Below are 72,089 nucleotides of genomic sequence, written 5' to 3'. Positions count from 1 at the left end.
ACCTGTAAGAGGAATGGATAAACAGAGATGCTGATTAGAGTGCGGTGGTGGCAGGTAAGGTACAGTCTGCATGCATCATATTATTCCGAATTAATTCATATTTCTCACACTTAAGCAATGGACACTTAAGGTGATGGACACAGGCTAAAGTCTGACACAGACTCCTGGCTCACAATATATTTGTAACAGAATGCATTCAGCTGTGAACCAGATGGGAGTGGTCTGTGCTCATCTTGATCAGCTGATTAAGGCTGAACCAGATGCTGGATACTCAAAGGTTGAGTAAACAAGGTCATAAATGAAAGTGGGGGGTGGCTGGTGTAACTTGGGTCACGTACCATTAGTATATAGGAGCAGAGAGGTATAGAGAAGGCTGCATGGAAATCATGATGGCAAAGTTGGGTCACGTACCATTAGTATATAGTAGGAGAAGAGAGATATAGGGAAGGATGCATGGAAATCAGGATGGCAAAGTTGGGTCACGTACTTGTAAGAGGAATGGATAAACAGAGATGCTGATTACAGTGAGGTGGTGGCAGGTAAGGTACAGTCTGCATGCATCATATTATTCAGAATTAATTCATATTTCTCACACTTAAGCAATGGACACTTAAGGTGATGGACACAGACTAAAGTCTGACACAGACTCCTGGCTCACAATATATTTGTAACAGAATGCATTCAGCTGTGAACCAGATGGGAGTGGTCTGTGCTCATCTTGATCAGCTGATTAAGGCTGAACCAGATGCTGGATACTCAAAGGTTGAGTAAACAAGGTCATAAATGAAAGTGGGGGGTGGCTGGTGTAACTTGGGCCACGTACCATTAGTATATAGGAGCAGAGAGGTATAGAGAAGGCTGCATGGAAATCAGGATGGCAAAGTTGGGTCACGTACCATTAGTATATAGTAGGAGAAGAGAGATATAGGGAAGGATGCATGGAAATCAGGATGGCAAAGTTGGGTCACGTACCTGTAAGAGGAATGGATAAACAGAGATGCTGATTAGAGTGCGGTGGTGGCAGGTAAGGTACAGTCTGCATGCATCATATTATTCAGAATTAATTCATATTTCTCACACTTAAGCAATGGACACTTAAGATGATGGACACAGACTAAAGTCTGACACAGACTCCTGGCTCACAATATATTTGTAACAGAATGCATTCAGCTGTGAACCAGATGGGAGTGGTCTGTGCTCATCTTGATCAGCTGATTAAGGCTGAACCAGATGCTGGATACTCAAAGGTTGAGTAAACAAGGTCATAAATGAAAGTGGGGGGTGGCTGGTGTAACTTGGGTCACGTACCATTAGTATATAGGAGCAGAGAGGTATAGAGAAGGCTGCATGGAAATCAGGATGGCAAAGTTGGGTCACGTACCATTAGTATATAGTAGGAGAAGAGAGATATAGGGAAGGATGCATGTAAATCAGGATGGCAAAGTTGGGTCACGTACCTGTAAGAGGAATGGATAAACAGAGATGCTGATTAGAGTGCGGTGGTGGCAGGTAAGGTACAGTCTGCATGCATCATATTATTCAGAATTAATTCATATTTCACACACTTAAGCAATGGACACTTAAGGTGATGGACACAGACTAAAGTCTGACACAGACTCCTGGCTCACAATATATTTGTAACAGAATGCATTCAGCTGTGAACCAGATGGGAGTGGTCTGTGCTCATCTTGATCAGCTGATTAAGGCTGAACCAGATGCTGGATACTCAAAGGTTGAGTAAACAAGGTCATAAATGAAAGTGGGGAGTGGCTGGTGTAACTTGGGTCACGTACCATTAGTATATAGGAGCAGAGAGGTATAGAGAAGGCTGCATGGAAATCAGGATGGCAAAGTTGGGTCACGTACCATTAGTATATAGTAGGAGAAGAGAGATATAGGGAAGGATGCATGGAAATCAGGATGGCAAAGTTGGGTCACGTACCTGTAAGAGGAATGGATAAACAGAGATGCTGATTAGAGTGCGGTGGTGGCAGGTAAGGTACAGTCTGCATGCATCATATTATTCAGAATTAATTCATATTTCTCACACTTAAGCAATGGACACTTAAGGTGATGGACACAGACTAAAGTCTGACACAGACTCCTGGCTCACAATATATTTGTAACAGAATGCATTCAGCTGTGAACCAGATGGGAGTGGTCTGTGCTCATCTTGATCAGCTGATTAAGGCTGAACCAGATGCTGGATACTCAAAGGTTGAGTAAACAAGGTCATAAATGAAAGTGGGGGGTGGCTGGTGTAACTTGGGTCACGTACCATTAGTATATAGGAGCAGAGAGGTATAGAGAAGGCTGCATGGAAATCAGGATGGCAAAGTTGGGTCACGTACCATTAGTATATAGTAGGAGAAGAGATATAGGGAAGGATGCATGGAAATCAGGATGGCAAAGTTGGGTCACGTACTTGTAAGAGGAATGGATAAACAGAGATGCTGATTAGAGTGCGGTGGTGGCAGGTAAGGTACAGTCTGCATGCATCATATTATTCAGAATTAATTCATATTTCACACACTTAAGCAATGGACACTTAAGGTGATGGACACAGACTAAAGTCTGACACAGACTCCTGGCTCACAATATATTTGTAACAGAATGCATTCAGCTGTGAACCAGATGGGAGTGGTCTGTGCTCATCTTGATCAGCTGATTAAGGCTGAACCAGATGCTGGATACTCAAAGGTTGAGTAAACAAGGTCATAAATGAAAGTGGGGGGTGGCTGGTGTAACTTGGGTCACGTACCATTAGTATATAGGAGCAGAGAGGTATAGAGAAGGCTGCATGGCAATCAGGATGGCAAAGTTGGGTCACGTACCATTAGTATATAGTAGGAGAAGAGAGATATAGGGAAGGATACATGGAAATCAGGATGGCAAAGTTGGGTCACGTACCTGTAAGAGGAATGGATAAACAGAGATGCTGATTAGAGTGCGGTGGTGGCAGGTAAGGTACAGTCTGCATGCATCATATTATTCCGAATTAATTCATATTTCTCACACTTAAGCAATGGACACTTAAGGTGATGGACACAGACTAAAGTCTGACACAGACTCCTGGCTCACAATATATTTGTAACAGAATGCATTCAGCTGTGAACCAGATGGGAGTGGTCTGTGCTCATCTCGATCAGCTGATTAAGGCTGAACCAGATGCTGGATACTCAAAGGTTGAGTAAAGAAGGTCATAAATGAAATTGGGGGGTGGCTGGTGTAACTTGGGTCACGTACCATTAGTATATAGGAGCAGAGAGGTATAGAGAAGGCTGCATGGAAATCAGGATGGCAAAGTTGGGTCACGTACCATTAGTATATAGTAGGAGAAGAGAGATATAGGGAAGGATGCATGGAAATCAGGATGGCAAAGTTGGGTCACGTACTTGTAAGAGGAATGGATAAACAGAGATGCTGATTACAGTGCGGTGGTGGCAGGTAAGGTACAGTCTGCATGCATCATATTATTCAGAATTAATTCATATTTCTCACACTTAAGCAATGGACACTTAAGGTGATGGACACAGACTAAAGTCTGACACAGACTCCTGGCTCACAATATATTTGTAACAGAATGCATTCAGCTGTGAACCAGATGGGAGTGGTCTGTGCTCATCTTGATCAGCTGATTAAGGCTGAACCAGATGCTGGATACTCAAAGGTTGAGTAAACAAGGTCATAAATGAAAGTGGGGGGTGGCTGGTGTAACTTGGGTCACGTACCATTAGTATATAGGAGCAGAGAGGTATAGAGAAGGCTGCATGGAAATCAGGATGGCAAAGTTGGGTCACGTACCATTAGTATATAGTAGGAGAAGAGATATAGGGAAGGATGCATGGAAATCAGGATGGCAAAGTTGGGTCACGTACTTGTAAGAGGAATGGATAAACAGAGATGCTGATTAGAGTGCGGTGGTGGCAGGTAAGGTACAGTCTGCATGCATCATATTATTCAGAATTAATTCATATTTCACACACTTAAGCAATGGACACTTAAGGTGATGGACACAGACTAAAGTCTGACACAGACTCCTGGCTCACAATATATTTGTAACAGAATGCATTCAGCTGTGAACCAGATGGGAGTGGTCTGTGCTCATCTTGATCAGCTGATTAAGGCTGAACCAGATGCTGGATACTCAAAGGTTGAGTAAACAAGGTCATAAATGAAAGTGGGGAGTGGCTGGTGTAACTTGGGTCACGTACCATTAGTATATAGGAGCAGAGAGGTATAGAGAAGGCTGCATGGAAATCAGGATGGCAAAGTTGGGTCACGTACCATTAGTATATAGTAGGAGAAGAGAGATATAGGGAAGGATACATGGAAATCAGGATGGCAAAGTTGGGTCACGTACCTGTAAGAGGAATGGATAAACAGAGATGCTGATTAGAGTGCGGTGGTGGCAGGTAAGGTACAGTCTGCATGCATCATATTATTCAGAATTAATTCATATTTCTCACACTTAAGCAATGGACACTTAAGGTGATGAACAGACTAAAGTCTGACACAGACTCCTGGCTCACAATATATTTGTAACAGAATGCATTCAGCTGTGAACCAGATGGGAGTGGTCTGTGCTCATCTCGATCAGCTGATTAAGGCTGAACCAGATGCTGGATACTCAAAGGTTGAGTAAAGAAGGTCATAAATGAAATTGGGGGGTGGCTGGTGTAACTTGGGTCACGTACCATTAGTATATAGGAGCAGAGAGGTATAGAGAAGGCTGCATGGAAATCAGGATGGCAAAGTTGGGTCACGTACCATTAGTATATAGTAGGAGAAGAGAGATATAGGGAAGGATGCATGGAAATCAGGATGGCAAAGTTGGGTCACGTACCTGTAAGAGGAATGGATAAACAGAGATGCTGATTAGAGTGCGGTGGTGGCAGGTAAGGTACAGTCTGCATGCATCATATTATTCAGAATTAATTCATATTTCTCACACTTAAGCAATGGACACTTAAGGTGATGGACACAGACTAAAGTCTGACACAGACTCCTGGCTCACAATATATTTGTAACAGAATGCATTCAGCTGTGAACCAGATGGGAGTGGTCTGTGCTCATCTTGATCAGCTGATTAAGGCTGAACCAGATGCTGGATACTCAAAGGTTGAGTAAACAAGGTCATAAATGAAAGTGGGGGGTGGCTGGTGTAACTTGGGTCACGTACCATTAGTATATAGGAGCAGAGAGGTATAGAGAAGGCTGCATGGAAATCAGGATGGCAAAGTTGGGTCACGTACCATGAGTATATAGTAGGAGAAGAGAGATATAGGGAAGGATGCATGGAAATCAGGATGGCAAAGTTGGGTCACGTACTTGTAAGAGGAATGGATAAACAGAGATGCTGATTAGAGTGCGGTGGTGGCAGGTAAGGTACAGTCTGCATGCATCATATTATTCAGAATTAATTCATATTTCTCACACTTAAGCAATGGACACTTAAGGTGATGGACAGACTAAAGTCTGACACAGACTCCTGGCTCACAATATATTTGTAACAGAATGCATTCAGCTGTGAACCAGATGGGAGTGGTCTGTGCTCATCTCGATCAGCTGATTAAGGCTGAACCAGATGCTGGATACTCAAAGGTTGAGTAAACAAGGTCATAAATGAAAGTGGGGGGTGGCTGGTGTAACTTGGGTCACGTACCATTAGTATATAGGAGCAGAGAGGTATAGAGAAGGCTGCATGGAAATCAGGATGGCAAAGTTGGGTCACGTACCATTAGTATATAGTAGGAGAAGAGAGATATAGGGAAGGATGCATGGAAATCAGGATGGCAAAGTTGGGTCACGTACCTGTAAGAGGAATGGATAAACAGAGATGCTGATTAGAGTGCGGTGGTGGCAGGTAAGGTACACTCTGCATGCATCATATTATTCAGAATTAATTCATATTTCTCACACTCAAGCAATGGACACTTAAGGTGATGGACACAGACTAAAGTCTGACACAGACTCCTGGCTCACAATATATTTGTAACAGAATGCATTCAGCTGTGAACCAGATGGGAGTGGTCTGTGCTCATCTTGATCAGCTGATTAAGGCTGAACCAGATGCTGGATACTCAAAGGTTGAGTAAACAAGGTCATAGATGAAAGTGGGGGGGTGGCTAGTGTAACTAGGGTCACGTACCATTAGTATATAGGAGCAGAGAGGTATAGAGAAGGCTGCATGGAAATCAGGATGGCAAAGTTGGGTCACGTACCATTAGTATATAGGAGCAGAGAGGTATAGAGAAGGCTGCATAGAAATCAGGATGGCAAAGTTGGGTCACGTACCTGTAAGAGGAATGGATAAACAGAGATGCTGATTAGAGTGCGGTGGTGGCAGGTAAGGTACAGTCTGCATGCATCATATTATTCAGAATTAATTCATATTTCTCACACTTAAGCAATGGACACTTAAGGTGATGGACAAAGATAAGGTCTTACTGTCCCTATAACCTCCCCGTTTAACACCCCCATATAACTATCAAACACTGTAATGTTCTAAATCCAGCTACACTATTATCAGTGTATTTAGAAAAGGAAGGGACCGTGCGCCAAGACTGGACCCTGTTTTCCAAACTAGCAGAAGAGGAAGCTCAGTTTAATGAAGAAAAAGAATAAATAAAAAGAATGAACATAACTTATAAGTCCAGAAATATGGAGATGTATTATACATTTCTTGTGCATCTTGGACATGCAATGAACATGAAATATCTAATATATATAATCGTCTTATCCCGTCTGTCTGTCTGTCCAGGAAATCCTGCGTTGCTGATTGGTCCGGTCGCGGCCAATCAGCGACGTGGGATTTCAGAAAAAGATGGTAGCCGTTAGCGGCTCATCTGCCGCACGGAGGTCAGCGGCGATGCCGCCGGGAGATGACCGGCGCTAGCTCGCAGCAGAAGAACCCCGAGCGGCGGCGCCGCTGACCTCCATGCGGCTACCGTTGGGAGATCAGCGGCTAGGGCCGCTGATCTCCCGACAGCAAGTGTGAAGGGAGGACCGGGGAGCGGCGCCGCCGGTCGGGATACTTCTGCTGCGATCAGCCGGTCATCTCCCGGCTGCTCACAGCAGAAGTACCCGCACAGGCAGCGCCGCTCCCCGGTCCTCACTAATACGATTCGCTGATTGGTCGCGGCTGCGACCAATCAGCAATTTTGGCGCCAAATTTAAACACGCTCTCCGGTCCTCACTAACACGGTTCAGCGATATTGGCGCCAAATTTAAACACCGCTCTGCTGATTGGCCGTGGCCGCCGGCCGCGACCAATCAGCGATATTGGCGCCAAATTTAAACACCGCTCTGCACAGAGGTCAGCGGCGATGCAGCCGGGAGATGACCGGCGACAGCCGGTCATCTCCCAGCTGCTCGCAGCAGAAGTACCCCAACCGGCTGCGCCGCTGACCTCCATGCGGCTACCGTCGGGAGATCAGCGACTAGGGCCGCTGATGTCCCGACGGCAAGTGTGAAGGGAGGACCAGGGAGCGGCGCCGCCGGTCGGGATACTTCTGCTGCGAGCAACCGGTCATCTCCCGGCTGCTCACAGCGGAAGTACCAGCACAGGCAGCGCCGCTCCCCGGTCCTCACTAATACGATTCGCTGATTGGTCGCAGCCGATATTGGCACCAAATTTAAACACCGCTCTGCTGATTGGTCGTGACCGCCGTCCGTGACCAATCAGCGATTTTGGCGCCAAATTTAAACACCGCTCTGCTGATTGCGCCCGGTCGGCCGCATACATATTTTAGAATACCCGATGCGTTAGAATCGGGCCACCATCTAGTATGTAGATAATAGGGGAATTAGCACATATCCCATATAAACAGGTGTATATTATATTCCCTGTGTTTGATAGGTGGTGAATGAACATGGAATATATGTAGATAATAGGGGAATGAACACATCCCATATAAACAGGTGTATATTATATTCCCTGTGCTTGATAGGTGGTGAATGAACATGAAATATATGTGGATAATAGGGGAATGAACACATATCCCATATAAACAGGTGTATATTATATTCCCTGTGCGTGACAGGTGGTTAATGAACATGAAATATATGTGGATAATAGGGGAATGAACACATATCCCATATAAACAGGTGTATATTATATTCCCTGTGCTTGATAGGTGGGGAATGAACATGAAATATATGTGGATAATAGGGGAATGAACACATATCCTATATAAACAGGTGTATATTATATTCCTAGTGCTTGTTAGGTGGGGAATGAACATGAAACATATGTAGATAATAGGGGAATGAACACTTATTCCATTTAAACAGGTATATATTATATTCCTAGTGCTTGATAGGTGGGGAATGAACATGAAATATATGTGGATAATAGGGGAATGAACACATATCCCATATAAACAGGTGTATATTATATTCCTAGTGCTTGTTAGGTGGGGAATGAACATGAAACATATGTAGATAATAGGGGAATGAACACTTATTCCATTTAAACAGGTATATATTATATTCCTAGTGCTTGTTAGGTGGAGAATGAGCATGAAATATGGGCAAAGTGTTTTACATTTTTACATTACATTGTGTATTTACTGATCTCTCTTTGTGAAATTCTGTCGGGAGTTGGAGACGGCAAAAACGAATGACTAGTTTATTTACTAACAAACTTTTTGACAGAGTAGGCAGGGACGGCACACCGGTGTGTTACACATGCAGGTGGCACACATGGCTCATGGACCCACTGTGACACAGAGCCGGGCTTACCTAGGAAGGGCGTAGTTAAGCGGCTACCAGGTGTTCACTGGAGCTCCTAATGGTGGAGTCAGGCTTGTTGCAGGCAGCCACCAGGTACCACTCCTTGGCAGTCCCCAGTACTGCAGCTGCTGACCACAGAGGTCAGGTACGCAGACACGGATATGGACTCGGGCTCTGTTCAGACTACTAAGTTTTGGATCCCCTAGCAGAACGGTTATATTTTGGGGAAAAATGATTTTTTTTATTTTTACGGCTCCACGTTATGAACTTCTGTGAAGCACATGAGGGTTCAAGGTGCTCATCACACATCTAGATACATTCTTTGAGGGGTCTAGTTTCCAAAACGGTGTCACTATTTGGGGGATTCCACTGTTAAGGCACATCAGCGGCCCTCCAAACGCGACATGGCATCCCCTAATTATTCCAGCAAATTTTGCATTCAAAAAGTCAAGTGGCGCTCCTTCCCTTCTGAGCCCTGCCGTGCGCCTAAACAGTGGTTTTCCCCCACATATGGGTTATCAGCATGCTCAGGAGAAATTGCAGAACAAATTTTGGAGTCCATTTTTTTCCTGTTACTCTAGTGAAAATAATAAAAAAATTGGGTCTAAAGTAACATTTTTTGGGAAAATTTTTTTTAAATTTTCATTTTTTCCTTCCACATTCCAAAAATTCCTGTGAGGAACGTGAAGGGTTAATAAACTTCTTGAATGTGGTCTTGAGCACGTGGAGGGGTGCAGTGTTTATAATGGTGTATTTTCTACCACAGAGGCCCCTTAAAGTCACTTCAAATTTGATGTGGTCCCCAAAAAGAATGGTTTTGTAAATTTTGTTGAAATGAGAAATCTCTGGTCAACTTTTAACCCTTATAACTTCCTAACAATAAAAAATTATTTAAAAATTGTGCTGATGTAAAGTAGACATGTGGGAAATGTTATTTATTACCTATTTTGTTTGACATATCTCTTTGATTTAAGGGCATAAAAAATATAATTTTTAAAATTGCAACATTTTTTAAATTTTCGCCAAATTTCCGTTTTTTTAACAAATAAACGCAAATCATATTGAACACATATTGAAGACATTTTACCACTGTCATAAAGTACAATATGTCATGTCAGAATCAGTGGGATCCATTGAAGAGTTCCAGAGTTATTACCTCATAACGTGGTCAGAATTGTAAAATTTGGCTTGGTCATGAAGATGAAAACAGGCTTCAGGGTGAAGGGCTAAAGACATTTGGAGATCCACATTCTACAAAAGGCAGCTTCTAGACTCGCTAACCAAGGAACTAGACATTGCGAAATCTTTGGGTAGGTTTGCCTTGCAGCCAATGTTAGTCTTTATAGCCATGTACAATATTCTGGCTTTTGCTAGTTTCATTGGCTTAGAGGTCGTAATATCGTCCATGTATCTAAGCATTTAGAGATAAAGAGTCAGATCAATTGGAATCTCATATATGGAGCTTGTGATATCTATTGCCCCACTCCAGAATCTGGATAATCTGGAACGTGACCACATGAAATCAGCAGCGTGTGTTTTACGCCTATTATACAAATGTGTATCCCTTAGTCCAGAGTTTCCGAACGTCCAGTCCTCACTCCCCAACTCATCACGTTTCCAGGATTTGCTTAGTATTGCACAAGTAATGGAATTATTATTAAAGCAGCAGAAATTGCCACAGGTTTCTCTCACCTGTGCAATACTAAGGAAATCATGAAAATAAAATCTGCTGAAAATCGTTTTGGAAACATCACCGTAATGTAATAAACCATAGAGAAATCGGTGGCTGTACACACTATGCAGCAAGCACAGCTGTGATAGTCTGTGACGCCTCAATGACAGGTCTGGAGTCTTACATTCCCCCATCAAACACAGGGGATATAATATTCACCTGTCTATAGGGGATATGTGTTCATTCCCCTATTATATACACTGCTCAAAAAAATAAAGGGAACACTTAAACAACAGAATATAACTCCAAGTAAACCAAACTTCTGTGAAATCAAACTGTCCACTTAGGAAGCAACACTGATTGACAATTTCACATGCTGTTGTGCAAATGGAATAGACAATAGATGGAAATTATTGGCAATTATCAAGACACCCTCAATAAAGGAGTGGTTCTGCAGGTGGGGACCACAGACCACATCTCAGTACCAATGCTTTCTGGCTGATGTATTGGTCACTTTTGAATGTTGGATGTGCTTTCACACTCGTGGTAGCATGAGATGGACTCTAAAACCCACAGAAGTTGCTCAGGTAGCGCAGTTCATCCAGGATGGCACATCAATGCGAGCTGTGGCAAGAAGGTTTGCTGTGTCTGTCTGCGTAGTGTCCAGAGGCTGGAGGCGCTACCAGGAGACAGGCCAGTACACTAGGAGACGTGGAGGGGTCCGTAGGAAGGCAACAATCCAGCAGCAGGACCGCTACCTCCGCCTTTGTGCAAGGAGGAACAGGAGAACTGCCAGAGCCCTGCAAAATGACCTCCAGCAGGCCACAAATGTGAATGTGTCTGCACAAACGGTTAGAAACGGACTCCATGAGGATGGTATGAGGGCCCGACGTCCACAGAAGGGGGTTGTGCTCACAGCCCAACACCGTGCAGGACGCTTGGCATTTGCCACAGAACACCAGGATTGGCAAAGTCGCCACTGGCGCCCTGTGCTCTTCACAGATGAAAGCAGGTTCACACTGAGCACATGTGACAGACGTGACAGAGTCTGGAGACGCCGTGGAGAGCGATCTGCTGTCTGCATCATTCTTCAGCATGACCGGTTTGGCAGTGGGTCAGTAATGGTGTGGAGTGGCACACCATTACCGAAATGAGATCATTTCTCGCTCTGTCCACCAACGTCACGTTGCACCACAGACTGTCCAGGACTTGGCGGATGCTTTAGTCCAGGTATGGGAGGAGATCCCACAGGAGACCATCTGCAACCTCATCAGGATAATGCCCATGTTTAAATTTGGCGCCTATATCTCTGATTGGTCATGGCCGTCAGCTGCGACCAATCAGCGAAACATTTTAGTGAGGGACGGAGAGCCTGTTTATATTTGGCACCAATATCGCTGATTGGTCATTTGCTGTCGGCCGCGACCAATCAGCGAACCGTGTTAGTGAGGGACGGAAAGCATGTTTAAATTTGGAGCCAATATCGCTAATTGGTCGTGGCCGGTGGCCGCGACCAATCAGCACAGCGGTTTTTACATTTGGCGCCTATATCGCTGATTGGTCGCGGCCGGCGGTCGCGAGCAATCAGCACAGCAGTTTTTAAATTTGGTGCCAATATCGCTGATTGGTCGCGGCCACCGGCCGCGATCAATCAGCGAACCGTGTTAGTGAGGGACGGAGAGCCTGTTTAAATTTGGCGCCAATATCCCTGATTGGTCGTGTCCGGCGGCCACAACCAATCAGCACAGCGGTTTTTACATTTAGCGCCAATATCGCTGATTGGTCATGGCCGTCGCCCGCGACCAATCAGCGAACCGTGTTAGTGAGGGACGCAGAGCCTGTTTAAATTTGGCGCCAATATCCCTGATTGGTCGTGTCCGGCGGCCACAACCAATCAGCACAGCGGTTTTTACATTTAGCGCCAATATCGCTGATTGGTCATGGCCGTCGCCCGCGACCAATCAGCGAACCGTGTTAGTGAGGGACGCAGAGCCTGTTTAAATTTGGCGCCAATATCGCTGATTGGTCGTGGCCGACAGCCATGACCAATCAGCACAGCGGTTTTTAAATTTGGCGCCAATATTGCAGATTGGACGCGGCTGGCGGCCGATCAGCGAACAGTGTTAGTGAGGGACGGAGAGCGTATTTAAATTTGGCGCCAATATCGCTGATTGGTCATGGCTGTCGGCCACGACCAATCAGCGAACCATGTTAGTGAGGGACGGAGAGCCTGTTTAAATTTGGCGCCAATATCGCTCATTGGTCGTGGTCGGCGGCCGCGACCAATCAGCACAGCGTTTTTTACATTTGGCGCCAATATCGTTGATTGGTCGCGGCCGGCGGTCGCGAGCAATCAGCACAGCGGTTTTTAAATTTGGCGCCAATATTGCTTATTGGTCGCGGCCGATCAGCGAACCGTGTTAGTGAGGGACGGAGAGCCTGTTTAAATTTGGCGCCAATATCGCTGATTGGTCATGGCTATCGGCCGCGACCAATCAGCGAACCGTGTTAGTGAGGGACGGAGTGCCTGTTTAAGTTTGGCGCCAATATCGCTGATTGATTATTAGAGCGATCTGCTGCCTGCATCATCCTTCAGCATGACCGGTTTGGCAGTGGGACAGTAATGGTGTGGAGTGGCACACCATTACCGAAATGAGATCATGTCTCGCTCTGTCCACCAACGTCACGTTGCACCACAGACTGTCCAGGACTTGGCGGATGCTTTAGTCCAGGTCTGGGAGGAGATCCCACAGGAGACCATCTGCAACCTCATCAGGATAATGCCCATGCGTTGTAGGGAGGTCATACAGGCACGTGGAGGCCACACACAATACTGAGCCTCATTTTGACTTGTTTTAAGGACATTACATCAAAGTTGGATCAGCTTGTAGTGTCTTTTTCCACTTTAATTTTGGGGGTGACTCCAAATCCAGGCCTCCATTGGTTAATAAATTTGATTTCCATTGATGATTTTTGTGTGATTTTGTTGTCAGTACATTCAACTTTGTACAGAACAAAGTATTCAATGAGAATATTTAATTCACTCAGATCTAGGATGTGTTATTTGAGTGTTCCCTTTATTTTTTGGAGCAGTGTATATACTAGCTATTGAGCCCGCATGCGCAGTCTATAGAGGCTTCAGACAGAGGGACGCTTGGCCGGTTATATTATAGACTAGCTACTGAGCCTGTTCTACGCCCGGGTGGCGAGCCTTTTTATTGGTATATGGTCTCCCATACTGGTATTTGGGCTGCCCCCATCCTGGTGTTTGTGCTCGCCAATCCTATTCTCCCATCCTGTTATGTGCTGCCCTCATCCCTATCCTGCTGTGCATGGCACTTCTCACCCCCAATCCTGGTAAGCATGGCACCCCTCACCCTCAATCCTGGTATTTGTGGCCCCTCACATCCCAATCCTGTTATGCATGGTATCCCTGATCCCTCAATCCTGGTACGCATGGCACCAATCATGACGCCAATATCGCTGATTGGTTGTGGCCGGCGGCCGCGACCAGTCAGCGAACCGTGTTAGTGAGGGACGGAGAGCCTGTTTAAATTTGGCGCCAATATCGCTGATTGGTCATGGCCGTCGGCCGCGACCAATCAGCGAACCGTGTTAGTGAGGGACGGAGAGCCTGTTTAAATTTGGCGCCAATATCGCTGATTGGTCTTGGCCGGAGGCCGCGACCAATCAGCACAGCGGTTTTTAAATTTGGCGCCAATATCGCTGATTGGTCATGGCCGTCGGCCGCGACCAATCAGCGAACCGTGTTAGTGAGGGACGGAGAGCCTGTTTAAATTTGGCGCCAATATCGCTGATTGGTTGTGGCCAGCGGCCGCGACAAATCAGCACAGCGGTTTTTAAATTTGGCGCCAATACTGCTGATTGGTCGCGGCCGGCTGCCGATCAGCGAACCGTGTTAGTTAGGGACGGAGAGCCTGTTTAAATTTGGCGCCAATATCGCTGATTGGTCGTGGCCAGCGGCCGCGACAAATCAGCACAGCGGTTTTAAATTTGGCGCCAATATTGCTGATTGGTCGCGGCCGCCGGCCGCGATCGATCAGCGGACCGTATTAGTGAGGGACGGAGAGCATGTTTAAATTTGGCACCAATATCGCTGATTGGTCGTGGCCGGCGGCTGCGACCAATCAGCACAGCGGTTTTTAAATTTGGCGCCAATATTGCTGATTGGTCGCAGCCGGCAGCCGATCAGCGAACCGTGTTAGTGAGGGACGGAGAGCCTGTTTAAATTTGGCGCCAATATCGCTGATTGGTCATGGCTGTCGGCCGCGACCAATCAGCGAACCGTGTTAGTGAGGGACGGAGTGTTATGATCTGCTACAGGGACTAAGGAAAGACAGGAGAACTGTCCCTACAATAGAACTAAACTAGATCCCTACGATGTAACGGGGAACCTGATCCTGCGATCAGACCCACTAAAGTCCTCGGCTAGTCTGAACGAAGACCTATAGATGTGAGGGAGGGATCCCTACAAGAACTAGGGACTGGGATAAGTTGGACACCTCCTAGCAGAAATAGTAGCAGTCAAAGACAAACACACAACAAAAAGCATAGAGGTCAGAAGACCTAGCAAAACTAACAGAGAACAGCAACAGAGCACCAAGCTAGCTCAAGAGTAGTAAATACAATGAAGTCCAGCAAGACCAGGAGGGGTGAGCCGGATTAAATAGGCAAAAATGGTCATGTGACCAGCAAACTAAAAAAAACCTAACAGGAGAGTTCTAACAGTACCCCCTCTTCTAAGAGGATCCTCCGGATCCCCTAGGCCCAGGCTTACCAGGAAACCTCCTGTGAAACGCTCTGACAAGTCTGGAAGCAGAAACATCATCCGCCCTCACCCATGAGTTATCCTCAGGTCCGAAACCCTTCCAAGCGACGAGATACTGCAAACTCCCTCTATACCGTCTAGAATTTTGGATGCGGGAAATTTCATATTCCCCGTCCTCCACCACCGGAGGAACAGTGGCAGAGGCGTCACCATCAGACACATCAGCTTTTTTCAACAGAGAAACATGAAACACCGGGTTAATCTTCCAGGACGTAGGAACCTCCAACCTAACAGCAGATTGGTTAACTATCTGAAGCACCTTAAAGGGCCCTACGAACTTGGGACCCAATTTTTTAGAAGGAATCCTCAATCGCAGATTCTTAGAGGACAACCAAACCATGTCACCAACAGCAAACAAAACCTCTTGCCGTTTCCTATCAAAGTACCTCTTAGATTTTTTGTTAGCCTCCTGAAGATTACCACGCACATCCGTCCAAACTCTCTCCAAATCACCGGAAAAACTCTCCTCCTCAGGCACAGCCGAAACCAATTTGGAGAATGACCCAAAAGACGGATGTCTCCCAGAACAACAAAAAAAAGGCGAACACCCAGCAGAAGAGGATGTATGGTTGTTAAGAGCAAATTCAGCAAGTGGCAGAAACTCAAACCACCCCTCTTGATTGTCTGCCACAAAACAACGCAAGAACTGCTCAACATCCTGGTTCTTCCTTTCTGTCTGGCCATTAGACTCAGGATGATATCCAGATGAAAACGACAAATGAACTCCCAACCTGTCACAAAAGGCACGCCAAAAACGAGCCACGAACTGAGGTCCCCTATCAGAAACAATGTCAGTAGGAACACCATGTAGTCTGACAATTTCCTTGACAAAGGCCTTAGCGAGTGTCTTAGCGCAAGGCAGTTTGATGAAGGGAACCAAGTGACACATCTTGCTAAAACGGTCCACGACCACCCAGATGACCGTGAAACCTTCAGAGGGGGGAAGGTCAGTAATAAAGTCCATAGCCAGATGTGTCCAAGGTGCACTAGGAACCTCCAGAGGGCAAAGCAACCCCGCAGCAGGAGCATACGAAGACTTGGATCTAGCACACACAGTACATTGGCACACCCACTTAATGACTTCCTTCTGCCATCCAGGCCACCAAAAACTGCGACCCACAAGTCTCTTGGTCTCAGAAATTCCTGGATGACCTGCCAACCGAGACTCATGACACTCAACACACAAATCTCTCCTAAAGGTCCTAGGCACAAACAACCTCCCATGGGGAGTGTTAGATGGGGCATTCTCCTGAGCTTTAAGAATCTCATCCTCCAAAACGGAGTCCAAAGCAGCAATCACAACACCTTCTTGTAAAATGCTCTCCTCTTCCTCCTCCACACCGACCATGGGAGAAAAGCTGCGAGACAAAGCATCCGCTTTAACATTCTTGGTACCCGGGATGTAAGTAACGGAAAAATTAAACCGCGAGAAAAAAAAGTGCCCACCTAGCCTGACGGGCATTCAAGCGCTTGGCAGCATCAAGATAGATCAGATTTTTATGATCAGTGAAAACCTGAATGGGAAATTCAGCACCTTCCAAGAGGTGACGCCAGTGTTCAAATGCGAGTTTAATCGCCAGCAATTCCCGATTACCAATATCGTAATTAAGTTCAGTCTCAGAAAAATTTTTTGAAAAAAAAGGCACAGGGATGTACTCCATCCTTGTTTTCCTGAGACAACACCGCACCGACCCCCACCGAAGAAGCATCAACCTCAACCAAAAATGGCTTAGTCACATCAGGCTGCATAAGGATGGGAGCAGAGGTGAACCTCTCCTTTAGAAACACAAAAGCTTCAATGGCCTCAGAAGTCCACTGAACCGCATTAGCACCTTTCCTGGTGAGATCGGTCAGCGGTTTGACAATAATAGAACATTTTTTTATGAATTTTCTGTAATAATTGGCGAAACCCAAAAACCTCGGTATCGATTTCAAACCAATAGGCCTAGGCCATTCCTGCACAGCTTGAACTTTAACCGGGTCCATCTCAAATCCTTCACTGGAGATAATGTAGCCCAAAAAACTAATTCTCTGTACAGCGAACTCACATTTCTCCAGCTTAGCAAAAAGCGAATTGTCCATTAATAACTGTAATACCTCACGTACGCTCCGCCAATGAGACTCCAGATCAGGCGAATAAATCAAAATGTCATCCAAATACACAACCACATTTTTGCCGATCAAAGGTCTAAGGATGTCATTAATAAGATTCTGAAAAAATGCTGGAGCATTGGTAAGACCAAAAGGCATAACCAGATTCTCAAAATGACCCACAGGAGTGTTAAAAGCAGTCTTCCATTCATCACCCTCCTTCATGCGCAACAAATTGTATGCACCCCGGAGATCAATTTTAGAGAACCACTTGGCCCCCACTAACTGGTTAAATAAATTAGGAATCAATGGCAGTGGGTAAGGATTGCGTACAGTAATTTTATTAATCTCACGAAAGTCCAGACAAGGACGTAAACCGCCATCTTTTTTTTTTACAAAAAAAAATCCAACAGCCACAGGAGACTTGGAAGGCCTAATGTGACCGGCGGCCAAGCTTGTCTGTATGTATTCCTCCAAAGCCTTTCTCTCAGGAATAGTAAGATTAAATAAACGACTTTTAGGAAGAGTCGCTCCAGGGACAAATTCAATGGTACAATCATAGTCTCTATGGGGAGGCAAAATTTGTGACTCCTCCTCAGAAAAAAAACTCTCCAAAAATCCTGAATAGGTACAGGTAATTCCCCTTTTTCCACCGCAGCAATACGTCCGTTACAACACTCGTCATAACACTTAGGGCTCCAGAACTTAATTTCATTGGTAGACCAATCCAGTACAGGATTGTGCAATTTTAACCAGGGTAACCCCAATTTTACTGGAGAAGGCAAATTATCCAATACCACCAAATCCAAATTTTCTTGGTGAATACCATTAATAGTGAGGGGAAATTCACAGACCTTGTAACACTCTTCAAGGGGGAGCCATCGACAGAAACCACAGCAATAGGGGATGACAAAGTTTTAGGTTCTAATCTAAGTTTTTCCAAGAATCCCCCATCAATCACATTAAGAGTAGAACCACAATCCACAAATACCCGAAATTCAATTAATTCATCCTGAGCAGCAGTAGTGGCAGATAGGAATACTCCCTTAGAATTTAAACAGGCAATACGGGCATAACTGACCATTTTTTTTTCTTTCTTCATACGAAGCACACAGTTCTTAATAAAATGACCAGAATTTCCGCAATAGAAGCACAGGCCTTCAGAAAGCCTGCGATCTTTTTCCTGAGAGCGGGGTGCCATCGCCCCAATCTCCATCGGCTCTCCATTGTCAGCACAGACCCTCTCAAGACTCGGAGCTGACATAGCAGAGGATTTGCTCTCATTAACCCTTGCACGCAGTCTCCTGTCCACCCGTATAGCTAATTGCATAGCCTCCTGCAAGTTTCCAGGTGTGGGATAAGCAATCAGTAAATCCTTAACCCTTTCACCTAGCCCTGCAAGAAACAAGCTTTTCAAAGCTGAATCGTTCCACCCCACCTGGGCAGACCACCGACGGAAGTGAGAACAATATTTTTCCACATTACCTGATCCCTGCCTCAAACGTCTCAATTCAGACTCAGCAGATGAGACACGATCAGGATCATCATACAACAAACCCAAAGCAGAAAAAAAACTATCCACTGATCTAAAGCATGGATCACTAGGTTGGAGAGAAAAGGCCCATCCCTGAGGATCTTTGCGCAAAAGTGACATTATGAACCCTATGCGCTGTGATTCATCACCAGAGGATCCGGGTCTCAAACGAAAATACAATAAACAAGCATTTTTAAAAGAAAAAAAATCTTGTTGTTCGCCAAAAAATAAATCAGGCAGACGTACCTTTGGTTCCACAAAATGTGCTCCAGAACAGCTACTCACGTGTTGTTGGAGCTTGGCCACCTCCAGAGAGAGTCCCTGCAAGTGTTGAGCCAAATCTTGAACCGAGACCATGATGGAAAACTGGAGGTCTTTCCTTAGAGAATTTTTTTTTTTTTTTCTTTTAGGGCTGGACTTACTGTTATGATCTGCTACAGGGACTAAGGAAAGACAGGAGAACTGTCCCTACAATAGAACTAAACTAGATCCCTACGATGTAACGGGGAACCTGATCCTGCGATCAGACCCGCTAAAGTCCTCGGCTAGTCTGAACGAAGACCTATAGATGTGAGGGAGGGATCCCTACAAGAACTAGGGACTGGGATAAGTTGGACACCTCCTAGCAGAAATAGTAGCAGTCAAAGACAAACACACAACAAAAAGCATAGAGGTCAGAAGACCTAGCAAAACTAACAGAGAACGGCAACAGAGCACCAAGCTAGCTCAAGAGTAGTAAATACAATGAAGTCCAGCAAGACCAGGAGGGGTGAGCCGGATTAAATAGGCAAAAATGGTCATGTGACCAGCAAACTAAAAAAAACCTAACAGGAGAGTTCTAACACGGAGAGCCTGTTTAAATTTGGCGTCAATATCGCTGATTGGTCGCGGCCGGCGGTCGCGAGCAATTAGCACAACGGTTTTTAAATTTGGCGCCAATATCGCTAATTGGTCGTGGCCGGCGGCCGCGACCAATCAGCACAGCGGTTTTTAAATTTGGCGCCAATATCGCTGATGGGTCGTGGCCAGCGGGCGCGACCAATCAGCACAGCAGTTATTAAATTTGGCGCCAATATCGCTGCTTGGTCGCGGCCGCCGGCCGTGATCAATCAGCGAACCGTGTTAGTGAGGGACGGAGAGCCTGTTTAAATTTGGCGCCAATATCGCTGATTGGTCGTAGCCGGCGGCCGCAACCAATCAGCACAGCGGTTTTTAAATTTGGCGCCAATGTTGCTGATTGGTCGCGGCCGGTGGCCGTTCAGCGAACCGTGTTAGTGAGGGACGGAGAGCCTGTTTAAATTTGGCGCCAATATCGCTGATTGGTCATGGCTGTCGGCCACGACCAATCAGTGAACCGTGTTAGTGAGGGACTATGAGCCTGTTTAAATTAGGCGCCAATATCGCTGATTGGTCATGGCCGACAGCCATGACCAATCAGCACAGCGGTTTTTAAATTTGGTGCCAATATTGCAGATTGGACGCGGCCGGCGGCCGATCAGCGAACAGTGTTAGTGAGGGACGGAGAGCCTATTTAAATTTGGCGCCAATATCGCTGATTGGTCATGGCTGTCGGCCACGACCAATCAGCGAACCGTGTTAGTGAGGGACGGAGAGCCTGTTTAAATTTGGCGCCAATATCGCTCATTGGTCATGGTCGGCGGCCGCGACCAATCAGCACAGCGTCTTTTACATTTGGCGCCAATATCGCTGATTGGTCGCGGCCGGCGGTCGCGAGCAATCAGCACAGCGGTTTTTAAATTTGGCGCCAATATTGCTCATTGGTCGCGGCCGATCAGCGAACCGTGTTAGTGAGGGATGGAGAGCCTGTTTAAATTTGGCGCCAATATCGCTGATTGGTCATGGCTATCGGCCGCGACCAATCAGCGAACCGTGTTAGTGAGGGACGGAGAGCCTGTTTAAGTTTGGCTCCAATATCGCTGATTGGTTATGGCCGGCGGCCGCGAGCAATCAGCACAGCGGTTTTTACATTTGGCGCCTATATCGCTGATTGGTCGCGACCGGCGGTCGCGAGCAATCAGCAGAGCGGTTTTTACATTTGGCGTCAATATCGCTGATTTGTCATGGCCGTCGGCCGCGACCAATCAGCGAACCGTGTTAGTGAGGGACGCAGAGCCTGTTTAAATTTGGCACCAATATCGCTGTCGGCCGCGACCAATCAGCGAACCATGTTAGTGAGGGACCGAGAGCCTGTTTAAATTTGGCGCCAATATCGCTGATTGGTCGTAGCCAGCGGCCGCAACCAATCAGCACAGCGGTTTTTAAATTTGGTGGCAATATTGCTGATTGGTCGCGGCCGGCGTCCGATCAGCGAACCGTGTTAGTGAGGGACGGAGAGCCTGTTTAAATTTGACGCCAATACCGCTGATTGGTCATGGCTGTCGGCCGCGACCAATCAGCGAACGAACCATGTTAGTGAGGGACGGAGAGCCTGCTTAAATTTGGCGCCAATATCGCTGATTGGTCGTGGCCGGCGGCCGCGACCAATCAGCACAGCGTTTTTTAAATTTGGCGCCAATATCGCTGATTGGTCGTGGCCGGCGGCCGCGACCAATCAGCGAACCGTGTTAGTGAGGGACGGAGAGCCTGTTTAAATTTGGTGCCAATATCGCTGATTGGTCGTGGCCGGCGGCCGTGACCAATCAGCAAACCGTGTTAGTGAGGGACGGAGAGCCTGTTTAAATTTGGCGCCAATATCGCTCATTGGTCGTGGACGGCGGCCGCGACCAATCAGCACAGCGGTATTTACATTTGGCGCCAATATCGCTGATTGGTCGCGGCCGGCGGTCGCGAGCAATCAGCACAGCGGTTTTTAAATTTGGCGCCAATATCGCTGATTGGTCGCGGGCTGCGGCCGATCAGCGAACCGTGTTAGTGAGGGACGGAGAGCCTGTTTAAATTTGGCGCCAATATCGCTGATTGGTCATGGCTGTCGGCTGCGACCAATCAGCGAACCGTGTTAATGAGGGACGGAGAGCCTGTTTAAATTTGGCGCCAATATCGCCGATTGGTCATGGCCGGCGGCCGCGACCAATCAGCACAGCGGTTTTTACATTTTGCGCCTATATCGGTGATTGGTCGCGGCCAGCGGTCGCGAGCAATCAGCACAGCGTTTTTTAAATTTGGCGTCAATATCGCTGATTGGTCGCGGCCGGCGGCCATTCAGAGAACCGTGTTAGTGAGGGATGGAGAGCCTGTTTAAATTTGGCGCCAATATCGCTGATTGGTCGCGGCCGACAGCCATGACCAATCAGCGAACCGTGTTAGTGAGGGACGGAGAGCCTGTTTAAATTTGGCGCCAATATCGCTGATTGGTCGTGGCCGGCGGCCGTGACCAATCAGCGAAACGTGTTAGTGATGGACGGAGAGCCTGTTTAAATTTGGCGCCAATATCGCTCATTGGTCGTGGACGGCGGCCGCGACCAATCAGCACAGCGGTATTTACATTTGGCGCCAATATCGCTGATTGGTCGTGGCCGGCGGTCGCGCCCAATCAGCACAGCGGTTTTTAAATTTGGCGCCAATATCGCTGATTGGTCGCGGCCGGCGGCCATTCAGCGAACCGTGTTAGTGAGGGACGGAGAGCCTGTTTAAATTTGGCGCCAATATCGCTGATTGGTCGCGGCCGACAGCCATGACCAATCAGCGAACCGTGTTAGTGAGGGACGGAGAGCCTGTTTAAATTTGGCGCCAATATCGCTGATTGGTCATGGCTGTCGGCCGCGACCAATCAGCGAACCATGTTAGTGAGGGACGGAGAGCCTGTTTAAATTTGGCGCCAATATCGCTGATTGGTCGCGGCCGGCGGCCATTCAGCGAACCGTGTTAGTGAGGGACGGAGAGCCTGTTTAAATTTGGCGCCAATATCGCTGATTGGTCGCGGCCGACAGCCATGACCAATCAGCGAACCGTGTTAGTGAGGGACGCAGAGCCTGTTTAAATTTGGCGCCAATATCGCTGATTGGTCGCGGCCGACAGCCATGACCAATCAGCGAACCATATTAGTGAGGGACGGAGAGCCTGTTTAAATTTGGCGGCAATATCGCCGGTGGCCGCGACCAATCAGCGAATTGTATTAGTGGGGATCGGGGAGCGGCGTTGCGGGAGATGACCGGCTGCTCGCAGCAGAAGTATCCCGACCGGCGGCGCCGCTCCCCGGTCCTCCCTTCACACTTGCCGTGGCCGCTGATCTCCCGACGGTAGCCGCATGGAAGTCAGTGGCGCCGCCGGTCGGGGTAGTTCTGCTGTGATCACCCGGGAGATGACTGGCAGGCGCCGGTCATCTCCCGGCTGCATCGCCGCTGACCTCCGTGCGGCAGATGAGCCGCTAACGGCCGCCATCTTTTTTCTGAAATCCCGCATCGCTGATTGGCCGCGGCTGGACCAATTAGCGACACTGGATTTTCTGGACAGACAGACAGACGGGATAAGACAATTATATATGTTAGATACAGTACTTCATGCTCAGTCCATGTCCAACATGCACAAGTCATCTATATTACCTCTCCATGTTTGGAGCTATAAGTTATTCTGCTCATTCTTTTTATTGATTCCTTTTCTTCATTCTTTTTAGTACATTCCCAGAATCCACTCTGCTATCTGCCCCGTGCGGAGCAATAACTGTTCCCTCCGCCATAACACGGCCCCGGTCCCCGCTCTCACCACACAGCTGCTGTCACACCCTGCTGTGACCTCTGCACCGCGCACAGCCGCCCTCCGACCAGTCAGGAGAGCAGACTGCGTGACGTCATCACGCCGGCTCACCAGTCAGCTGACTGCAGGGAACCCTCCCGGAGACAGCGCCTAGTCAGGTGGGCGTGGTTAGCCGCCTATAAGTGTGGAGGCTCCAGAGCAGCAGGCATTCCTTCCTTCTGTGCAGTTCGTGCTGTTGCCTGCAGAGGGCCTGTGAGTGCTGAGGGTTAGCCAGTGCCTGTGGTAGTTTGGCAGCTGGTGGTGGTTTCTCCTCTTTGGTGGTGACTGTGTTTTGCTCTTTGTAGGTTTTTACTTAGCAACATGGCTGAGACGGTGGAGCAGCAGCAACAGGTAACAACTACGTGTGTCCTGTCTTATGTAATGGCTGATAGTAACGTGCCGTGATACCGAGGAGCTGCTGTCTGCGGACTATGGAGTGTCATGGAGTGAGCGCCCCCACTGGTGGAAATGGGTATTACTGGGCATGGAGTGAGGTGCCCTCCCCACCCCCCCCCCCTACTGGTGGAAATGGGTATTACTGGGCATGGAGTGAGGTGCTCCCCCCCCCCCCCACTGGTGAAAATGGGTATTACTGGGCATGGAGTGAGGTGCCCTTCCCCCCCCCCCCCTACTGGTGGAAATGGGTATTACTGGGCATGGAGTGAGGTGCCCTTCCCCCCCCCCCCCCCCTACTGGTGGAAATGGGTATTACTGGGCATGGAGTGAGGTGCCCTTCCCCCCCCCCCCCCCCCTACTGGTGGAAATGGGTATTACTGGGCATGGAGTGAGGTGCCCTTCCCCCCCCCCCCCCCCCTACTGGTGGAAATGGGTATTACTGGGCATGGAGTGAGGTGCCCTTCCCCCCCCCCCCCCCTACTGGTGGAAATGGGTATTACTGGGCATGGAGTGAGGTGCCCTTCCCCCCCCCCCCCCCCTACTGGTGGAAATGGGTATTACTGGGCATGGAGTGAGGTGCCCTTCCCCCCCCCCCCACTCCCCTACTGGTGGAAATGGGTATTACTGGGCATGGAGTGAGGTGCCCCCCCCCCCCCTACTGGTGGAAATGGGTATTACTGGGCATGGAGTGAGGTGCCCCCCCCCCCCCTACTGGTGGAAATGGGTATTACTGGGAATGGAGTGAGGTGCCCCCCCCCCCCTACTGGTGGAAATGGGTATTACTGGGAATGGAGTGAGGTGCCCCCCCCCCCCTACTGGTGGAAATGGGTATTACTGGGCATGGAGTGAGGTGCCCCCCCCCCCCCCTACTGGTGGAAATGGGTATTACTGGGAATGGAGTGAGGAACCCTCCCCCCCCTAATGGTGGAAATGGGTATTACTGGGCATGGAGTGAGGTGCCCCCCCTCCCTGCTGGTGTATTTGGGTATTACTGGGCATGGAGTGGTCTTTAATATTACACTGTAGCAGTTGGATTGGTCCTGTGTGTCTAAATGCAGGGTTCCCTAACTCCAGTCCTCCAGGCCCACCAACAGGTCCTGTTTTCAGGATTTCCTTAGTATTGCACAGGTGATAACTGCACCACCTAGACGGGCAATAATTCCATTACCTGGGCAATACTAAGGAAATCCTGTAAACATGATCTGTTGGGGAACCCTGCTGTAGAGTCACTACTACGAATTGATATCCCCTATGATGAAGCAGTAAATACTGGAATTGAAACATGCGTAGGGGGATCTTGTGTGTCAGCCTCCCTTATTCTAGACTGTCCTGCTACCTTGGTAGGTTGTGGATATATCACTTGATTGACACAATGCAAATGCGTTTTACTTCTTGATTTTTCTTACTCATTGTGTCAGGGAGAGGCCGAGCCATTATGATTTACTATCTCAAGTGCTAGAAATTGTTACCCGTGGCTCTGCCCTCCGCTCTGGCATTATATTTTGCACCTTAACTATGTACTATGGGTTTGGCGGGACTCCATTGGATTTGTTTAATGGTGATACCTAGGGCTGCACACAACTTTATGAACATGTTGTATTAATCAATATGTGTATTTTAATATATTTCTAATATTTTATCTGAGTCTATAATACTCCATATTTTTCTCAAAATGTATTAATGACACATGGAGTTTGGCTGAGCACCTGTGTGTGTATATAAACACACTTATTGCCTTATGTGGGGTTGTCTGTGAGAGTCCCTACTATGGTATCACCATGTGAGTCCCACTGTGTACATGACCTATGTGCCCCCTTATCTTCTGGGCAGATGCCAATTCATGCAGGATGTTGGTACCCAGGTGTGGGGCTCTGCCATATGATGGTGCATGGTCCCAGGTACAGGATCTGCTGCTAGGGCTCCTTCAGGCTGGGATCTGGTGTCGATCTCTAGTTCTCGGCTCTTCCATGTGTCCTCAGTGAGGATTATGCACATGACTGATCTGTAGCTCAGTGTTCAGATCTGTAATGGGGCTCTATAGGAGTAAATAAGCTGTCCACTATGTATATAGCCAATGGGCCTTGCATGCTCTCTATGGATGACTATTATCCCATAGAAGAATTACTTGTAGAGCAGGATCTGTATTGATGCTGGTGAGCAGGTGCTGCAGTGCATCTCACTGGCTCTAATTGTACAAGCTCTTACATCTACGGACTTTGGTTTTAGGGGGGGGGGGGAGCAAGCAGTCATAGTTGGGAATGGGCCTTACTACCAACCCATCCAAGCAGGCTGGTAATGGCCTCTCCAAATTTACCTAAGTTTGCATTATGTAAGAATTCCATTAAAAAAATAAAAGCGCTCCCCCCCCCCCACATTAGGCCGGGATAGTTGGAACCCGAGGGTGCTTGAATCTTAGCTTTATTTAGTCCATTTTAAATTTTTAGGGGCCTTCAAAATGGGTGTAAGCGCAGGACAATTACCCTGTGAATAGGAAAGTGATATAGATAATTATTTAATGTCACAAGCCCCCTACATATAATCATATAATCTAGCAGTCTTTAGTGCCATACATGTGGAACTAAATGTCTTAAGCCTTATTTAACCTGATAAAAAATACTACATGGCGCCCCCATTATTTTCAATAACCAGTTAAGCAGGCAGCTGTGGGCTGATATTAATAGGCAGAGAAGTTCCATGGATATTGGCCCCTTCCCAGCAGAAGACAAGCTCCAAGCTGTCTGCTTTCACTTGGTTGGTTACAAAAAATGGGGGAGCCAGCAAGTATTTCTTTAACTCTGTTATACAGGCCAGGTCACGTGGTGAGCCGGCCAATTGCAACTATACCCATACTTGGCATGGCTGTGATGGGGCCGGAAGTGCCTACAGCCTTAAAGCTTGTGTGGGTGTACTGCAGCCTTTTAACACTAGAAGTCCCAGGAATTTCGGGTTCCCCCCCCCCCCCCCCCCCCGAAGTCCCGAAAGAGGGTCAAATGACCCTTAGTCCAAACTGGCAACTCTGATTGCTCCAATTAGCATACTTTCATTTGTAAATGTGGCCATTGCCTGAGGAATCTGCAGGGGGCAATTGTGTTGTATTGATCCACAAAGGTCTTGTAAGAGAGTGTAAACAAAAGAATGTAAGCTGCTCCTGAGTGTCTGCCCACCCCCCAGCTGCATTGTTGTGCAGGGGATGTGCATAAGGTTGCTAACACCTTAGCAAATTTGCATGCAGCCTTTTGTGCTGTGGGGGATAAATAGGTGACTTCTTCACCTATTTTGTTCTGAAGAAACAAAATGCAGAGGAGGCTCACCATTCAACAGGCATTGGAACTGATCCTGAGCAACACCAACCCTTCTGACTCGGATGTAGAAGACATAGTCCTTCAACCGGATTCGGACTCTGAGCTGTCTTCAGCTTAGATTTTTCAAATTGCCTATTTTTATTTCCTGACTATCTTTTTTTTTTTTTTTTTTTCTTTAGAACCAAAACAAAATGTTAATTTGAAATTATCTTGCAGATGAGGAGACTCCTCTACCAAAAAAGAGAGCTCGGTTGGCGAGTGAGCCAACAGAGACCGCAAAAGATGGCACAGTGTGGCGTGAAGTACTAGTGGGGGAAATGTCTCCATTTCACCCCAATAGAACCGTACCCTACAGATGGAGAGCCAAGTGCTAAGGCCAGACGAAGTGTCCGGAGTCGCCTTCATAGCTTCCTCTGTTTTATCACTCTTGACATGCTTCGTAGCATTCAAGAATGGACTACTCAACATGCACGTTACACGGAGCAGGTGGATTGGTTCATGGGTCTCCCGGAACTAATTGCATTTATTTCAGTTATTATCTTGCGGGAGGGTGACCAAGGTTCCATCACTACGTGACAGCTGGTCAGCAAACCTGGGAAACCCAAGGATCATTGCAACTATGACCCGAAACCGCTTCCAAGACATCATGCAACACCTACGCTTTGACATGTTCACACGCTGTGAGCGAGTGGAGTCCGATAAGTTTGCTGCAATCTCCGATGTGTGGAGATCGTTTGTCACTAACTGCATCGCATCCTACAACCCTGGCCGACACATCACTATTGATGAACAGCTTTTCCCGTCAGACTCGCTGCTGTTTTCTGCAATACATTGCAACAAAACCAGACAAGTTTGGCATCAAGTTTTGGGTGGCTTGCGACTTGAAATCAAATTACATCTGTAATGTCCTCCCATATCTTGGCAATGACCCCAGTCATCCCAGCGGGGAGAGACTGTCCGAAACTGTTGTGATGAGGCTGATGGAACCATTCATGGACAAGGGCAGAGCTGTAACCACGGACAATTTCTTTACATCATTGTCATTTGCACAATGACTACTTAGCCGGAAAACCACTATCCTCGGCGCAGTCAAAAAGAGTCGCCGGGAAATTCCTCAATCCGCTAGACAGATGGACCGCACTGAATTCACCACTCAGGTGTTTTCAACCACTGGCTGTCTACATTCTCAGCAGCATGCACAGCGTGGTTGAGACTGAGGATACTAACAAAAGGAAGCCAAACACGGTCACACAATACAAAGTTTGGTGTGGATGTAATGGACCAAATGGTGCGGGAGTACAGCTTGCGTGCAGGAACACTGAGATGGCCAGTCGCCGTGTTCTACAACATGATTGACATGTTAGCAAACAGACAAAAGCCCTATGTAAATACATAGAAACATAGCTGATAAACCGTGTGCAATAATATACGGTCAGCATAAATTCCACTCCAAACACAATATAACAACAAAAGAGGAAAAAGAGTGATTCATATCAAGAGTATTATTTTATTACATATCGAAACGTTACATGATTATGTCAAAGTAATCATAGCAATTAATAGCACTAGAAAATGGGGAACACACAAAGAATCCAGGGGATAGTAGCACTAGATAATATGCAGACACACAATAATGACCCCACATGGGGATGTCAGGTATCAAAATAATGCAGTGGGGACCTTAAAGGCAAGAGGCTGACTCAAGGAACAGTTGTAGCAGAACAGACAGTATGTAGAATCATATCATCATAGACAATAAGACCACCCAAATGTTCCCTTCGCTCAATATTATAAGAGGAGCCATCTTACCAAGGATGCAGAGATTTAAAGTGCTCAGTGCCAAATGCCCATGTGGACAAAAAACGCCTCGACGCGCGTTTCGCCCTCAACCGTAAGGCTTTCTCAAGAGGCGGATCACTGGATGTGCATGAGGACCTCGAATGCTACAACTGTTCCTTGAGTCAGCCTCTTGCCTTTAAGGTCCCCACTGCATTATTTTGATACCTGACATCCCCATGTGGGGTCATTATTGTGTCTCTGCATATTATCTAGTGCTACTATCCCCTGGATTCTTTGTGTGTTCCCCATTTTCTAGTGCTATTAATTGCTATGATTACTTTGACATAATCATGTAAAGTTTCGATATGTAATAAAATAATATTCTTGATATGAATCACTCTTTTTCCTCTTTTGTTGTTAACATGATTGACATGGCAGCACTGAATGCTCATGTTCTTTATCAGGCATGCATTGGGGTGCAGGAGAGACAGGTGGACTTCCTGGTTGAGCTTGCAAAAGAGTTAAGTGGCTCTCATGTGACTGAAAAGAAGGCACGCAAGGAGAAACTCCTTCGGCAACAACCTTCCACACCCAGCCCTGGCAAAAGGGCGAAGTGTCAGGTCAACCATCGATGCACGAACAACTGTGCAACTGAGATGTGTTGACTGCTACAAATACACGTGTGGCAAATGTACCAGGGACATACCCAGGCAGTGCTAGGTATGTTCCGACAGTGTAGACAGACTGCTGAGTGAGTGCTGAAATGCTAGTCACACAAGGACAGGCCATGCATGCACGCGCAGCCCCCCACTGCAGCCTATTGTAAACTTCTGTGGAATTGTTTTATTCCTTGTTTTTTTTTATTTTTATAACAAAAATAAAAAGCATCCTTTGATGCATGCTACTTTACTCTCCTCCCCCAACATCCCTCCCTGTTGTGTAATTTGATGATATTGTTTTCTTGTTCACTGTCTTGTCACATTTGTTTGGCCATGCCGCTTATACACTGCTCATCTTGAAAATGTGACTATTGTTTGATGTTGGTGTGAAATAACCCTTTATTGAAAAAAAAAAAAAAAATAAATAAAATAAATAAAAAGCATGAAAACAACAGTTCTTTTGTATATTTTTCACACTGAAATTTCAGTCCTCTTGTGTGAATATTGCACGAAAAAAATCGCAGCTACTTGCAATTTTTTTTATTTTTATTTTTTCTCTCCCCCCGCTAGTGTGCTTGAGGCCTTAGACACAAATGCTTCTGATCATTACTCACAGCTGTACCTTGCTCTAAAATTTCTAATTCTCTATTTAAAATATATTAAAAAGATTCATTGTTTCAGTGCTTTTTTGCTCAAATAAAACTAAACTAAATACAATATGTATAGTCTTTATATTATGAAATACAATAAACTGAATAGAACTAAATGGTTAAACTCAATGGAAAACAACAACCTCCTGTGGTGCGACAGCAATGGCCTTAATTACAGAACAAAAGACGGTGATTATAGGATGTTGGCTAAAATCCTTCAGGTCATTCAACCCATCTCTGGGTTCCAAAGGTAGAAATGTTAAATGACCCCTCTCTGGGACTTCTAGTGTTAATAAGCTTTATTCGGCTGGCCAATCCAAACAGTAACAGACTTTCGTTTTAAGCCATGTGAGGGGTTCAGCAGTAGACTAGTGCCGGGTAGATACCCCAAACTTTACTGTCCACTCATCCATATTACTGGTGTGTAGTTCTCCAAGTATCATAACTGGTACACTGGTGTTTGTTCAACTCTTCCAAGTATGTTTTCAGGGTTTTTTTTCTCTTCCTTAGAACATGGTGGTAAGGCTGATAAACCTCCCACTGGTGAGCTCCACATATGACATGGTGTCCTCTGCCTATGTGACCACTAAAGACAACCATCCCTACCTGAAGTCCGTCTGTGACGTTGCAGAGAAAAGTGTGAGGAGTATCACTTCTGTGGCCATCACTGGTGCCATGCCAATACTGCAGAAACTTCAGCCTCAAAGTAGGTTTAGCTTCTTGTGGCTTTTTCCACTAGCAACTCATGTGCAACACTGTCTTGTTAGTATTTGTAGCTTTTTCTTCCTGTATTTGGCTACAATCTGTACAATTCTTCTTATTAATCTTCCATTACCTAGTTCTCTAGGCTTTGTTTTCATGCATATTTATCTTTGCTGATTTTCTGACAGCCGACGTTGCATCAGATGGAATGGTTACAAAACTGTTATTCAGGAATCTGTTACACATGATTCTTCTTCTCTACATCACATATCCATTTTACACTTGTGGTAAACTGATCTACAACACTGACCCCAGTCACATACATGGAAAAAGGGGTTAATAAGACCTTAAACTTCCAGGGGGCTGACAGATTTCTCAGTAAAGTGAATGTCTGCAGGTGTTTTGCTACCTCCTCTGAGAGCAGCATAATGTAGGGAAATGCCCCAATTCCAGCAATGGATCACTCACTTTTCTTGGTGCAGTAATGATCTGATCTGTTCTTGATGGCTTAGCTTTCCATGTATATTGATAGTAAGCTACTAACTTGTGCTGTGGATGTGGTTGGCTCGGAAGACATCTAGGCTGCTATCTGCCGGCAGTGATCTCCTGCTAAAATACCTGTTTTGAAACAGCACAGCCTAATCAGTGACACATTGCTGACATCAATGTCTCTGCCACTACCTGAAATTGCTGACAGATCCCCTTCACTCATTCTGCAGCCTGATGCTTAGTGCAACACAAGCTAAAGAAGGCAAACTAATTTAAATGGCAAAAATAAGCCTTAATTGCTACTTTTCCTGAAGCAAAAATCCAAAACCAACTTAAATGTAACTTCTGTAATCTGGACATGATACACAGGTTTGAGTATTAGGACAGGATCACTCTAGCGTATAACCCGGCCGAGTGTTATCTGATTATCGGGGAACAATCGCTGCAGCTGGCAGTGCGAGTCTGCTGATACACCACCATACAAGTCTATGGGTGCATGTGAAACATCGGACTGATGTCGTCCCAGTGCAGTCTGATAGATGCCGAGACATGCAATGGAGAAGTTACTCCGCATCGGATGCCATATGCTACTGTGATTCCAGCCTAAGGCCACGGCCCCGCTATCTGTATTTCTTTTTCCTCAGGAGTGGGTGATAAATGCAGAATTGGTGACTTGTTTCTATTCTACCTTTTCTCTGTTCCTCACCTGGTTTTGGCTCCCACTCCTGAGAAATACTGATAGTGGGGCTGTGGCACAACTCGGATCTCTGCTGCCTTCTATATACAGATGACTATTGCATCAGATGTTACTTCTTTCTTATTCCCCTCACAGTTGCTCTGGCAAACAATATTGCCTGTGTTGGACTGGACAAGATTGAGGAGAAGTTGCCTATTCTGTCTTAGCCTTCTGGAAAGGTAAGCTGCTAAAATCCATGCAGAACCTCACCTTTCACTTCTCCTAAGGTTAGATTACAGAAGTGCCTCCTTGTATGTTAGGTTGTGGCTAATGCCTCAGAAGCCGTTGTTGGTGCCCGAGATGCTGCAATCCATAGTATCACAGGAGTAGTGGATAAAACAAAGGGAGCTGTGCAGAATGGTGTGGAGATGACGAAGGATGTTGTAAATGGCAGCATTAACACTGTTCTGAGAAGCCGTGTAATGAAGATCATAAGCAACCGTGTGGACTCTGCACTAACCAGGTCTGAATCTCTTCTGGAACAATACCTGCCACCAACAGACGAGGAGTTGGGTAAGCCCAAACCTATTAACTTGTGTGGACAGGGCAAATTGACTTGCTGAGGCAGTCCAAATACTAGGTGGTTTGGGTTTCTGTTACAGAAGCACTCCCATCAAAGGTTTTATCCTTTAATATACTGCAGTCATCATATTTTATATAGCACTGTGTACATAAATGCTCATCTTGAGTGGTGTTTTTTTTTTTTTTTTTTTTTAACTAGTTATTTCTTCTCTACTCTGTAGACACTGGAAGACTTTTATTTATTCATTCACCCATGACAGCACCACGAGGAAGGGAATCTGCACACCAAAGACAGGAAACCTACAGGTTAAAAGGGTACCACCTCTCTTGCCCCAGTTTGGTTTCCTATCCTTGATGGGAACCCCTGCAGGCTTACCTGATGCAAGAAGAAAGCTTCCTGTCCCATGCTGGCCAGTCCTAGCAGGGATATCTTCTCTGCTTCGGTTGGTCTAGGTTCCCTGGAGACCCCACAGCAGAGCTCATGGGGGGCTGCTCCGTGTGCATTGGGTTAAAAGCAGCATCCCCTGCCTGGGGTCGGCAGCTCGTGAGTTCGTCAGACCGCGGGAGGCGTGGTCTGGAGAGTTCCCCCTCCCTCCCTGCCTTCATCTGCACATGCAGGAGGTTTGGGCTGCGCCGGCGGATGATGAGGCAGAGGTGCCTGGATACAGTGCTTCCGGAATGACGTCACAGCGGGAGACACGCTGGGGGCGTATGGTGTCATGTGGGGGGATGTTTCCCACCGGGGGGTACTTCTTCACTCCACGCAAAGGTCAATTGACCGGATACCGGGGGATACCTGCAGCTTTATGCAGGGCACCACTACCAGAGGCTTCCTAGCTCTTCTAGGAGAAGAGTGATGGCAGATGGTGAATAGCAGCAGGGAGATCAGCTGTTGTCTGGGGACCCCCATGAGCCTGTAGAACATCATTCTAGTTGAAGCCGTTCCACAGAAACATGAATCTTGAAGGTTCAAGCAGGAAGAAAGATCCTGCAGTTCAGAGGCAGGACCCTCCGTTTGGAGTAGTCTGCAAACCCGGTACCTTATATTTGAGTGGGTAAGTGGATCTTTGGATATATTCACTTGGTAATGGTCTTCCTTCTGACTAATTTTCAGAGCAAGAAATGTAATTCCAAATGAAAGCACAAGTAATGTGCGTTGTGTAAGATCCCTCTGCCTGATACCCATGGGAAAAGACTTTGTCAAGATTGTATTAAGCAAACAGAAGCAGAGGAAACCCCCCCCAGTTTTTCTTCAGGATTAAGATCTTTAAAGAGGAAATTGACAAAGCCCTTGTTTAAAAACACAAAGGGTAAACTGAAAAGGATTCCTCCCTATCCATGGTTATCTGAGGATTCGGATCGTTCCCTCATCTTCCTCCTCAGTGACTCAGATCGTCAGTGTTTCCCTATGAGTGAGGTGGACGCGTTGATCAAGGCTGTGCGGTCCAAGATGGGTATTTGTAGATACTAGATCTAATAAATCGGGAGAGGATGTGATGTTTGGGGGTTTTGATGATAGAAAGAAGTGAAAGTAAATACCAAGGTTACTTACCGGTAGCCGGTTTTTCCTGAACCCATGACAGCACACCTTGAGAGAGGGATCCGCCCCATAAAGGACAGGAAACTGTCAAATAAAAGGGCGGTACCTCTCCCTCGGTTCAGTTGATTATAGAGCACTGGGAGGACCTCCCAAAAAGGTTAGACATATAACCAACACCTAATAGATATATATATATATATATATATCTATCTCTCTATCATCCCAAAACGGTGCACAACAGGGTGTGAGAAACGGGAGAAACCGGCTACCGGTAAATAACCTTGATGTTTTCCCCTCACCCATGACGGCACACCTTGAGAGAACTTTGGAGAATTATGAGCACCCTAGGGAAGGACCACAGGTAAGGTCAGAGGAGGACAGATCCAACCAATAGTGTTTATAGAAGGTGGATGGTGTAAACAAAGTAGCAGCTCTACATATCTGATCGATTGAGACGTCTGCCCTCTCCGCCCAGGAGGTTGCGACGGCTCTCGTGGAATGAGCCTTTGACATTGTCCGGGCCTAGAACTTCTGTGGACGTATATGCTAAACAAATGGCTTCCCTAAGCCACCTAGAAATGGACACCCCGTGACCTTTCCTATTCCCCTGAAAGACCAGTAACAAGGAATGGTCCTTCCTCCATACACTAGTCATGTCAATGTACTGAGGTAGGGATCTTCTAACATCGGGGTTATGGAATCTAACTTCCCCCTGGGTTTTTTTGGATTGTACTACCCTTGTCTTGCAGCAATCTCCTGGTTACAGTGGAATCTAGATGGCGCTTTGGGAAGATATGCTGGATCTGGTCGCAAGGTGACCCTATCATCCTAAATTTGTGTACGGAGGATCAACCGAAAGGGCCTACAGGTCACCCACCCTACGAGCTGACGTTAAGGCCACTAAGATGATGGTCTTATGGGTGAGGATCTTTGGAGAGGCATCTTGTAGGGGCTCGACCAGGTCACTGGTAAGTGTGTTCAAGACCAAATAACACTGCAGATGAGACTAAACTCTGCAGGGCAATTAATACAGAGGAGGACAATTTTATATTACAGGAGGATCTATGTAAACTAGAAGCTTGGGCTGATAAATAGCAAACTAGCTTTAATGGGGATAAATGAAGGTAATGCACTTGGGCAGAGGAAATAAAATGTATAATTGTATGCTTAATTGTAAAACAATGGGCAAAACTGTAATTGAAAGACCTGGGTGTATTGGTGGATGACAAGTATCGTGCAGCTGCTGCAAAGGCAAATAAAATAATGGGATGCATTAAAAGAGGCATAGATGCTCATGAGGAGAACATAATTTTACCTCTATACAAGTCATTAGTGTGACCACAGTTAGAATGCTGTGTACAGATCTGGTCTCCGGTGTATAAGAAAGACATAGCTGAACTAGAGAGGGTGCAGAGAAGAGCGACCAAGGTTATTAGAGGACTGGGGGGTCTGCAATATCAAGACAGGTTATTACACTTGGGGTTATTTACTGTGGAAAAACCAAGGCTTAGGGGTGATCTTATTGCTATGTACAAGTATAAGGGGACAGTACAAAGACCTTTTTACTCTGAGGCCAGAGACGGGGACAAGGGGGCATCTTCTACGTTTGGAGGAAAGAAGGTTTAATCATAATCACAGACGCGGATTCTTTCCTGTAAGAGCAGTGAGACTATGGAAGTCTCTGCTGCATGAAGTTGTAATTAGTGATTCACTATTAAAATTTAAGAAGGGCCTGGATGCGTTTCTTGAAGAGTATAATATTACAGGATATATATATCTCTCTCTAGATTCCTTGATAGAGCGTTGATCCAGGGAACTAGTCTGACTGTCGCATGGAGTCGGGAAGGTTTCCCCCCCCCCCCTCCCCCCCCTCCCCCCATCATATGTGGAGCTTGGTGTTTGCCACATGGGTTTTTCTTAGCCTTCCTCTGGATCAACATGTTAGGCTATGGGTTGAACTAGATGGACTTGGTAACATAGTTTTTAAGGTTGAAGGAAGACTGTTACTAAATTCAGGTCCCACGAAGGAATTCTAAGGGACCGAACCGGTCTGGCTCTGGCACAGGACTTGATAAATCTAGACACCCACCTGTTCCCAGCCAAATTACAATTATAGAGCGCCGCCACCTGAACCTTAAGAGTCCCTGTGGCTAGACCCAGGTCACGCCCCTTTTGCAGAAACTCCAGGATTCCTTTGATTGGAGGCTTCTGATAACAGGGCATCTATAAAATCTAGGAATTTCCCCCGACTCGGTTATAAATTTTAGTCGTTATTGGTTTCCTACTACCCATCAAGGTAGAGACTAACCATAGTGAAAACCCCATGTTACTTAGTAGTGACCTCTCAAATTCCATGCTGCAAGATGGAATCCTCTGGCTTGGGCGTAGAATACTGGTCCCTGAATGAGAAGGACCGGCCTCTGGTAGAATCCAGGGATCTGAAACCGACATTAGTCAAAGCAGGGAGAACCAAGGCCTCTTGGGTCAAAAAGGGGCTATAAGATTTATCCTTGCGCCATCCTCCCGAACCTTCCTCACCACTGCTGGAACCATTACTAACGGAGGAAAGGCATAGGCTTTCCTGAACTTCCAAGGAATCTGGAGGGCATCTACAGCATGGGGATTTTCTGCTGGGTTTAAGGAGCAGAATCTGGAGGTTTACATAGGCTACTGTTTTCCAGTTGTCGGACCTGACTTGGACATGGTGACCCTGAATGTGAGGAAGGAAGCCAAAGTTCTTTTAAGTTTGAGGATGCCCCCATCTCGTGGTATGCCCAGTGACCCTGTACTGAGAACTCTGCTAGTTGACACCCCCACCCCTCTCATCTGGAGCCACTCACATCGGTTGTAATCACCCGATCTACTGGTCTGGACCACTGCACACCTGAGGTCAGATTTTTCCTGTCTGTCCACCATGAAAGGGAGTCTGCAGCTTCTAGGGAGAGGGAGAACTTGCTCTCAAAATACCCATTGAAGGACCTCTGCGCTGACAGGACCTCCCACTGAAGTCTCATATGCCCTTGGCCTGTTTCCCAGCAGTCAGATGGGCTCGTCATAGAGCCCAGGAGGGACATTGCTTCTCTTAGGGACATCATTGGAGACCGCATGGCTTTCAAGACTAAATTGATAATTTTGCGGACCTTGTCTTCTGGGAGGAAGCGGGCTTGGAGACCAGAATCCAGGATTAGATCTAGGAAAAACCTGAGTCCTTGAGGGGGGTTAATTTTGACTTTTGGGTATATACCAACCACCCTAGCTGTTGCAACACCACCGTGACTTCTAGAAGTTGACTGGAGCAGTGGACTTCTGATTTCCCTATTCCCAAAAAGTTGTCTAAATGGGGAACGATTCGTAGAAAGGCTGTTACTTCCGCTATTAACTTCATGAATATTCTCGGCTATGGAGAGGCCGAAGGGTAGAGCAGTAAACTGAAAATGTTTCAGCTCTTTCTGAATGAACAGGGCTACTCTCAGATATTTCTGGTAGTCTGGATGACTTGGGACATAATATGCATCCTTCAAGTCTTACTGCCATAAAGCAATTGTGGTGCAAGAGCTTCACTGCCAAGCTCACTGACTCAATCTTGAAAGTCTGGTTCTCTATCAACTGGTTTAGACTCCTGAGATTGATGGTCCTTTAGGACCCATTAGAATTTTTTTATATATATATATTAAAAAAAAAATATATATCATGAACAGGGGGAATGGAATCCGTTCCTCCTTTGTGGTATCGGAACTTCGAGAAGGACCCGTTTCTCTACTAGCCCTAATATTTCTGACTCCAGAGCTATCTGTTCTACCTGGACCTTCCTCTTGGGGGTAATCACAAAGGTCCAGTGAGGAATCTGGCTAAACCGTATCTTCAGGCCACCACTCACCAATATTCAGAATCCAGGGATTTGATGTAATGGCTTCCCAAGCTGGAATAAAGTGGGAAAGCCCCTCCAGCCTGGCATCATTGGGAAGATATACTTTTTTTTTTTTTTTTTTTTTTTTTTTTAGTATTGGAGGACGGTCCTCCAAACAGCCTGACTCCTTCTTTGATTTGGACTCCCATCTTCTTCTGTCTCCTGGAGGGTGACGTCCCCCCCCCCCCGATTAAATTTTCTCATCTGAAAACCAAACCCTTGAATCCCCTGAAAATCCTGGGAACCCTTTTGTTCCTATCGCCAGCCTTCTCTAAGAGGTCATCCAGCTTCTGGCCAAACAGGACTCTGCCGTCACACGGGAGGGAACATAATTTATGTTTGGATTGTAGATCGCCTGGACAACCCTTGAGCCACAAGGCCCATCTGGCTGCATTAGATAGAATCTCGGCTAGATCAGCAAGTCTAACAGAGCCCGCTGAAGAGTCTGCCAGGAAGGCTGATGCTGCCTGCATTAGGGGCAGATTAGAAAGGATTTTATCCCTAAGTTGGTCTTCCAATTGTTGGAGCCACACCATGAGAGACCTTGCCACACAGGTGCCGGCTACCACAGGCTTCAGGCCTCCTGCTGCAGCTTCCCAAGTGTGACATAGAAAAGTCATCCTTTTTATCAAGGGCATCCTTTAGGACTCCTGTATCCTCCAAGGGTGTATATGTGTGTGTGTCCTGTCAACTTTGGGGATTTTTTTTTTTATCCCAAGGCTCAGTCCTTCTCCTCAAAGGGGTACCTTCTTTTAGAGAAGGAGGGTAAGGTCCCTGATCTCTCTGGTTTCTTCCACTCAGTCAATGAGGCCCTGAATTTTAGGGCCTTTCCTCAATGGGAAAGGAGGGTCTACCATTATCCGATGAGGAAGAGTGTCACGAATCACTCAGCCATAAATCCTCGGGAGGAATCAGAGTTGGAGGAGATATATCTATGGGATCTTTTCTTCCCTCCAAACAACCCCTTCAGGGACTCCTGAACCTCTGCGTCGACTATGGATTTCAGATTGGATGTGAAATCCAGAGAATTTTCTGCTATAGTTTTATTAATGCAGTTTGGGCAAAGCCGCTTTGCCCATCTATGGGAAGGGAAGTTTGGCATAGGTCACAAATCCTGTGCTTTTGCTTGGCACTACTATTCTTAGGATCCTACAGAAGGAAGCACATAAGAGACTTTCCCATTACTAAAAGGTGACATTCACGAAGATCACTCACCCCTGAAGTCACAAATGGGTACCAGACTTGGAGGCTTTAGTGGAACACGCGATTTCTTTCTGGATGATCCAGAGGTGTTTGATACCTTGCAGCTGTCACTGCAATTGCTCGAGCGGCTGTCCGTGTGAGAGGCGTCCGTCTGCCTCTTCCATTGCTGGGGGGAGGGGTTAGCTGCTGCTCTTGACTATCCTGGTCAGCCATCTTGCAGAAGCTCGCCACGCTCCCAGGATAAACCCCCTCCCCCACATAATATAGGGCCATCCAGAACCTCCTCCGGTTCAAGGGCCCTCCCCTCTCCTTCCCAGGCTGAGGCTCCAAACAGAAAAACTAGCCCAGGAGTGCTTTACATGGCGCCGCCATCTTGAATTGGGCACATCATACCCAGAAGTTGCCGCTCCGGAACACAGCCGACAGAAGCGGCAGGGGAAGGGTGGTGCAGCGGTGTACAGGAAGCCGGAGCCTGCCTCACCACGTGCGCCCGCTTGGATGCAGGAACCAAGAGAGCTGTGGACGGCGCTTCTGGAGGCTGGAACCCAGTGCACAGGCCAGTGCCTGCTCTTCCACACCAGAACAGACCCAGGTAAGTCATCTTTTCCAGACAGGTTCCCATCAAGGACAGGAAACCAACTGAAGCAAGGGAGAGGTACTGCCCTTTTATTCCAGACGTTTTCCTGTCCTTGATGGGGCGGATCCCTCTCTCGGTGTGCTGTCATAGGTGAGGGGGGAAAATTCGGGGTCTAATCGACAGTCGTGGGGGGGGGGGGGACAGAGGAAAGGTTCCCTACCACCCTCGTTTAAAATAAGATGCCCCTTCGACAGCCAATCTTCCTCGTGGTCTAAGGCACCAAAGCTTGATGTCGCCGTAACTAAAGCTTCAAAAAAAAAAAAATCCTCCTTACCCTTTGACATGGGAGCCCTGAAAGATCCTCTCAACAGAAAGGCCAATACCTTGAGGGGAACCTGGGAAACCACTGCAGGTGTCTTGAGACAAGTGGTAGCAACCACCTGTACCTCTAGATCCCTAATGATATGGTTAGAGACCCAGCTGAAAAGCAGTGTAGCCAGAAAGGAAATCCTGTCCTCAATTCCTCTTGCCCAGGGTGCTGTGGCATTTCTAGCTGATACCTCAGCCGACTGTCAGATTAGCAGAAAGATCAGCGGCTCTTTCTAATTCTGCACGATGGGCTTTGGCTCAAGTGAAGGCCGGGAGACATACAGGCCAGATCTAGACAGTGTTCTATCCCCTGTGAAGGATAGTATCTGTTCGGTCCCGCCATGGACGATTTATTAGAAAAAGCTGGAGACTCTAAGAAAGGGTTTACCTTTGTATTCCTACCTGCTTATAAGTGGTCTTTAAGGGAAAATAAGCTTGTCCTAAGAAGACCAATGAAAGAACAGGGAAAATATGAAGCCCGTAGCCAGAAAGGTAGGTTTTCTTTTTGGCACATCTTCCCAAGGCACACGAAAATCGGGACCATGATGGTCAACCCAGGTGGGAGGAAGATTATCTTCCTTTCTCCCAGCCTAGGAACGTATAACAAGTGGCTGGATCCTCAGCCTGGTGTCGTCAGGACTAAAATTAGAGTTCCAATCACTTCCCCATGGGAGGGTCATTGTTACTCCCTCCGGTTCTTCCCCTGTACAACGGTTGGCCCTCCAGTCAGATTCATGACCTAGTTAGAAAATCTGTCCTGGCTGAGGTCCTGCAGATAGAAAGGTTGGGGTTTCTGTTCCCTCTTTTTAGTTCCCAAGCCAGATGGATCTTTCAGGACCATAATCAATTTGAAATCCCTGAATAGACGCCTTACTGTACATACGTTTAAAATGGAATCCTTTAAAAGCTGCAATTAAACTTCTTTTTCAGTTTTATGGTCATTTTGGATTGTAAAGACTCGTATCACGTACCCATTCACAAACCTTACCAAAAATACTTAAGAGTAGCAGTAAGGATAGAGGCCATGACAAAACCTTTTCAATATACTTCCCTTCCCTTCCGTCGCTCCAAGAGTTTTTACTAAAGTAGTGGCAGAAGTCATGGCCCATGTTAGGGGGAAAAAAACATTCTTATTATCCTCCTACCTCGATGACTTTCTTATCGTGGGTTGCTCCTTCCATCAATGTGAGTCCCATCTAGGGGACATAATGTCCATCCTAGAAGGCCTGGGGTGGTTAATAAACCTGCCAAAGTCTAAATTAATTCCCACAAGAGCCCAGCAGTTTTTTGGGGGGGGTTTCTAGATTCGGAAAAAAACAGTTGTGACGTCTTCCAGTCCGGAAGGTTTAATCCAGAGTCTTGTGGCAAAAGCCATAGGTAAGCCCTCTATGACTCTACATAATGCGATGTCCTATTAGGCACATTAACGTCCTGTTCCCACTGTTTGATGGTCACAATTCCACGCTAGGGCCCTTCAGTGGGATGTATTGTATGAGTCAGTCCTTGGGGGCTGTCTGGATCATACTTTTAACCTTATCTCTTAATTCAATACAGTCCCTTAGATGGTGGTTGGAGACAAGGAATTTAGTTCAGCGGGTGCCCTGGGAGGTAAGACCCACAGACGCAAGTCCAACGGGGTGGGGAGCTCGCTTAGATCGTGATATAATCCAGGGACTATTGACAAAGCGAGGAAAAAGTTTTCCTCTAATGTCAAAGAACTATTTGCTGTAGATCGGGCAGTAAGCGGGTTCCTTATATCTCTACATGGTCAGGACGTCCGCATATTGTCAGACAATCAAGTATCGGTGGCCTATATAAACCTTCAAGGCAGTACAAAATCAAAAAATCTAGTGACAAACTATTAAAAAAAGGTCATTTACTCTCCCTTACTGCCCTACATTTAAAAGGGAAAGAACATCATGACAGACTTCCTGAGCTGTAACATTCTGAAAGGAGAATGGGTACTGAGTCCACAGATCTTTTCTCAAATCATTCGACTGTTGGGCCTTCCAGTAGTAGATCTGTTCGCCACCAAACAGAATCGAAAGGTTCTGGAGTTCTGTTCCCTGGATCCCAGAGAAAATCCTCTGATAGATGCTCTCCTACTTCTCTGGAAGTTCAGTCTGGCGTATGCGTTTCCTCCCTCTGTACTTCTTCCAGTAGTCATAAGAAAAATACGAACGGACAGAGCTTGGGTCATTCTCATAGCTCCCTTCTGGCCCAAGAGACCTTGGATTTCCTGCCTAAAAGAAATGTCTGTGACCGATCCTTGGATCTTACCAGAGATCCCGGATCTCCTTTCTCAAGTACCAATTGTTCACCTTCCCACGCTGCGACTCCACCTGACGACGTGGAATTTGAAAGGCCATTATTAGCTAACAGAGGCTTCTTGTCAAACCTTGTGGACACCCTTCTACATAGTAGAAAACAAGTTACTACACATATTTATGCCAGGACTTGGAAAACGTTCTTATCTTTTTCAGGGAGTAATGTGGAAGAGGCTGCACCAATAGGGAAAATATTAGAATTTTTACAAAAGGGTTTAGAGTTGGGATTATCCTCCAGTACCTTGCAAGTCCAGGTATAATCTCTGTGGGTCTTATTTTCCTGTGATTTAGCAGCAAACTACTGGATCTCCAGTTTCATTAAAGCATCATTTAGATCTAGACCCATTGTAAAAAAAAAAAAAAAAAAAAAAAAAGACTGATGCCTTGGGACTTGAACCTGGTTCTCTCTGCACTAACTAACCCTCCCTTTGAACCTTTAGAGTTGGCATCCCCTAAACTTGTCTCTATAAAAACAGCCCTGTTAGTCGCTTTAACATCAGCCAGGAGAGTCAGCAATGTTCAAGCCTTATCCATGGCCCTAACATTTACCCAAATCTTAGATGATGGGATAATCCTTAAACCAGACCCAGCATACCTTCTGAAAGTAGCCTCTCGTTTTCATAGAATTCAGGAGATAGTAATTCCCACCTTCTGTTCCTCTCCCAAGAAGGAGAAAAAAATTAAATATACTTTAGATGTGAGGAGATGTTATTCAATATCTTTCGGTAACAAGGGAATATAGGGTAGATTCCCTCTTCATATGACACTAGGGTAATAGTTGGTTTTGAAGCTCTGTACCCCTTCCTATCGCCAGATGGAATAAAGATGCCATCTCCCTTGCCTATGCAGCAAGGAGTTTCCAGAGGGTCTGAAAGCTCATTCTATCTAGGTGGAGTTCTCCATCGATGTATGTAAGGCTGCCACCTGGTCCTCACTTTCCACCTTTTATAAACACTACAGACTAGACATGGGTGTTTCTGCTGACCTCACTTTTGGCAGGAGGGTGCTCCAGGCTGTGGTCCCTCCCTAGGAAAATTCTTCTCTGTAATTCTCTCGTGCTGCTGTCATGGGTGAATGAATAAAGCCTTAGTTACTTACTGGTAATGGATTTTTTTTGGATCCAATGACAGCACCCTTATATTACCTCCCTTTTACTTTGTGGAAGCACTCCCATTAATTATCGCTCGTGTTAAAAGTATGTGTGTGTGTTAGAGAGAGATATATATATATTTAAAAACTTGTTATACATTGTTACACTTGGATGGTTATACTAACCTTGGCGGTCCTCTCATGCTCTGTAACTCAAACTGAGGCAAAAGGTGTCACCATTTTAACCTGTAGGTTTCCTGTCCTTGGTGGGTGGATCCCCTCTCTCGTGGTGCTGTCATGGGTTCCGAAAAATCCCATTAACTGTAAATAACTATGGCTTTTCCTGCAAGAGTCATCGCTCTAACTCCTGACCCAGCTGCTTTGCTCCCCCTACCAGGGACTTTCAGTGACAGAGAAAAGAGACTTCCTGTCTCTACATGGACTTGCTGAAGCCTTCTACGCTCTGTCTTTGATCACGTGATGTCATAGACCTAATGGAAAATTGGCTGGCTAGACAGGCAAAAAGAGCAATTGCAATATATTTAAAAGGATCAACCTTTTGGGAGGGTTTCTTTAAAAACATGTGTGTCACCCTACCTGGATGCCACAAGTGTAATAAAGCTGTGTCTGAGAGCAAGGGGGAGGTTCTCTGGTCAGGGGAACATTAGCATGCAATGCCTTCTGTCTCAGGCCAGTAGGGGGAGCAGGCTGCCCCTATAAAAGCTGGTGCTGGGGACAGGGTTAGGGAGAACTGGACGACCTATCTGAGGATTCAGGTCCCAGAGCAGAGAGGGACAGTTGTGTTGCACTTAAGAGGAAGTGTGGCAGGAGGAGAGCCACAAGCCAGAGACAAGAGGCGAAGAGAGCCTGTCTTGGCAGAGAAAAGACTTAATTTTACCAGACTTTGGTGTCTGAGGCTGGAAGGATTCCACATCCCCCAGCAGAGAACCAGCCCGCAAGGGACTGTACATTCCTTGGCCTAAGAAGCCTGGAGGCCCTGCCACAACCGAAGGGACCAGTAAAGCCGTACAAGGCTGGAAGCAGAAAGGAACCCACGTCGCAGGCCATACAGGCGAGAAAGCACGGAAGCTCGGAAACGTGGGCTGTTACCCTATCAGGAGGAGATAGCCAGAAGGAGCGCAGAAAGCACGGTAGGCCTACACCCTCACCCTGACCAGGGCCAATTTCCCCGTTGCTCTCAGACATCCAGGTCCCCTCCTAGCTGGGACTGTTTGTGGGTCAGTTTACCTGTTTAGTAAAGACCCTGGACTGCAATCTGTTGTCTGTGTGCTCCTTGCTCCTCCAGCACTACTATCACTCCCACCATTCACTATACTGCCCTGGGGCCGCATTCTTCCCGTGGGGAGTCACACTACCATAGCTGCACACCTCATCAGCCCCAGCGGTCTGCATGCAGCGGCGGTTCCTAATAACCGCAATCCACGGGTGGCGTAGTCGGACATAATCAATATAACGGACTACCACTGGCCTGACCACCCTGAGCCACGGAACCGGGTTGCCACTACTACTCCCATCGTTCCCTATTGCCCGGATCCGAGTGCCCCACGGCCCAGGGGGCGAGTCAGCTTTGGCGTAGTCGGCAGGATTTCGTGCCCGCAACCACCGGGTACTGCGTGCCTGAAAAAGACTTTTGTAACTTACCTGTGGAGTCGTTTCCCGCCATCCGGAGCCGATTCCCGCCATCAGACGCCATCTTGGACCGTTTCCCGCCGTCTTCTGCCGTCTTCCCGCCATCGGACGCCATCTTCAGGACGCCGCGCGGGAAGAAGAGGGGCGTGGACGTCAAAACCGCGCGAGATCCGAAGCTCCGCCCCACGCACCGACGCTGCGCAAGGTCCTGGAAGGGAGAGAGAGCGACGCTGACGTCATCAGGACGCGACGCAAGGTCCTCGTCCAGAGCAGCAGCAGCGGAGCCGCGGCCTACAGAAGAGGATCGTCGGAAGGTAGGCCACGCTTAACTAGGGGGGTAGAAAGATGTCGGATACAGAGGCGCCCACTACCACCAACGCAGCTGCAGCAGCGGTGATGCCCTTTTCCTTGCCCTACATCCCTGGAGCGGCCTGGCTGCCCAAATACTCAGGGGAGCCCCATGCCCTAACTGACCTCAAGGAAAGGCTGTACAGTTTGTTCCAAGTTTACCCCCTGACAGAAGAACAGAAGGTCAGCATATTGACAGGGCAGTTAACTGGCGCAGCCCAAAGGGAGGTAAAATCATGGCCCATTGAGGAGAAAGGGACTGTGAAGGGTATTCTGGCCCGGCTGCGGGGTACCTTTGATACACGTACCTCCGCTGAAATTAAAATGAGGTTCTATGGATGTAAGCAGCGGGCACAGGACAGCATCAGAGACTATGCCCTAAATCTGCAGGAAGCCTTGAGGGCTATTCAACAAACTGACCCTGGCAGTGTGCAGGAAACGGATAAGCTGCTAACAGAACAATTCATAGAAGGTCTGCTGTCTAGCGCCCACAGGGCCCAACTGCGCCTCATGTTCTTTCAGAACCCCGACCTGACCTTTTCCCAATTTAAGGACAGGGCCATAAGGGTGCTCCGTGAATCTGCAACCAGTGGCGCTATAAACCCCCGGCGCCCTGCTATCGCCTACCACCAGGAGGCGGCGCCCTCCTCTATGGACTCCGTGGAGGCTGATGCACAGGCCCTGAACCAAGCCCCGTCGAAAGGCCTGCACCACCAAGTCCAGGAGCTGACCAGGAGCGTCGCGGCGTTGACCAGGACCGTCCAGGCGTTGCAAGTGGACCCGTCAAGACCCATCAAGCTGGCTTCAAGTCCGGAGGATGTCCCGTGGCGTCGACAGAGGAGGATCCCGTCGTTCCGAGGGAGGCCCACAGACCGCTACGCAGAGGATGGACAGCCCATTTGCCGTCGATGCAACCAGCCCGGACACATTTCCAGGTACTGTAATTTAAACGGGTCCAACCTGGGGCAGAGGGCCGACCCCCCAGGCATAAGATCACCAGGCCCGTACAATTGGCGTAATAAGTACGTTGGGGGGCGCCCGGTTTTACTCGTGGTGCTGGACGGTATCCCCATGAGCGCCTTGCTGGATACTGGGTCGCAAGTAACCACTATCCCTTATGTACTTTTTAAGCAGTATTGGACTGATGCTGATATCACACGGCATCCAGACAGTAACTTGAGCATCATCGCCAGTAATGGCTTACCCATGCCGCAGATGGGGTTCAAGGAGATGACCATTAAAATTGGTAAAGTTGAACTGCCGGCACAGGGAGTGATTATTGTGGACATTGACCGTCATGAAAGTCACCCTAAAATAACTGTGGGTACTAACGTAATTGAAAATTGTCTTTCAGAGGTAATTGTAATTCTACAACAGGTGGCGGTGAATGCTAGTTCCAGCCAACAGAGGGTCCTCAACAAGGAGATAAAAGCCCTGATGAGACGGCAGCAGGTAGAACTGTCTGGTGGTGAGATCGGTAGCGTAAGACTCAGTGATCCATTTCTATGCCTCCCAAAAGTGAAATGATGATCTGGTGTCGGACTGCAATCGGGTTGAGAGGTAGAGACTACCAAGCCATGGTAGAACCCGTGTACTCAGACAGCAGGCCCACCATTTTGACAGCCCGGGGGGTGGTTGATGTCCGTCATGGGAGGGTGCCCGTCCGCATCCTCAACATTGGGGAGAGGGAAGTACACTTACCCAGGTACGCTACACTCGCCAAACTGTTTGTTGTCGAACACCAAGCTATCAGGGCCGTGGAACCCTTGCATCCATCTCCACAGGGGAGGGTAATGGCTCCCAGAAACAAAAGGAGGGCTGGTGCCAGAAACTCCATGTGGGTGCTGACTCCACTCCCCTGCACCAAAAACAAGGAGTCTACCGGGTGGTACAGGAGTACGAGAGAGTCTTTAGTAAGCACCCGCTAGACTTCGGCAGAGTAAAGGGGATAGAACACCACATCCCCACCGGGAGCCACCCACCAATAAAAGAGAGACACAGGCCTGTACCCCCAGCACATTATCAGAACGCTAAGAGAGATGAAAGAAGCTGGGGTTATTAGAGACAGCTGTAGCCCCTGGGCAGCCCCCTTGGTTCTGGTCAAAAAGAAAGACGGCACCATGAGAATGTGCGTGGACTATAGACAAATCAACCGTATCACCCACAAAGACGCATATCCGCTGCCTAGAATAGAGGAGTCTTTAGCCGCACTAAAATCAGCTAACTTCTTTTCTACTTTGGACCTTACTAGCGGGTACTGGCAGGTTCCTGTGGCAGAGGCTGACAAGGAGAAGACCGCCTTCACCACCCCGATGGGACTGAGCGAATTCAACTGTATGCCTTTCGGGCTCTGCAACGCACCAGGGACCTTCCAGCGGCTGATGGAATGCTGTCTAGGGCACCGAAACTTCGAGACGGTCCTCCTTTACCTGGACGATGTGATCGTCTATTCGAAAACCTACGAGGACCACCTAACGCACCTGGCCGAGGTGTTCGAAGCCCTGGCAGGCTATGGCCTGAAGGTAAAACCATCGAAGTGTCACCTGCTGAAACCAAAGGTCCAGTACCTAGGGCACGTGGTAAGCGCGGAAGGAGTGGCCCCCGACCCTGACAAGGTCACGGCAATCAAGAGCTGGCCAAGCCCCTCGAACATCAAAGAGGTGAGACAGTTTCTCGGGTTGGTAGGCTACTACCGAAGGTTCATCCCCGGGTTCACTAAGATGGCAGCTCCTATGCAGGACCTCCTGATCGGACAGTCCATGTCCAGAAGTCAAAAGCCACCCTTCAAGTGGGATAAACCGGAAGAGGAGTCCTTCCGCCAGCTAAAGTTGGCCCTCACTGGGGATGAGATCCTGGCCTACCCTGATTATGGCCAGCCTTTCATTCTCCACACAGATGCCAGTAATGTGGGACTGGGAGCTGTACTGTCCCAAAACCAACAGGGCAGAGAACGGGTGATCGCATATGCCAGCCGGAAGCTGAGGCCCACCGAGAGGAACCCGGAGAATTACAGCTCCTTCAAGCTAGAATTTTTGGCGGTGGTGTGGGCCGTGACGGAACGCTTCAAGCATTACCTGGCCTCCGCAAAGTTCACCGTGTACACGGACAACAACCCGTTGACACACCTGGACAATGCAAGACTGGGTGCCCTGGAACAGCGGTGGATGGCCCGTCTCTCCAACTATGACTTCGTGATCAAGTACCGGGCAGGCAAAACCAACGCCAACGCGGACGCCCTATCAAGGATGCCTCACTTACCTGAAGGTGACGAAGACCCAGAAGAGCTGGAGGAGGTAGAACTCCCCGCGTTTCACCGGTATGGAGCCGCTCAACACTCTCACCGCGTGAAGAAGGAGGATCTAACAACTGTGATGATGAATCCCCTACCTCACCACAGCTGGGCCGAGACCCAAGATAGTGACCCTGCAGTCCGCCTGGTGAAAGATCTGCTGACCCGGGAAGACGCCCGCCTAGATCCAGATGCCCCAGAGGAAGCCAAGCAGCTATGGAAGGAGAAGAGCAAGCTGTTCCTCTACGAAGGCAAGTTGTGCAGAAGGATTGTTAACCACCGGACGCACGAGCTGACCTGGCAAGTCGTGGTCCCAAGGCGAGATGCAGCTATGGTCCTGGGGGCTTACCATGACAGAGCGGGACACTTCGGTTGGAAGAAACTGGAGTTCCTACTAAGAGGAAGGTTCTTTTGGGTCGGCATGAGAGGAGCTGTGGAAAAATGGTGCAGACACTGTGGCCCTTGTCACCTAAGGAGGAAGGACCGTATCAGCCAGAAGACACCCTTGAAGCCCATCGTCACCACGCAGACTCTTGAGCTGGTAGCTCTGGACCATGTCAAATTGGCTCCCAGCCGGTCAGGATACATCTATGCCCTGACAATCGTGGACCACTATTCCCGTTTTCTAGTGGTGGTCCCGGTAAAGGACTTGACAGCCCAAACAGCGGCCAGAGCCTTCCAGCAATACTTCTGCCGTCCACACAGGTATCCGGAACAGGTCCTGACAGACCAGGGTCCAGCGTTCGAGGCTGAAATCTTCCAGGAGTTCTGCAACCTCTATGGCTGTAAGAAAATACGGTCAACGCCTTACCACCCCCAAACCAACGGGATGTGTGAGAAGATGAACAATATAGTCATTGATCTCCTGAAGACGTTGCCCCTGGAGGAACGCAGCCTGTGGCCAGAAAAATTGCCGGACCTGGTAGACATGTACAACAACATCCCAGTGAACGCTACAAACTGCACCCCGGCTTACCTGATGCGAGCTAGACCAGGTAAGCTGCCCGTAGACCTGGAGATGGGAGTCCTAATACCTGAGGACACCTCCCCGGATGCGGACTGGGATACGGAAAGGCAACTGCAGTACAAGAAGGTACAGGAGAGTGTGGAGAAGAGCCTGGCCCAGGTGAGAGAGAAGCAAGAAAGACTCTTCAACCAACACGCCCCTGCTGGTCCCCTAGAACCTGGCGAGCAAGTCCTAAAGCGAAAAAGAAGGCTACATAAGTTGGACGACCAGTGGGAAAGGGAACCCTACACCGTACTGCAGTCTGACCACGACAACCCAAAGGTGTGCATAATCACCAAGGACGGAGGAGAAACCAATAGTGTCGTCTCCAGAGACCACCTCAAAAGGTGCCCCGAGCAACTCCGCAGTGCAGAAGAGGATCAGAGTGACCTTGAACCCGCAGAGGATAAGGAAGAAATGATCAGCACCGTTCTCGGAGAGTTCCCTCAGTCCTGGACTCGCATAAATGATGCCATAGTGGTACCCGTCCTGCATTTCCTGCAACCGACACAGCAACAACCAACACCAGAGCCGGAAGGTGAAGAGGAGCAAGCAGTTCCAGAGGAAGAAGAGCCTGTACCAGCAGCCCAGGAGAGTCAACCCTCTGCTGACAGTGAGCCTGCCATGCCTGCGGTAAGCCAAAGAACCCGCAGACAGCTGCCTGCCTTACCTGTACACCCAGCTGACAGCTGTACCCCTAACGCTAGTGGGGAAAGCCAGGTTGGTCCACCACCAGACAGTGGGTTAAGGAGGTCAACCAGGAGCACAAAGGGACAGATACCCGCTCGCTGGAGAATATAGAGTGTACTAAAATTGTAAATAACCCTGTTGCAAAATGTTGAAATGTTTGCCAAAGTTACCTGCATGTTTATTGATAGTGTGTTTCAGTTTCTTGCAGCTACCGTAAGGACTCGAAGGTTATGGACTTTTTATAACCGGGACCTTGTATGGACTGCGTTCGGAGCCTAACCCAGGAATGAACTAAGACTGTGAAGGACTTGGGGTAGGACAGACCCCCACCTGGTTAAGGCTCCCGTTGTTTTGGTGATATGGACACCCGGTCACAGGCCACACTGTGACCTAAAGAACTCAATTTGTGCGCCGTCTGTCTATTAATGTTTTATTGTTATGCATATTGTCTTTGTTTATTGTTTAGTCCCGGAGTACTAAATTTCACTAGGGGGGAATGTGTCACCCTACCTGGATGCCACAAGTGTAATAAAGCTGTGTCTGAGAGCAAGGGGGAGGTTCTCTGGTCAGGGGAACATTAGCATGCACTGCCTCCTGTCTCAGGCCAGTAGGGGGAGCAGGCTGCCCCTATAAAAGCTGGTGCTGGGGACAGGGTTAGGTCGTCCAGTTCTCCCTATCTGAGGATTCAGGTCCCAGAGCAGAGAGGGACAGTTGTGTTGCACCTAAGAGGAAGTGTGGCAGGAGGAGAGCCACGAGCCAGGGACAAGAGGCGAAGAGAGCCTGTCTTGGCAGAGAAAAGACTTAATTTTACCAGACTTTGGTGTCTGAGGCTGGAAGGATTCCACATCCCCCAGCAGAGAACCAGCCCGCAAGGGACTGTACATTCCTTGGCCTAAGAAGCCTGGAGGCCCTGCCACAACCGAAGGGACCAGTAAAGCCGTACAAGGCTGGAAGCAGAAAGGAACCCACGTCGCAGGCCATACAGGCGAGAAAGCACGGAAGCTCGGAAACGTGGGCTGTTACCCTATCAGGAGGAGATAGCCAGAAGGAGCGCAGAAAGCACGGTAGGCCTACACCCTCACCCTGACCAGGGCCAATTTCCCCGTTGCTCTCAGACATCCAGGTCCCCTCCTAGCTGGGACTGTTTGTGGGTCAGTTTACCTGTTTAGTAAAGACCCTGGACTGCAATCTGTTGTCTGTGTGCTCCTTGCTCCTCCAGCACTACTATCACTCCCACCATTCACTATACTGCCCTGGGGCCGCACTCTTCCCGTGGGGAGTCACACTACCATAGCTGCACACCTCATCAGCCCCAGCGGTCTGCATGCAGCGGCGGTTCCTAATAACCGCAATTCACGGGTGGCGTAGTCGGACATAATCAATATAACGGACTACCACTGGCCTGACCACCCTGAGCCACGGAACCGGGTTGCCACTACTACTCCCATCGTTCCCTATTGCCTGGATCCGAGTGCCCCACGGCCCAGGGGGCGAGTCACATGCACTATTGCTCCTTAACAAGGGTACATTGACTGCAGTGAAAAGTAATCTTGCACTATATTGTGAATGGCTAACAATTCACAATCATTGAGTAGTAAACCAGGCTGAATATATGGGCATAACTTCCTGCTTTATTCTAGCTAAGGAAGCAACTAAAACAGAAGGCTTTGAGGTGTCCCAAGATGAGCCTGGCTACTACGTGCGCCTGGGATCCCTCTCTATGAAGGCCCACAAGCGTGCTTATCAACAGGCTGTGACCAGGATCAAGGATGCAAAATGCAGGAGTCAAAAGGCCATTGCTCAGCTCCAGATCACCGTTAACCTGGTTAGTAAATGTACTTGTAGTCTTAAACATTTGTCATAACCTCATGAAGGCAGATTCCCTTTAATGTTGACATGTGGAAGTTCCAGTCAAACATGACTGTTCTTGCCAGTTACTGCCATAGGGGGGAGATGAATAAACCAGATGTATTGCATATAATCTCACCTGTCTCATTCAACCTGTCTTCCATGAACCCAAGTAAATATACTCGTTTTTCTTTAAGCTTGATTATGCAAGAAAAAACCTGAATGATGCAAATCAGAAGATCCATGATGCACAGGAGAACATGTACAACAAGTGGGTGGAGTGGACAAGAGGCACAGAAGACGCTGAGGGTGCAGAGGTAATGACACTCCCTCATTAGGCTTATGCTAGGCATCATTTGTTTATTAAACTATAACTTGTCAATTTCCATTTACAGCAAATTGAATCCCGCACCCTGACTACTACCCGAAATCTCACTCACCACCTGCAGACTACATGTTTGTCTCTGGTCTCCAGCGTTCGAGGTCTTCAGCAAAACCTTCAGAACAAGGTTCATGGTGTTAGTGCCATGGCTGCAGATGTCTACCAAAACTTCCACTCTGGCTCTTCCTTCAAAGAAATGTCTGACAGCCTTGTAACCGCCACTAAGGACAAGTTCACAAAAATAAAGGCTATTATGGATGATATGCTGTACTACGCCATAAACAACACTACACTAAATTGGCTGGCTGGTGGCTTTTATCCACAACTGGTTAGTGGCCAACATGAGGAGCAAGAAGCAGATGTGGGAGCCTCGGTTAAAGAGGAGTAAAATGCAAGCTCTTGAGGCACTTGGTCACATATATGGATAAATGCCATCTTGATCTGAGAGCCAGTAACTGGCAATAGACCATGTAACTGATGTGAGAGGAGTTGTCTGTAACATTGGACTTTGTCTTAATCTTGGATGTTGCTCATCTTCACAAATCTGATATCACTAGTGTATGGACCCCACTATGTACACTGCCAACTGTCTTGTGCACTTTTGTATTAATAAAATGCTGTATTGACGTTTGTGACATGTACTTTCTGTTTTTTGTCTAGTAGCCATTGTAGTGTGGCTTCAGGATTTCCTCACTGCCCATATAATGAGATGGCTAGCATTAGGCTGGAAAATACTACCTAGTAGCTTTGTATGCTCCAATGGCCTCTGGAAGCTTGTTGGTGACTAGTATATTAAATTCCTTCAAAATGAGTTTGGGGAACGGGAAATCTTGGATGAGCTTTTAGGAAGCTTGGGCTTAATAGTTCATCTACGAAGGCTTCATCCTCGGCTATTTACACTTTTGGTTGGGCTAGTCTTTGATCTGTAATACAACATGGTGCTGGACCACCCAGATGCTACATTCAAGAGTCTGCGCTCATGTTCTAAAGCAGGGGTGTCAGACACCTTCATCGAGGGCTGTTATCAGCATTAGGTTTGCCTTAGAAGGGGTCATGCAGGCAATGCATGACTGGCCAGGAGCTAGAAGGATGTTGTAGGGCTAAGAGCTGTGCCAATCCAAGATGGACTGTTCTCTATGCTAAGTACTTGCTGTGGCTGCTCTGATTAAAAGATGGTGCCTGCTTCCCTTTCGCCACACCTTTTTAATTAAGGGCTGACTGCATCTGCTTGTTTTCAAAGATGGCACTCGTTCTTTGTGCCTGTTCTGCCGCGGACTGGCTTTGTCACTGCATAGCTTAACCAGTACTTGGAGTGGGTGTTCTTTGATTTTTGATCTTCAGCGTGCGCACACCTCCACACTGGCTGGGGATGTTCAGTTCAAGGCCAAGCTATGTTCGATTCCATGTGAAGGGGAGTTTCACTGGGAAATCTATTCTTGTCTCCCATTTTGCCCAGTGTGTCTGTGCAACAGTATTGGAAGTCCTTTCATAAAAGGATGCTATCGGAGTAAACCCCCCTAGAGATCAGGAGAATGAAACAATAGGAAACCAAAAGTGGAGGTTTCATGTTTGGAGGCCCTTCCTTGGAGCTAAGGAAGTCTTAAAGTGACAGGTTTTCTCAGGTAGGAGGAAGGCTGTCGCCCTTCCTTCCTGCTTGGGAAAAGATCATCCAGTGTCTGGATCCTTTGTTTAGTACCGGCACACCTTCAGAATATCTCCAAGGGAGAAACTAGCTCTGGAAACAGAAGTTTTGAACCTGGTGCAGAAGCAAGTCCTGATGGAGGTACCAGTGCAGGGGAAGGGATTTTATACCCCTCCTATTCCTAATGAAACAAAACACACAGTTGTCACATTCAAGACCATAGTGAACCTGAAGAAGTTGAACAAACTTCTGGTCTACAGGCCCTTCAAAATGGAGTATATAAAATCATCCATAAAGATGCTATTCCCAGGGTGCTATATAAGTGTACCAGACCTGAAGGATACCTAGTACCACATCCCAATCCACGTGGAAGATCAGAAGTTTTTGAGAGTGGCCTTGCCTGTAAACAGGGCAGACACTTCCAGTACAGACCTCTACCCTTTGACCTGTCCATGGCTCTGAGGGTATTTACAAAAATTATACTGGAAGTCACAGTGCATCTCTGGGAAAACAATACCCTAATCCCATACTTGGATGATTTTCTAGTGGTCGGCTGGTTAATTGAGCACTGCAGTTGTCAACTGATAAGAGTCAGAACCAGCCTGACCAGGCTGGGGTGGCTGCTAAACCTAGAAAAATCAAAACTAGAACCATGGAGGGTTCAGACTTTCTTAGGACTTATCTTGAACTCTAGACAAGATCTGTCTACTGCTGGAAGAAAACAAGTCATGGCCTTAAGCCCCCGTCTCACATAGCGAGATCGCTGCTGTGTCACGGTTTTGGTGACGCAACAGCGACCTCACCAGCGATGTCACTATGTGTGACACTCTGCAACGATCAGGCCCCTGCTGTGAGGTCGCTGATCACTGCAAAGTGTCCTGGACCATTTTTTGGTGTGGGAGCAGCGATCAGGCTGGTAACCATGATAAACATCTGGTTACTAGGGGCACACGCGCACCTAGTAACCTGTTTATCATGGTTACGAGCCTGCTAAAGTGAGCGGTAACCTCCCGCTCACTGTAGCAGAGTGGTAACCATGATAAACAACGGGTTACTAGGAGCGCGTGTGCCCCTAGTAACCCGATGTTTACCATAGTTACCAGCCTCCTGCTTCAGCAGGCTCGTAACCAGGAGCAGGACATCGTGGAAAGATTCTTTCCACGATGTCGCTGCTCCCCTGATCGTTGGTGAGCCTGCCTGTTTGACAGCTCACCAGCGACCACATAGCGACGCAGCAACGGTCCTTGACAGGTTGTATCGTTGTCGGGATCGTTGCAGCTTCGCCAAGTGTGACGGGGCCTTTAGTCTGTTAGTCTCAGCAGCAGTCACCAGACCTAACAGTTGCTGGCAGTAAAAAAAAAAAAAAAGTAATAGTGAAGTTCCTTTCCTTCCTTCAAGGGGATCATGTTCATATTGTCATACAATCAGATAATGGTAGCCTACATCAACCATCAGGGGGGCAGGAGATCCTGCTCTGATTGTAGTGGAAGAGATCTTTCAGATTGCAGAACAACATCATTTGATACTGACAGCTCTACAGATAAAGGTGAAGGAAAACGAAAGAGCAGATTTCCGGAGTCTGTTCTGACAAAGAAAAGGAGAATGGGAACTAAATCAGGCAATATTCCAACAGATTGTGGATCTTTGGGGGCAGCCAAATATACACCTGTTTGCAAACAAAACAGGAAAATAAAAAAAATTCTGCTCTCTGGATCCAAGAGAAAAACCCTACAGAGTGGATTCTCTGCAGATTCCTTGGGACTTCGACCTGCCCTATGCCCTTACCCCATTGATGTTGATTCCTGCAGTGTTTAGGAAAGTCAGGGAGGAGCAAGCAAGGATCATTTTTGCCCAAGAGACCATGGTTCTCATGTATAAGGAAAATGTGCAAATCGGATCCATGGATCCTCCCAGATGTTCCGGATCTTCTCAGCCAGGGCCCAGTTTTCCATCCCTAGAAGTCGAGCCTTCATTTGACAGCCTGGAGTTTGAGAGGGCATTATTGATTCATTCAGAAAGGGTTCTCCCCAAACTTAGTCTCTACGCCACGTAAAAGTAGAAAACCAATAACAACTAAGATATCTGTTAGAACCTGGGCAATGTTCTTGGCTAGTTCGTGGCAAACCTTGGAAGGTAAAATACCAATAAATGCCATATTAGAATTCCTCCAGAAAGGTATGGAAATGGGCTTATCTACTAGCACTCTTAAGGTGCAGGTATCATCCCTAGGGGCCTTATAAGTATAATCTAACAACTAATAGGTAGATTGTTAGATTCATCAAGGCATGTGACAGATCCAGGCCAATACCTGGCTCAAGAATGCCTCTCTGGGATTTAAATCTGGTTCTGGAAGCATTAACTAAGCTCCCCTTTGAAACACTAGAAGGATTGCCAGTCAAGACTCTCGCCTTAAAAACGGTGATATTGGTGGCTCTAACTGCAGCATATAGTCAGTGACATGCATGAATTGTCAATTAACCATCCATTTATGCAGATTGCTGAGAATAGGATTGTCTTAAGACCGGACCTAGCCTCCCGAAAGTGGCCACCAAATTCCATAGAAGCCAGGAAATTGTTCTCCCCTCCTTTTTTAATAGTCCTAAAAATGCAGAGGAGCAGAGACTCCACATCCTAGACCCTTGGCATTAGAGTGGTTCTGGTAGAGTACTCGGTTGTGATGAAACAGTGGAGAAAGAGTGAAGCTTTGTTTGTTTCCTTCCAGGGGGTTAGGAAAGGCCTCAAGGTGACAAGGGGTATCCTAGCTAGATGGATCAGGGAGGCCATTAGGTTACCCTATTCCTCTAGTAATGTTTCAGTTTCAGGAAACTTGAAGGCTTGTTCTACCAGGGCCGTGGTGACCTCCTGGGCAGAGAAGGCGGAAGTGTCTATCGACCAGATATGTAAGACGGCAACTTGTTCCTCTCCTTTCATCTTCTATAATCATTACTGACTTGATCTGACTTCCTCTGATGATCTATCCTTTGGAAGAAAGGTGTTACAAGTTGTGATCCCTCCCTAAGGTGTTTGTTCTATATAAGTCTCACAGGTGGTGCTGTCATGGGAGAAGGGGAAAAATCTTAGTTGCAAATAAATAGAAAACAAAAGACTGGCACTTATTCCAATCCATACTTTTATGTAGTCCAGTGAGCGTCAGTCACAGATGGCCAGGGATCGCTAATCAGCTGGTACTCTGCCCGAAGAAAGATTTTTTTTTTTTTTCCTATGATATCTTGTCAGTAGATAGAACTCGGCACTCCAGCAAGCGATGAAATGTGAAGATCCTTTATTCTTTTACACACAATTTTTAAAGCATGGAGCCAGGGAAGCGGGAGTCCTTCAGGACGACTTCCGTTTCGCACCAAGCCGGTGCTTCAACGGACCTGTTGTTTTCAGAACTTTGTTGCATTCTACATCCAAGAACTTTGTCAGAACTGCTGCACCCAGTAAGCTAAGTGATACATTGTTGGATTCATGGTCTCTACCTACATCCTGCTGCTCTCAGATGAGGTAGCAGAAACCTGCTGACAGCTTCCGTTTAAATGATCTCTGTGGCTGTTATCCAACATCAGTTTATGTAATGTAGCCAGTATCTGTCAAGCTGGAGGAAGCTCAGTCCTGGGCCCCCTCCACACATCTAGACAACTTCCCATGATGTTAATTTACATGCTCATGCAGAAAGGGGTTAATTTACAGAGTTGGATCATGTTTCTTAATGAGTTACCTTGGATGTAGCTAGGCGTTGAATAATTGTAGCTGATGTCAGTTTGGTAATGAAAACTGCAACAATTAGGCTTGGGCTACACTGTGACTTTTTGTAGTTTGATTTCTGCTACATCTGCAATACATTAAATTGAAGTGTAGCACGTAGATGAGGTTTTTAAATATGTTTCAGCAAACAAACGCATGCCAACATTTTTTATGCAAGTTTTAAGGGGTTATTCAACAGAGAAAAAATAAAACTTTCAAGTGTGGATGCGCACGAAGGGAAAAAAAATCCTGCTCAGGCCTCTCCGGCATTCTGCAATGTCTGCTCCTCTCAAGTCAGAGGACTGATGCAGCCTGTGAATTGCTGCCTTTAACAGGCGAGTAGAAGAGCTTGCCATGCAATGAATCTGATACTCTTTTCTAGCCACCTGACCACTATAGTATTCATCTCTCTTAGGCCTCTTTCACACGTCCGTGTCTCCAGTACATGTGATGCCAGTTTTCACATGTAGAAGACACTTACACAGGTAGATCTGCTCAGGGACCGTATGTCCGTGGGCAAAACACGCTGACATGTCCGTCTTTTACTTGCAGCATGGGCCGCAAAATGTCCCACACACGTGCACACTGATAAATAGAGAAACCTTGGCACTCATAGGACTCAATAGTTTCTATTGAAACTTTTAATAAGTGGAAAAAGTACATAAACCACAAACGTTTCGGTCACAGTTGACCTTCATCAGTGTAATAAAATAACAATAAAGAAGTATTAAATACAGACAATAATTCAGCAAGATGGTCATAATAATAATAATCATATATGGCTGAAGAGGGGGAACAAAAACAACAAGAGTACATACAACATATGTCAATAGGTAAATAAGGATGGGGATAGGGGAGTTGGAAAAAGGTATTGGTATTTTATTTTAGTACACTGATGAAGGTCAACTATGGCCGAAACGCTTGTGTTTTTGTACTTTTTTCCCTTATTAAAACTTTCAATAGAAACTATTGAGTCTTATGAGTGCCAAGTTTGCTCTATTTACTACTGGCTTTGGACCCTACTTGTGCACCGAGCCACTCCAGGAGTGCAGTACTTTTTTGTATACATGCACACTGATGACACAAGGATGAAGGTCAGAAATTTGTGATTTGCTTTAAAATATATTGTATGGAGACTTTGCCAGGATGTTACCTTAAGGCCTCATTCAGACTTCCATGTTTCATGTACACGATCTATCCAGGTTTTTTTTCCCACAGATACCACACTTACCCATTAACCTCTTCATCCCGAACCTGTTTTCACCTTCCTGACCAGGCCAGATTTTACAATTCTGAACAGTGTAACTTTATGTGGTAATAACTGGAATACTTCAGTGAATCCCTGTGATTCTGAGATTTATTTTTCATGACACATTGCACTTTATGTTAGTGGTAAATTACAGCAGGATCCTACCTACCCATATAAATGTAAGCTTCAGCCTAGGAAAGGATTCACATTAGGATAGGTTCCCAGTACAAGAGATTGCCTTGTCGTTGGCTGCTTGGTATGCATGAATTGCACAAATTATGTGCTAAATATCTTAGTTTTTTCCTATTTTCTAGAGCAGTAATGCAATTTAGATTTCATATATTTCATAGTTACATGCTATAGCACTACAGTGTGCAACCGCCGGATTATAGGACAGACGGTGTTCACAGTGTCTCCATCTGCTTCATTATAGGGAATCTTCCACCAGGGGTTCTGTCTGAATCACGTAAGTCAGAGATTTACACGGAAACCCCGATGTAAGCGCTCAGCGTAGAGTGCAGGATAAATGTGAGCCGGGCCTTAATGCGATTTTTGGGATGCAAAATGAACAAATCAATAGTAAGTGAAGAATTACTTTTATTTATTTTTTTTACGCCATTCCTCATGTGCTATAAGTGATGAGACGACTTTATACTCCGGGTTGGTGCGATTACAGTGATACCAGATTTATAAAAAAAATTTATGTTTGGCTACTATCACACACTAAAAGACCCTTTTTTTGCATATTGGACCGCTATTATTTTTCTATATTTCTGCTGACAAAGTCATGTGAAGACTTGCGAGTTGCTGTTTTTATTGGTACCATTTTCGGGCACATGACAATTTTTGATCGCTTTCTATTCAGACTTTTTGGATGCTGAAGGAACAAAAAAACAGCAATTCAGGAGTTTACGTTCACCGTGTGGTAAAAGTGAAGTGATAACACAGTTTTATTCTTAGGGTCAGTACAATTACAGCGATACTACATTTCTATAATTGACATACCATTTTTATATACATTCATCTTTTTGATCATGTTTTATACCACTTTTTGTTTGGCGGTATGATAAAAAAGCATAGCTTTCTTACCTCTTTTTATTTTTTTATAGTGTTCGCTGAAGGGTGTTATGGTGAATAATTTATTCTTTGCTTTTGATTATCATTTACACAATTTAGTATTTTTGTATTAGTTTTAAAAGTGTTATTCATAAAAGGGCGTTGTCTCTGATATAGAGGTGTCTTAGTGTTAAATTTTCTTTGTTGCAGAAGGCAGAGGAAACTGGGTAGAACAGGTTTGAAGGAATATTTTATTTTTTACACACTTATAAAGCGCTATTAATTCCACAGAGCTTTACAGATATTATGGGCACTGTCCCCATTGGGGCTTACAATCTACATTCCCTATCAGTATGTGTTTGGAGTGTGGGAGGAAACCCCTGCAAACACAAGGAGAATATACAAACTCCTTGCAGATGTTGTCCTTGGTGGGATTAGAACCCAGAAGGCTGCGGTGCTAACCACTGAGCCACTGTGCTGCCCAATTCAGCACAATCCATAATTTACAACTTTGTTTTTCCCAATTTACGTATCTTTTTCCTTAGATAAGCTACTTAGCCATTCCCTTTTCTTCTGTGAGTGTGATAAAATACTTGTTGCTTGGGATCTGAGGGCAGACAAGAACTGTACACTGACAGACACTGGCTGTGTGTTTTTTCTTGACTCCGATGCATTATTTTTAATTAATTGGATCAATAATGGCAGATTTGGAGATTGTTTGTATCTCAACCCAAATTCTCTCTCCTTGGAAGGAGACAACATTACATGTTACCTGAAAACCAGGATGGTTAACTGGATCTCTCTGTGACCCGACTACACGGACTTTTCCAGAAACCACTGAACAAAAATCCACGATGAGTAGCCCTTTGTGTTACAATATTTTCAGTGTTTTCTGGTGGTCCAAGCCGGGTACATAGTGGTTCTACTAGACCATTCTGATCAAACCTCTGACAGTGTTTGGATTTTGTGTGTATGATTGAAATTATAAGATGATTTGTGTTTTTTATATGTTTTAATATGTTTTTAGATGTATAACTAACAATTGTTGAATGAAATTGGATGAAGTGACGAGTATAATATATCAGGAGTCAGAGGATTGTTATATGTTGTCTCTCTTATCCATATGTCTGGAATGATACTGTTGTAAACTATGAGGATCCTTGGATGTTGGACTGAATGATTTCTGAATGACCAATAAGGGCACTGTGCCAGCGACTGTGCAGGGTAGATTGAGTGATTGACATATTGTGAACTAGTTCTGATGAATCATCGTCCTTGGTGTCTGTTGTGTGAACTTGGAAAGGAAATGTCATAATAGGAGTAGTAGTCCTTATCCAGCCAGTATATCCAGACGGAAAAACATAATAGCCAGAGAGGGGAGACATAACACAGATTTCAATGTCAAGCTGTGACCCCTACAGGACGTTGAAGGGAAGTCCTTGTTTGAGTAGTTAAAGCACCACTCCAGCATTTCTTTTTATTGCACCACTGGAGTAGTGCTATAAATCTAAGCCTTCTGCCCACTGTCTGATACTCGCCTGCCGCCACTTTCATTCGTTTCCAGCGTCGCTTCGGTCGGTCTCCGGTGAAAAGTGACCTGCTGGTAGATCCAGTGTTTCATGGAGCTACGCGGAAGTCACTTTTCAATACAAGTCTATGACAGCCTAGTACATCCCTATTATAATCAATATCCTATAACTCTTTATTTAACCTTTGTTTGTATAGTGATGAATGCCTTATTGTATTTGCTGAATTATCCATTGTATATCTTGCACCATACTATATCCACGTTCCCTACGTTGAGGCAGTATATAGGCTCCTCCTACTCCCATGTTCATCAGTCTTTTTATCGGCAGCTCCTCAGAAGAGTTGTTATTTTATATCCAGCGAGTCCTGGACCCCCCGTGGTCTAGAGGTCTCTGGGGGTCTCGGCGCTGCTGAGTCCCTGACCCTCCCCTGGCAGCTCTGTGTATCCCTTGAGGAGGTTCCCACTTATGCCTGCCGGCCCCGGGGGATACAGGGCGCTCCCTGGCAGAGGCGCACACCACACATCTGAGAGGGTCCCTGCGTGCTCCGCCATAAGGGGGAGCAAAGGGCCATGGCGCCACACATCCCTGAGGATCCCTGTGGCGTTCAGCCGGGTAAGTGCTCTTTGGTCTAAGGAGTATCTTTGACGGCTACGGCAAGTGTACTGCCTGTGTGTTTCTTGTCTATTTCAGACGCTGCCTTGACTGGGGAGCAGAGACGGAGGCCAGTAATTTTTATTTGCGCATGCTTTTTCGTTTTTGCTTTCTGCCTTCATTGAGGCAGGAAGCTCCCTGTATTGGCGTGCGTTTTCTTGCTTTTATTGACTTGCTTCCTGCCTTCATAGAGGTAGGAAGTTTTCTGCCCTCATTTTTTTGTTTGAATAAGGCGGGGGGCGTGGCCTAGCGGGGGCGTGGCCTAACGTCTCCTGGCTTCCTGCCGTCATTACTTAGGCAGGAAGCGCTTGATTGAGCGTGCGCTGGCGGTCCCTGCTTCTCCCTCCGGCGTCCAGCGGCGCCTCCTGCTCTCTGCTCCTCGTCCGTCCACACACTTAGGAGGAGTGGTCGCCGCAGTACCGGTGAGTCCCCTCTGCCTCTGGCAGGGGTTCCTTGTCAGTGCTGTCTCTCCAGGCTACCTATTATGAGTCCTCAGGAGCACTGCTGCTTTCTCTCCTAAAGCTATTTACTTCACTGACCTTTTAGGCTGTGTAGTATTATAGTTGCTGTGATGTTAACCCCTTCTGAAAAAGTGGAACTTTAGGGGAAACACATGGTGTTTAAGGGAGTTTCCCCCTATTGATTTTTTGCTCGGTATTTCTGGAATAGCTCTTTTCTAAGGGTGAGCTTTAACCCTTCAGAGCCTGTCACATATATATAAAAAAAAATAAAATAAAAATAAATAAATAAAAATATAAAAAAAAAATAAAAGTGAGTTTTGAAAACAGGCTGTGCAGCTTTCACACTTTTTTTGCCATCCTTGTTGTACATCCTGGCATCTGGTGTGGGTGGCATGTTGGATCAGGGGCCTGGGAGTGCGGTCTCCTGATCCGTTTCAGGTTCAGTCGCACGCCTCTGATACACTCAGGCCTTCTACTACATCAAGTTCAACGCTCAGTGATGTTAAGGTGGAGGCGCTCACTCGCTCCATTGATAGTCTCTCTAGTCTCCTGGGACAGTGGGTGTCAGCTAGATCACACCCAATGCCACGAGGTAAAAAGCGCCGCAAGACTATGGTGGCGTTGTCTCCCTCGCAGAGCGCATCAGAGGCTTCGGATTCACCAACAGATTCTGAGTCCGAAGAGGAGGATCAACAGGATCGCTCTGTTTCTCTTTCTGGTCGCGTAGATGGGCTTATTAAGGACATGCGGGAAGTATTAGAGCTGTCTGAAGAGCCGACAAGACCGTCTAGGTCGGGCCGTCTGTATCAGAAGACGCGCCGTGTTCGTTCTACATTACCTGCGCATGAGGAACTTAACGAAGCGGTGGAGAAGGAGCGTCAGTGTCCGGATAAACGCTTCCGAGGAACGCGTTTTTTTGATGCCCTATATCCCTGTGCCAAGGAGATGGTTACTAATTGGGTTCCCTCTCCTGAGGTGGATATATCTCTGTCTCAGCTGACCAAGTCTTCCCTGCTTCCTGTTAAAGGGAGAGCCAATCTTCAGGATCCTTTGGACAGAAGATCGGAGTCAGCGGCGAAATCCATCTATGAAGCCACGGGTCATGGTTTCCGAGCGGCCTTGGGGGCCATGTGGGCCGGTGAGGCTTCTCTGCGGTGGTTGGATCAGCTGCGTGCGGCGTGGCAGGATGGGACTTCGCGTTCAGAAGTGGAAAAGCTTTTTCAGCGAATGGAAGAAGCTATGTGTTATGGCAGAGATGCAGTACTGGACACTGCTTTAATTCTGTCCAGGGCTCAGGCTTCGGCAGTCACGATTAGAAGAGCTCTGTGGCTTAAACAGTGGACCGGGGATGCAGTATCCAAACAGGGATTGCTTAGTCTGGCATATAAGGGCGGTCAGCTCTTTGGTTCAGATCTTTCGGAACTAATTGCCAAAGCTAAAGCTAAGGATGTTACTCTGCCTGGGAAAAAGGCAGTGGCATCCACAGCCGGCAGGACAGGGCCCAGCAGAAGTCTTCGGTCCTTTCGGGCCAGGGGACGATTCAGTCAGCCTTCTTGGAGATTGGGTCGTCCCTCCTCCTCCGGCAGATCCGCCCAGAAATCTTGTACTCCTTGGAAGCAACGGTCCTGTCAGGACAGACGGGAGGTTGATAAAAAGTCCGCTAAGGCTGACTGACGCCAGGGATCCCCCGAGGGCTCTCGGGTGGGAGGTCGTCTGCTACAATTCGGGTCGATCTGGGCATCCCACATAGCAGACGCCTGGGTGACACGGGTTATGTCGGCAGGCTATTTCATAGAGTTTCATTCGCTGCCTCCAGACAGGTTTCGTCTGACGGGCATTCCGTCCGTGCCAAGACTGGCTGCCGCACTGTTTCAGGAGGTCGACTCTCTCCTACAGCAGGGTGTGGTGGTTCAGGTTCCTCCAGACCAGGGAAAGGGTTTTTATTCCAACCTTTTTGTGGTCCCCAAAAAGGAGGACAAGTTTCGTCCGGTGCTGGATCTCAGGGATTTGAATATTTACGTCCGGACACGGAAGTTCCGCATGGAGTCTCTCCGATCGATGATAGCGACCCTGTCGCAGTACGATTTCTTGGTGTCCATAGACATTCGCGACGCCTATTTGCATATCCCTATCGGCAGGGCTCACCAGCGTTTCTTGCGTTTCGCTATAGGTCAAACCCATTACCAGTTTGTGGCCCTGCCTTTCGGGTTGGCCTCAGCTCCCAGGGTTTTTACAAAAATTCTGGCTCCTCTCATGGCGCTTCTTCGAAGACAGGGGGTTACGATCCTCCCCTACCTGGACGACCTGTTCATAGTGTCACCCACAGCGGAGGAGGCAATAGCGGCTCGCGATCTCTCCCTTCAGTACCTGATGGACTTCGGGTGGCTGCTCAATTGGAAGAAATCGTCATTGGAGCCAGCACAGTCCATTCTTTTCCTGGGGATGCAGTTCGATACTGTTCGGGCAGTTGTGTCCCTGCCTCCTGTCAAATAGACGAACCTTCGTCTTCTGGTCCAGGCTATGAGGTCGGCGCTGTCAATGTCCCTTCGGGAATGCATGCGCCTTCTGGGTCAAATGGTGGCAACTATGGAAGCAGTACCATTTGCACAATTTCATTCCCGGGATCTCCAGAGCCTTATTCTGACCCATTGGGATCGATCGCTAACTTCTCTGGATCGCTCGGTCATTATCTCCCGCAGGGTGCGAGAATCTCTTGGATGGTGGTTACGTCCGGAGACTCTATCCGTGGGGAAATCCTTTCTTCCTCTGAGATGGTCGGTGGTGACAACCGATGCCAGCCGGACAGGCTGGGGGGAGTTTGGAACAACCTCTGGATTCAGGGAGTCTGGTCGCCAAAGGAGTCGTCTCTCCCGATCAACATTTTGGAGTTGAGAGCAATATTTCTTTGCCTCCAACATTGGGTGGTCTTATTGAGCGGTCTACCGGTCCGGATCCAGTCGGACAACGCTACGGCTGTTGCGTACATCAACCACCAAGGCAGGACGAGGAGTTCCAGTCTCATGTCGGAGGTCTCTCGGATCCTGGTCTGGGCCGAGTCCAAAGTTCCAGCAATCTCTGCAATTCACATTCCAGGGGTGTTGAATATCTCGGCGGACTTCCTCAGTCGCGAGCAAGTGGACCCTGGGGAATGGAGTCTCCATCCAGAAGTGTTTTCCCTGCTGTGTTCCCGTTGGGGGACTCCTCAGGTGGACTTGATGGCATCCAGGCTGAACGCCAGGGTTCCGACGTTCATGTCCAGGTATAGGGACCCGGAGGTGGTGGCGGTGGATGCTCTAGTGGCCCCGTGGGGTCAGTTCAAGCTGATCTATGCGTTTCCGCCGATATCCTTACTACCTCTGGTGATCCGACGGATCAAACTCGAAAGGGTATCAATAATTCTGATAGCACCAGACTGGCCGCGGAGGACATGGTATTCGACGCTGGTGTCTCTTCAGGCGGCACCTCCGTTTCCGCTGCCCCTTCACCCGGACTTGCTCACTCAGGGGCCCATTCGTCATCCGGACCTGAGGTCCCTTCGTTTGACGGCGTGGCTCTTGAGACCGAGATCTTGACCCGTCGCGGTTTTTGCGGGCGGCCCGGAGTCCAGCTACGTCCAGCTACGTCCAGGATTTATCACAGAACTTGGGAGTCTTTCTATTCATAGTGTTCTGGATCCTCAAGAAACCCGAGGGTTTTTTCCATCCCCAACTTCTTGGCCTTTCTGCAATCTAGTCTGGCCAGGGGTTTGGCAGTTAGTACGGTGCGGGGACAGGTATCTGCTCTTTCCGCACTTTTTAGGAAGGCTATTGCCTCTCGTAGGGATGTGCGCTCTTTTTTTCACGGAGTCGCACGTCAGTTTCCGCCACGGAGGGCAGTTGTGGCTCCATGGCGGCTTAATCTAGTCCTGGAAGCCCTTCAGCATAGGCCTTTTGAGCCTATGGATTCTGCTAAACTTTCACTACTTTCTTGGAAGGTGGCCTTCTTGGTGGCAGTCACCTCTTTGAGAAGGGTATCGGAATTGGCAGCACTTTCTTGCTCTCCTCCTTTTCTGGAATTTTTTCCGGATCGCGTGGTGCTTCGTACTCGGGAAGATTTTTTGCCTAAGGTAGTGTCACAATTCCACATTAATCAGGACATTGTGTTGCCTTCTCTTTGTCCATGACATAAGAATCCAAGGGAGCGGGCCTTGCACTCGTTGGACTTAGTGCGGGCATTGAAGTTCTATCTTACGATCACCCAAGGTTTTCGGAATTCGGACTCTCTTTTTATAATTCCGGCAGGTCGTCGGCGTGGTCAACGTGCTTCCAAAGACACGATAGCTCGGTGGATCCGTTCAGCTATCCTGGAAGCGTACCGGCTCAAGGGCGAGCCTTGTCCGGTTAAAGTTAAAGCTCATTCCACGAGAGCCATTGGCTCATCGTGGGCTTTTCGTCAGGGGGCCTCGGCAGCGCAGCTCTGCCGGGCGGCCACCTGGCGCTCCGTTCACACCTTTACTAAGTTTTATAAGGTGGACGTAAGTGCTTCAGCCGATGCGGCCCTGGGACGCAGGGTCCTGCAGGCGGCGGTAATTTAAGTTATTCCTTTACTTAGTTTTCCGTTATTTTAGCGCGGTTTGCGCTCTTGCCTAAGTTTTGGGGTATGGAAGCTTCTGCCTCTATTTCCCACCCTTAAGTAGGTACTGCTTTAGGACGTCCCACGAAGTAGAGAATCTGTGTCTCCCTTCCTTCCCTTCTGCTGCTGAAAGCCGGATTTTGGTAAGAACTTACCTGTAAAATCCTTTTCAGCGAAGGAAGGAAGGGAGACACAGCACCCTCCCAGGGCAGAAGTGTTTTTTTGTGTTTCTAGATGCAGCGCGTCTCCTTCCTGATGTCGATCTTCTGGACTGGGTTTAGCGCTCTACGGCTCTCCTTCCAGTTTCGCCAGCTCTACACAGTTGTCAGGTCCAATGGGGTATGCCTAAGACTGTGTGTTTCTATTACATAACCTGTTTTCTCTCATTTCTGAAATTTCAGAAGGGGATATGTTGTTCTGCTGGTTGGTCTGCTCTTCCTTAGCTTGTGTACGGACTGATGAACATGGGAGTAGGAGGAGCCTATATACTGGAGGGGCCGGTCGTCTTTTTCCAATCTGAGGTGACTATCCTATGGGGCTCCGCCTACCCACGAAGTAGAGAATCTGTGTCTCCCTTCCTTCCTTCACTGAAAAGGATTTTACAGATAAGTTCTTACCAAAATCCGGCTTTTTGGAATGTGGAAGAAAAAAATGAACATTTAACTTTTTTCACAAAAGTGTTACTTTAGACCCAATTTTTTTTTATTTTCGCAGGGGTAACAGGAAAAAATGGACCCCAAAATTTGTTGTGCAATTTCCCCTGGGCACGCAGATACCCCATATGTGGGGAAAAACCACTGTTTGGGCGCACGGCAGGGCTGGGAAGGGAAGGAGCGCCATTTGACTTTTTGATTGTAAAATTTGCTTGAATAATTAGCGGACGCCATGTTGCGTTTGGAGAGCCCCTGATGTGCCTAAACAGTGGAAACCCCCCACAAGTGACCCCATTTTGGAAACTAGACCCCCAAGGCACCTATATAGATCCATAGTGAGCACTTGGAACCCCCAGGTGCTTCACAAATTGATTTGTAAAAATGAAAAAATATTTTTTTTCCACTTTTTCATTTTTACGAATCAATTTATGAAGCACCTGGGGGTTCCAAGTGCTCACTATGCATCTAGATAGGTGCCTTGGGTGGTCTAGTTTCCAAAATGGGGTCACTTGTGGGGGAGCTCCAATGTTTAGGCACACAGGGGCTCTCCAAATGCAACATGGTGTGACCCCATTTTGGAAACTATACTCCTCAAGGATTTTATTAAGGGGTATAGCGAACATTTTGAACCCAGAGGTACGACACAGAATTTGATAACATTAGGTCATCATATTGAATAAGTTGTCATTACTCTTGAGCGCAAGTGCTTGCTACTTGAGTTTGCATCGGGTACTCAAGTATGCACCGTGTATCATGGGTGCTCAAGTGAAATGCTCGAGTCCCCGTCCGCATGTTTCACGGTTATTAGACACCCCCAAAAAAACATGCGGGGATCGCTCGTGCATGGCAATCCCTGCGAGGTTTTTTGGCCGCGTAGCATATGGGGCGGAGACTCGAGCACCCGCGATACTCAGTGCATACCCGAGCACCCGATGCAAACTCAAGTAGCGAGCATTTGCGCTCAACACTAGTCGCCATATCGTCATCTTTTTTTTTTACATTGAAAAAAAAAACAACCCCAACCCTAACATTAGCACAACCCCAACCCCAGCCCTAGCGTTTATTTTTTACACCGTTCCTCATGCGGTATAAGTGATGAGATTACTTTATTCTTCGGGTCGGTGCGATTACAGAGATACCAGAATCATATCAGGTTTTTATGATTGACAGCTGTCACACACTAAAAGACACATATTTTGTAAAATCTAGTTTTTGCATCGCCATATTTTGGGAGACAGAGTCATGTGACGGCTTGTTTTTTGTGGGATGAGTTGACGTTTTTATTGGTGCCATTTTCAGGCACGTGACATTTTTTGATCGCTTTCTATTCCTATTTTTGGGAGGCAGAGTAAACAAAAACCAACAATTCAGGAATTGTGTTTTTTTACATTTTTTTTATTCTGCTCCGGGTGTGGTAAAATTGATAAGGCAGCTTTATTCTTCGGGTCAGTACGTTTACAGCGGTACCACATTTATATAGTTTTTTATGTTTTGGCGCTTTTACACAGTAAAAGCTATTTTATAGAAAAAATTATTTTTTTGCATCTCTTTATTCTGAGAGCTCTAACTTTTTGGATTATGGAGCTTGTTTTTTTGCGGGATGAGATGACGTTCTCAGCGGTACCATTTTTATTTATATTCGTCTTTTTGATCGCGTGTTATTCCATTTTTTGTTTGGCGGTATGATGATAAAGCATTGTTTTTTGCTTTTTTTTTTACAGTGTTCACTGAAGGGGTTAACTAGTGGAACAGTTTTCTAGGTCAAGTCGTTACAGATGCGGCGATACCAAATATGTGTACTTTTATTGTTTGTTTTTTTTTTTTTTCATAATAATATTTATTGATGGGTACATTATATTTTTATTTTTAGTGGATTATTTTTTTTATTTTTTAAAAAATATTTTTACAATTTTTTTACATTTTTTTTTTCACTTTCAGACAGTTTTTTTACTTTTTTACTTTGTCCCACTATGAGACTTTCACTTTTTTTATTCTGATCGCCTGCATGGCACAGGAATGCAGCACCATCCCTGTGCCATGCAGGCTGTCAGCGCTGGACAGGGAGAAGATAGTTTGGAGATGCACTGCGCATGTCCAAACAATCTTCCTGCTGTCTGGTGACCTGGATGTTGTCATGACGACATCGGGTCGTCATGGCAACACCCGGGAAGCCGCGGCAGACAGCGCTGGAGGCCGGAAGAGGAGGTGAGTATACCGATCACCTCCCCTTGCCTCCGCAATGCTGCGATCAACTTCGATCGCAGCATTGCGGGGGTTAATGTGCTGGGAGCGGTGCACAAACGCTCCCTGCACATAGTACCGGGTGTCAGCTGTGACAATCAGCTGACACCCGGCGGCGATCGCGCCCGCACAGCCTGTGTGCGCGCGCGATCGCCATGACGTACTAATACGGGTCAGGCTCTTAAAGCCCAGGGCACATTCGCGTATTAGTACGTCATGGGCTTTAAAAGGGTTAAATAAAGCTGTGGACATTTTGACAACCAAAATATTGTGTATTTATTCCAGTGTGTAGGTTTACTGTAGTTATGGGTGTTTTAAGGTGGAGTGAGGGTCTGTCCCATATCCAAAAGTCATGTTGGGGACAGTTTTAAATATCTATCCCAGCTCACTCACTTTCCTTACCTTCATGTAATCATGTTACAGATGACCTAACATGATTTTTCCATACTCTGTCAGGAGATGATTATTCTATACAGTACGTGTCTATAAGTCGCCGTCCAGTGGTTGTACTGTAGAATGCAGTCTGTGGAGGGTTTTGCTAACATGCCGCAATATTTTATTTAATTTATTTAGTGAGGATTTGGGATTCTTCGTAATGGGTGTGGGACACATCTGTATATGCGAGCAAAGAAGATGTTCCTAGGTACCTGCTTCTTCACGTCCTGCCTCAATGTACATTCTGGTCAATCAGTGGAGAAGAAATGACTGAATATCAATTAGCCTGTCCGGCAAGACCTTAGTTCAACAACTTGACTTTGGCCTCGGCTAAATTGATCATCTCTCACAACACGGAATGGTCCTTTCATCTCACGCATCTAATGGCTGAAAAATGTTACATTCTGAGCAATTATCTCCCTCTAATAAAATTGGTTCTTATTACAAAGTATCGACCTAGATACGAGGAATAAGGAAAAAGAAATTCTCTCCCTTAACAGCAAACGGATATCGTCAGTACAGAAAAGAGGCACATTAGGTGGAAATAATTTTGTACAAAACAAACTTGCATTAGGTGGCATGATTAGTTTAGGTATTAAAGCTCCGTGCCTCGCCATCTGATTATACACCCAGAAATATAAATCCTATTATCGCGCTGTAATATGTCTAGACTTTTTAATGCAGTGTTGAGATTGTTTTTTCTTTCAGCCCTTGATCCGGCAATCAATTCCATAACCCTTTTATTTCTGTTTCGTAGAGTCA

The 72,089-nt window shown here is 47.1% G+C and overlaps 1 pseudogene; it reads left to right on the top strand.

Moving 5' to 3' along the window:
- The first annotated feature begins 23,701 nt into the window (after positions 1-23,701).
- On the top strand, positions 23,702-53,583 carry LOC141249605 (perilipin-2-like; annotated as a pseudogene).
- Positions 53,584-72,089: the final 18,506 nt, after the last annotated feature.

Source organism: Phyllobates terribilis, unplaced genomic scaffold (assembly GCF_046119375.1).
Source record: "Phyllobates terribilis strain yellow unplaced genomic scaffold, ASM4611937v1 Scaffold_2__4_contigs__length_985480577, whole genome shotgun sequence".
In the NCBI taxonomy this organism is placed as follows: Eukaryota; Metazoa; Chordata; class Amphibia; order Anura; family Dendrobatidae; genus Phyllobates; species Phyllobates terribilis.
The sequence above is the reverse complement of the archived record's forward strand: the minus strand, read 5'-3'. Positions and strand labels throughout refer to the sequence as shown.